The sequence below is a fragment of the Manihot esculenta genome, chromosome 13 (assembly GCF_001659605.2).
Source record: "Manihot esculenta cultivar AM560-2 chromosome 13, M.esculenta_v8, whole genome shotgun sequence".
NCBI classification, from domain to species: Eukaryota; Viridiplantae; Streptophyta; class Magnoliopsida; order Malpighiales; family Euphorbiaceae; genus Manihot; species Manihot esculenta.
Window position 1 is genome coordinate 13145178 of NC_035173.2, and position 72089 is coordinate 13217266.

Genomic DNA, 72089 nt, shown 5'->3' on the forward strand with positions numbered 1-72089 from the left:
AAGTAACTAAAAGCAAAGTAAACTGATAATAAAAGTAAATAGGGGGATTTGAGATTGATTCAAGAGATCTAATACTGGGAGAAATAAAAGAAGCAAATAATAAAAATAAAGGAAAATCAATAATGAGAAAGCTCTAGTTGAAGACTTGGATCCACTTCAGTTGTTGGGCTTGATCATTGAAACTTATGTTCTTTTGATTGATTTAATAGATTAGTTATGGAGATGGAAAACGCTTCTCACCACCATGTCTCTCCTTAATTATACACCAATTAGGAAATGTCCTCTAATTAATTACTAATCAACAAGTTGCCAAGGAACGTCCTTGGGCCTTAGGCATCAAAACAACTGTCAATTGCATTAAGAAATAGAGAGATCTAATCCTAGCTACCCAAACGCATGAGATGTTGCTAGATCATATAATTTCCTTGGTTCTTACACCAAGTGTTCTTATATTTGAACAACCCAAGCAATTATGGACTTAAAACTATTCAAACTAACAATATATTACCTTGCAATCAAGAATCAAGTGGCCACATTGATCAAAATAACAAAGCAATAATGGAATCAAACATGAAATTGCATAAATATTGAATAAACCAAAGACAAACAATGTATGTTCAGATCTCACAATCCATAAAACAACCAAAGTTTCAACCAATCTTCAACTAGAGTAAAAGGTTTCAGCCACTCATGGCTGAAACAAAACAGAAAATTAAAGAAAAGAAGAAGGGATGGTGAAGAACCGAAACTTGGTGGAAAGGAGAGCCTTGCTTGCGCCGAACTTGGAGAAGAGTTGCAGAAGAGATGAGCGGCTGGCCTTACCTTGTCTTTAAATAGGATTTGAGGTACTGACCTAGGTGATGCTTGCTGCCCAAGTTGTTGAGTTGCTGCCCAAGTTACTGCCTATGCTCAACTTGCCGCCCAAGTTGCTTGTGAAGGGAGAGAGGTGCGGCTCTTGGTCAAGAGAGGGAGAGTGAGGTGCCGAATGGTCTTCATGTGCAAAGAGTGTTGCCCTAGGTCTTTCTTGCTGCCCAAGTGCTACCCATGCCGCCCATATCTTGCATTAATGAGGTGGAGCCTCTCTTTTGCAATTTGAATTTTGAATGTGCAAGGCATGAGGTGGCATGTGTGACTTCTTTGACAAGCTGAATTTGAATTCAAAATCTGAATGTGCATCTTGAAGATTTGGCTTCTTGAATAAAGAAAGGATTCTTGAAGATCTTGAATTTCAAACTGCTCTGTTGAATGCACTTTCCTTATTTGCCACTTTCCTTATTTAACACTTTCCTTAATGAGCTGAATCTTGATTTTGAATTTTGGATTCTCTTAAGGATTTGAAATTTGAATTTCAAATTGCTTTCCTTATTTGGCTCCTCTGAAGTTGCACTTGGCATTATTGCTCTCCTTTGCTCCATTTAAGGCAGTTTTAGGGGCATTTTTACCAAATTGTCTCTTTACACCATTTTCTGCATAATAAGATTAAAATCACAAAATTCGGCAGAAAAAGTGTAGATTAACATCAATAATGTCATGATAAATTGGTCTAAAATTGTAATACCTGGCTAGACTCCAGCATCGAAATTCCTACTGTCCGGTGGAATTTCGGGTGTCAGAACCCTCTAGAAGGGTAAAATCATGTTTTTATGAAATGTTTTTCCATGTTTTATGGTTTTATTGGAGAAAGAAAATTAAATTTTGAAAGAAAATATTTTTGGAGGAGAAACCCAGGTTCGGCCGCCGAACCTCATGTTCGGCCGCCGAACTTAGTGGAGTTGCAGAGGCACTTTTGGCTTCCGAAGGTGGTCTGGCCAGCCACCTATAAAAGGCCCCATGTCCGAAAATGGGCGAGTTTTCTCTCTCTATTTTCGGGCAAGGTGAGTCTCCGTCACTCATGTCGATCTTGTGATTTCTCCTCAAATCCTTCAAGTTTTGACAAGTTTTAACTTGGTTTTGAAGATTTTTGAGTTAAAAACAAAGTTTTGGAGCTTGGAGAACCCGGAGCTTGATTTCTCCCTATCTCCGAGTTAGGGATCGCTTCTCCTCTCGATCTTCAAGAGGTAAGCATAGATCCTACCATTCCTTTATGTTTTATGAAAGTTTTGAGGGGTTTTAAGAGGGTTAATGCATGTTTTAGAGTAAATGTAAAATGTTAGGGTTTATGTTAGTTTTATGGGTAATGTATGCTAAATGAGTTGTCATGTTGATGTTTGTTGGGGTTTAGGTTAGTTTTATGCCCCTATATGCTTGAGAATGTGTTTATGCATGTTGTAGAATAACCAAATGCATGTTTGCAAGGTTAGGGAGGCTTAAATGTGCATAAGGGCTGAGTTCTGCCATTTCTAGAAGAACTCAGGTTCGGCAACCGAAGGCACTTTCGGCCGCCGAACCTGCATGTGGAGGCACTTTTGGCCGCCTAAGCTTGCCCCCGAAAGTTTGGACTTTCGGCTCTGGAGGGCAGTTTTGGCCGCCGAAGGTACCGCCAAATATGCATGAGTTTCAGATCTGGAAGGAACCTTCGGCCGCCGAAGGTGCCGCCAAAGGTGCATGGCTTTCGGCTCTGGAGGGACTTTCTACCGCCGAACCTGCCGCCGAAAGTGCCCTATACAACCTTCCTTTGCATGTTTTCTATGAATGTTTTGTGATGTTTTAAGGGGGTTTTTGGGGAGTTGTTTAGAGTTATGTTGATGTATGTTTGGTCCCTCATTTTAGTCCACCTGTGTAGGTTCGGACTCGAGGAACCGAGGACCCCTGCAGTGAGATAGCTGCTTCAGAGTCTGTTCAGAGTCAGCCTGAGGTGAGTAGAACAGAACTACTTTCTATTTTAAAAGTAATTAAAACTCCTAAGCATGTTCATGCATCACGATTGTAACGACCCGGAAATCGGACCGCTACCGGTGCTAGGATCCAGATCGACTTAAGGTCGCCAGGACCCGTAACAAGCCTAACATACGTCCTGTATACCTGTTAAATCCCATACATGATCATACATATACATAAGGCTTTAAACTTTTTCTTTCATTTACCAAGCTTAACCTGTGTATGCACAAAGTCATAAACATAAAACCCCATACTGGAGCCCTCATCAAATGCTCCAATGGGGTAACATATCATACAATAAGCTTGGTTTACATAAAACATCAATAAAACATTTTACAGATCATGTGCAAAAGGGATTAACCAACATATTAGGGTCAAGCACAACTCTAAACCTCAATAAACATCATTACATTACATTACTGTACTATACTTTACATTACATTATTTTCATGTCCACATCTAGCTATTACATAAAACATGACTTCTTTACTCTTGCTGACTTTCTGAACTATCCCGTACCTATAAACCTGGGGGTTAAGGGAATGGGGTGAGCTACTAGAGCCCAGTGAGCAGAATAGTAAAACATTATATTTAAAATTCATGCTTTCATGAAATGCATCACATCACAAACAAATCACCTTAAGGATGAACTTGTCACCAATAGCCCTCTACATATCCAATAGTGCTAGAACGTAGAATGGGTCCTGGTCTTTCTCTTACTTAACATATTATAACATTCCAATGTGCCAGGGACGTAGAATGGGTCTTCCTAGACTTTCTCTTACATAGTGCCAGGGACGTAGAATGGGTCTTCCTGGACTTCCATACCGTGTCATCATCATATCATATCATACCATATGAGGGCTAATGGATCTCTCAATGTTCATCCACATCAACAACATAATATGCAATGCAACATATTCGTGAATTCTAATGCAAACAACCTAATATATCTCATGGCATTCATGATGCGTGAATCATGCTAAAACTTTCATTATTTGCTTTGAAACATAAAGAGTCATTCTACTCACCTCAGGCTAGCTCTAAAAAGACACTGAAGCAGCTAACTCACTGCTGGGGTCCTCGGTTCCTCGGGTCCGAACCTACACAGGTGGACTCAAATGAGGGACCAAACATACATGAACATGACTCTAAACAACTCCCCAAAAACCCCTCTACAATACCTTAAAACAATCATAGAAAACATGCAAAGGAAGGCTGAACAGGGCACTTTCGGCGGCAGGTTTGGCGGCCGAAAGTCCCTCTAGAGCCGAAACTCAGCCACTTTCGGCGGCACCTTCGGCAGTCGAAAGTCTCTTCCAGAGACGAAACTCATGCATGTTCGGCGGCACCTTCGGCAGCTAAAACTCCCCTCCAGAGCCGAAAAGTCCAACTTTCGGGGGCAGGGTTCGGCAGCCAAAGGCTTGTCTCCACAGGCAGGTTCGGCGGCCGAAAGTCCTTCGGCTGTCGAACCTGAGTTCTTCCAAAGTGGTAGAACTCAGCCTCCTCATGCACATTTTGCCTCCCAAACCATTCAAACATGCATTTAGCTATTCTACAACATGCATACTCATGCAACAAGCATATAGAGGTCTCAAACTAACCTAAACCCCAACACAAACACAAAGCATATACATATACAACATACATTATCCATAAACTCAACATTAACCCTAACGAAAATCAACTAACCTAAACATGCATTTCTACCCCATAACCTCTCATAAAACTTGCTCAAAACATGTAATAAGCTAAAGATCTACCCTTACCTCTTGAAGATCGAGAGGGGAGGCGACCTACACTTAGAGAAATGGAGAAAGAGAGCTCCGGAGTCTCCAAACTTCAAATCTTGATCTTAGCTCCAAAAACTTCAAAAACCAAGTTAAAGCTCGTTAAAACTTGAAAGATTTGAGGAAAATCATCAAAACCAACCATGGGAGGGCATGAACTCACCGTTGACCGAAAATAGGGGAGAAAACTCACCCATTTTTGGCCATGGGGCCTTTTATAGGTGGCTGGCCAGACCACCTTCGGAAGCCAAAGGTGACTCCAAAACTCTACCATGTTCGGCGGCCAAACCTGGATTTTCCTCAATGGTCATTTTCATTCAAAACTCAATTTCTTTCTTACTTAAAACTATAAAATACATGAAAATTTTTTATAAAGACATGATTTTACCCTTCTAGAGGTTTCCGTCATCCGAGATTTCACCGGGCGGTAGAAATTCCGATACCGGAGTCTAGCCGGGTATTACAACGATTGCCATGATTATAGGTTGTTGCATTAGAATTCACGAATTTGATGCCTTGCATAAATTGTTGTTGATGTGGATGGATGTTGGATGATCCATTAGCCCTCGATATGACATGATATGATATGATATGAGATGGAAAGATCAGGTGTGGTCTGAACTACGCCCCTGGCACTATGTAAGAGAAAGTCCGAGTGTGGCCTGTACTACGCCCCCAGCATAATTGGATAATGTTATGATATGTATATGTAAGAGAAAGACCAGGTGTGGCCTGCACTACGCCCCTGCCACGATTGGACTATGTAGAGGGTTATTGGTGACATATCCATCCGTGTTGTGGATTGTTTGTGTTGTGATGCATTTCATGATAGCATGTAATTATAAACTGTTTTGTTATTATTCTGCTCACTGGGCTCTAGTAGCTCACCCCTTTCCCTTAACCCCTAGGTTTGCAGGTTCGGGATAGACCAGGAAGTCAGCAAGAGTAAAGGTGTCATGTATGTAATAGTTAGTTGTGGACATGAAAGATAATGTAATGTAAAGTATTGTATAAAAATGTTATGAGGTTTAGTCTTGTGCTTGGCTCTAATGTAATGTTAATCCCTTTGATACATGATTTTCTATTTAATGATTTAATGTTAATGTTGAGAAATGTAAACCAAGCTTGATGTATGTAATGTTGACCCAACTAGAGCATTTGATGAGAGCTCTAGTATGGGGTTTGTATGTTTAACGTTATGGTGCATGCACAGGTCAAGCTTGGTGAATGGAAAGATTAAAATTTTTATGTAAATGTATGATCATGTATGGGATTTATCAGGTATGACAGGTTGTATGTTAGGCTTGCTACGGGTTCCGGCGACCTTAAGTCGATCTGGATCCTAGCGCTGGTAGCGGTCCGATTTCGGGTTGTTACAAAAATATGCTCTATCAGTGGGTGACCGGTCTCCGAAAATGACCGCCGGCACCACAAAATCGGCTAAGAGAAAGAAACCCTCAGTGAGGTAGGTGACCGGTCTCGGAAAATGACCACCGGTACCACAAAACCGGCTGAGAGGAAGAAGCCCTCAGTGAGGCAGGTAATGAATCTCGAAAAATGACCGCCAGCACCACCAAACTGGCTGAGAGGAAGAAGATCAATGCAGAAATAACAAGTAAAGGCCTTGAGCCCCCCTCAAAAGGAAAGCTGAAGCAAGCAAACAGCTGACCTAAAACTTAGCCCACATAAGGCTCAGCGAGTAAGTAAAAACTTGAGCCCGACCTCACACATGAGCTCGCAGCATGGACGGACTCACAGACTAAAAATACGCGAAAATAGACAAAGTATAAAATAGTCGAGCTCACAGCACAGCCGTTCACAGGCTAAAAACACGCGAAAATAGCCTAAATATAAAACAATCGAGCTCACAGTACAAATGGGCTCACAACATATGAAAATAGCTTAAAGATAACCGCGCCCATAAGTTCGAACGATCTCATGAGGCAAATATATGAAAATGAACTAGGCATGACATAATTGATCTCGTGGCCCAGAAGAGATCATAGGAAAATGGCCTAAGTACCCCTGTAGAAACAAAGAAAGGCTTACAGGCCAAGCATAACTAAAGTTTAGATACATAACCAGGTTCACAGCCCGAACATATCCACCAGGTAAATGGCACAAATGATAGCCTAAGTCCATTAATACGGGTTAAGCAAACTAAACAAGTCAACTTACGAGTTGAACATATAGCCCAAAGCACTTTACGCCAAAATAAGCTAAAACGAGCTCGTAGGCCAGAAAAATGAAGATAGCTCAATACATAAGCGCGGTCAAACTAAGTCCCAAATGACTAAACAGCTAGGAAGAGTAGAGAAAGTCATATGTTTAAAAATGTTCTAAGTATACGAGTAGAAGTACACTGAGAAGAGTAAAGAAAGTCATATATTAAAAAATAGTCTAAATATATAAGCAGAAATACACTGAGAAGGAATTTACGAAGCTATTAACATCTACAAGTCATCATACATAGAAGTTCAAGTCAAAAAACAGAAGGGAAAACATAATAAATAGAAACAAAAACAAGTGCACAAAAGAAAATATCTTCATTTATTGATTTGAATGTATTACAGAGACAGTAGGGGAAGGGGAGCCCGAACTAACAAGATCGTTCAGGGGCTTATCTATAGTATCCTCTCCTTGAGGTCCAGTTGGTAGGCGAGGAGCCCTCTTGGGCAGGGGATTGCCGTCCTCTCCATAGCGCACCTCCTCGCCTTCGGAATAGACTTCGGAGGCTCGCAAGACTACTAACAGAGTAGAGGGGGCATCTCTGATTGCCTTCAGGCCTTGATTGTAGCTGGAAGCATGCATGCAGAAGGCCTCCCCATATACTTTCTCCTTCATTTCATCGGAGGCTTTTTATTCTTAAAGATGCGCTTCACAGGCTTGTTGAATCTTGGCCTTTAGCTCAGCAGAATCCTTATACTCCTAGGGATGCTCCTCACAGGCCAGCTAGACCCTGTCTTCAGCAGCCCTGGCATTCCTTAAAAGTGCAGAACATCTCTCCTTCAGAGCTATGACCTCTTAGTAGAGTTGTTGCTATTGGAGATAGGACTCCTCCGCCGCAGAGGACATGCCTTTTAGGTCCTCGATGTATTTATTCAGCTCCTGCTGTAAAGTATCCATGTGGGCCAAGGCCTTGTCACGTTGAGCGCGGGCCTCATCACGTTGCTGGCAGGCCTCTTTTAAGGAAGATAGTTGAGACAAGGCCTCATCCCGTTGAGACTCAGCCAGGGAGACATGCTCGGTAGCCTGAGCCACTTCCTCCCGCATACCTCCCAATTGCTTGGTAAGGTCTTCAATGATCCCTTAGGAAGCGATGAGTTGCCCTCGAGCATCCCCGGTAGCAATAATATTCTCATCCCTCCGCTCCTCGACAATGCGTTGCTCCACCGAGTTCTGAAAGGACCAGTTCCTCACGTCAATCTAGAGGAAGATCCCAAAAGCCTAAAGTAAAACATAGTTAGAGAAAGCAAAATTACTAAAAATAACCTTAAGGAACAGTGACTTACCATAAAGAACATCTCCCTCAGGCTGTCTCCGAGGTCGTCCAGAGAGCGAGTATTAAATGCGGCCTCCTGATTGGTGGAGCGAGCGAGGTGACTAATGAGAGAGAGGAAGCGAGGATCTAAGGCGTCTGAAGTCCCCCTGAACATCCGATTGCAGAGCATTTCATCCACAGAAGCTGGCAAAGACTTTGGAGTCACATCAGTGGTGTTGAGAAGCTCATTGTCAGGAGCCGAGGACAGTTGCTCCACGACTTGTTTCCCTTTGTCTGCAGAGGAAGGGGGAGCATCTTTGAAGGTTTAGTCGAGCATGCCTTCTTAGCAGCTCGACCCTCAGGGGAGACATTAGGAGTCCAGGCCCGCTTGCCAGTAGCCCCACCAATTACAACGGCAACGGCAGCCTGGCGGGATTGGATCTCTAGAGGAGCAACTTCGGTCCCCCCTTTGGAGCCACTCCCAGTGGACTCATTGATAGTGATAGGCTCCCGGGAGGCTGGACTGGAGGCGGGCTTGGGCTTCGAAGCTGCTGGAGACTTGGATGAGGCCGGAGACTTGCCATGAGTGGAGGCTCTGGAGGCCGCAGACTGAGAGCCCTTAGCTACAGGCACCAATGCTCGAGAAGAAGCAAGAGCAGCATTTTGACCTGCTATAATAGGAGCGACCGCATGGAAAACTTTGCGGGTCACATCTGCAACTGACCGACCTGCCTTGAAGGCTTTCAGAGTGGCCTTCATACTCTCCCTGGACATAGTGAAATTCTTGGGTGGCCTGATCTTGTCCATTGGCACAGTGGAGGCTGAAAAGATGAAATCAACACGAGTTAAAGCCAAGAACAAAAAATATATATATAATAATAAAAAAAAGAGAGGGGGGGGGAGAAAAAGAAAGAGATAGGAAAATAATTATAATAATAAAAACCCATGATTGGCCCGAACCAAGCGGAAGAAGGTGGAAAATAGAGTGACAGAAAAGGCAAAACCTTAGCACAAACTAATTGATTCGAAAGAACACATTAAGAGGATGGAATTCAGAAATACATGCAAGGGATCACTCTGAAGTGACGAAAGAACTCGATAAAGAAGGGGGTGAAGGAAAGGTTAACCCGAAGTCGCGTTGCTTGACATAGAAAATCAAGCTGCGATCTTGTTGGGAGTCTATCAAACCCACCGATGGAGGAACAGGGAGGACAATCCTCTCATTACGAAGAGGAGCCCTAATCCTATAAATGGAGGTGTCTAGGTATTCGAAGGAGAAAAAGTTGGAAAGAGTGGAAAGGGTAACTGTGGACCTCAGACTTACAACATTAAGGATTCTAACAGTGGCCATAAAAAGAATGGAGACGTACCTCGGGGGGAAATTTGCAGAGAGGAGGAAAAGCAGATTAAAGGAAGTCGAGTAAGAGGAAGTGTCTGGAATAAAACTGAATACGAATTCTAAATGGGTAAAGGCGGAGAAAAGACGTTTTGATAAGAGTCTCCTTAGGGCCGCGCGATCATAATTGAGATTTCGGGATTTACCCCCTAATTAATGATGAAATAATTAATGAGCAAGTAAAGGGGCACTTGATGACCGCTGGGTCACTGGCACCCAGGTCGCAAGCGAGCCCTTGCAGGAGAGCTAGGCCCAAAGCCTACTAGAGCCCGCCATGCAAGCTGGCCCATTAGCACACAATCCAGTCCGCAGCTAAGTAGGCTAGGATAATCGGGGCCCGGACTCATCAGAGAGGAACCCAGCTCATCTAACTTAATGGGGGAGTAGGGGAGCAGGGGAGCAGGCCCAGTTACGCCACAACCCTACCAGCACGAGCGCTGGAAGGGAATTAAATGGCCGCCTGACGATGGTGGGAAGGCAGGTACGCCCGTATGTACGACTCTGTATAATAGCGACAGGTGGCACTGTAGCATGGTGACGGTTATGCGTCACTAGAAGATAAGAAAAAAAAGAATAAAAAAGGAAGGCGTGAACCATTCAGACTAAGCTTACTCACTTACACCAAAACTCTACCTCTTTCTAGATTTCATATTATCAGTTAGATTTCTTGTGATAATAATTCCTAGAGTAGGAATTTGATAGAATTTTAGGATGGGTATGAGGAAGATTTGGTTGTTAAGTTATTCTCGATGAGGAAATGGAGGAGAGAGACATGGTTAGAACTACTAAAATCCCCCTTGAACCAAAAGTTATAACTACTGAGCTTGCAGATGGAGAGATATGGTTAGTCCACCGCTAATAAATGGCCATTTAAAGTTAAAGACCTTTAAATTAAAATCTTAATATCCCAAATATCCACTTCACAAATAAGGATATGTGTGCCCCCAACAACTGATATATTAACATATCCTGCTAGCTCACAAGAGAAGGACTTCAGGTCAAGCATGGAGAATACTAAAGATACCTTTGAAAGCTATGATTGATTATGTGAGAGAAGCTGAAACCCTCCCCTTTTCCTTCTTATATTATTTTGTTTATTTTATTTACTATATCTAAAATTAAAAAAAAAATCACTAGGTTTTTTAACAGATTCATGAAATGAGATTTTCTAACTTTGAGTATAAATAACTTAAGGGAAAATTACTTTTTAGTCCCTGAGGTTTAACGTAATTAACACTTATGTCCCTCTATTTTGACGACCCAACACTTAAGTTCTTCACTTTCTCTTTCGTCCAAATTCATAGTCCTTCTGTCAAAAATAGCCGTTTGGTCAAGGAGTCAAAGGTAAGAGGTGAAATTTTTTACCAAAAATACCCTTAATGAAATTGTTAAAACCTTTTATGGTGAAATCCCCCTATCCTTCTTCTCTCTTGTACCTTCTCTGTTTCTTTCCTCCGTCCTTCTTATCCCTCATATCTTCTCCATTTCTTTTATTCTCTCTGTGCATCTCTCTTTCTTCTCCTTCCTCTTAATCCTCCCCTCTCTCTTCTTTTCTCTTCATTTCTCCAACTTCCTTTACATACCCCACATTTTCAAGGTTCCTCTCTACCTCAACCTTCAGTGTCAAGAGTTTCTGCTGGAAAGCTTTTACTTTGCAAAAGAGTTTCTATTTTGCGATGGTGAATCATCAACACGTGTATTATTTCGATGCGATGATGAAGAGTCAATATCAGAGATTGTTGTTTGATCATCAGCAACATCAACATCTTCATCATCAAACGATGTCAACTGCTGGAAATGGAATTGGTGGCATGGTTTAGAGTGATTCAGACTCATCCTCCATCATTGATTTGAACCAACGTGAGATCAACCCGCCACGAAGATCTCTTGATTTCGATCTCAATCTACCTCCAAAACCAGAAATCGTCTAATGTTCTTTTAATTTTTGGCAAGAGATGAGCCCATGCCCATTCGTTTTCAATAATTCTTTTTCATTTTCTCTTTGAATTTTTTTTCCTATTTTTCTCAGATAGGAATTAAATTAGGCTAGAAAAAGAAAATCCAAAAAAGCAAGATCTTTTTCATTGTATACGTAGTGGCTGATCTCCTTTTTTGCAATAGAGTCTCACCCTGTTGTTGATAATTAGCTATTATATCAATTTTCTTTCCCGTAAATGTATTTTTAATCAATGGAATGTTCAAACTTTATGCACAAGCTGCAGGATTATCAGTTGAAATTGTGCATTACAATCCAAAAGTTGTTGGAGTTGATGCAAAGAAAGCTTTTTCTTTGGGAAAAGAAATTGAAAAAATAGAGGGAGAGGAAAGATGGAGGGATTTCACGTTGAAAGGGGTTTTAACAATTTAAGGGTATTTTTGGTAAAAAATCTCACTTCTCACCTTTGACTCTTTAACCAAACGGCTATTTTTGATGGAAAGACTATAAATTCGGGCAGAAAAGAAAGTGAAAGACTTAAGTGTTGGGTCATCAAAATAGAGGGACATAAGTGTTAATTACGTTAAATATCAGGGACTAAAAAATAATTTTCCCATAACTTGATATTAAATATTTATTTTTTACTAACTAAGCTTAGTTATTATAGAAAATATAAAATAAAAAAATATATATGAAATTTACTGATATTTTTTTAATTGTAGTTGAAGTAAGAATATTAAATGGATATAAGTGATTATCTTCTTAAATCTCTTACAAAATTTTTTTTCTCTTATAAAGTTTCAATAAAATTTTAAAGAAATTTTTATCAGTTTAAATAGGAATAGTCAGAAAAAGTAATCATTGGGTTTTTGAATCGTTGAGTCTTAAACAAAATGTTGTGTATAAATTTCTGTGATTTGTTTGACATTATGAATATGGAACAAGTTGTTGGCCCATGACAATATTCGATACCTAAAATATTTAATGTGCCATGTCAGCTTGTTAAATATTTTGAGTGTCTCATAAACATGCCATGTCAACTTATTAGAGATTCAAAGTATCATGATGTCAAACAAGCTTTTAAACCCTCTCAATCCAAAAATATTTTTGGGTTTTACATTATTTTTAATTTTTTTTATTTTGCACGATTTAAAAAAAAAAACTCCTAAATAAATGTTCATCTGATCAAACCAAATTTAGACCCATTTTTTATATTATTATTTATGTTAATTTACACATTTCTACCTAATTTTATAATTTTGATCTTATTTTGCAAAAAATGGTATAAAAAGGTAATTTGGTGAAAAAGACCTTAAAACTGCCTAAAAGAGAATAATAAAAGAGAACAAGCCTGATTTGTTCAAATCGGTTTGCTCAAACCAAGTTGAAGCTGAAATGGGAGAAGGATGAGAAAAGCACAGATTTGTTGTTCGATCAGATTGTTTGTCCAAACAAACTGGGCAAATAGACCCCGCAGACAGAAGCAGAGAGGGACACAGCACCCAAGACAAACTGTTTGACCAAGTTGTTTGCCCACACAGACTGGGCAAACAGATCATGTGACAGCAGAACAGTAGAACAGCAGGGAAGCAGGAAACTTGGAATTCAAGCCTTCAAGAAGTCTTTTCCTCCCCAAACATGTGAGGACAACTCAACAAATCTTCAAGACACCTCAGTACTCTATCCCACATATCTAGGAAGGCAAATCTCAATAGGATACAATTGCCTTCCAAGAATTCAAATCCAAATAGGAAAGAGAACTCCATCTCAACAAGAAAACAAATGGCAACCTATTCAGCTATAAAAAGGACAGCAAAACTAGCAAAGGGAAAGCTCTCATCTTCGGAAGATCAACACAGCAGCCGCCCGGCCGGCCCTTTTCCTTCCTCTTTCTTGTTTTCTTTCTTTTATTTTTGTGTTAGTTTCAGCCATAAGTGGCTAAAACCCCTTTTTCTAGTTGAAGATTAGGTAAAACTTCAAATCGACTTATCAAATCGATTATTGACTTATCAAATCGATTAATATTTATCAAATCGATTAATATTTATAACTTTTTTAATATAAAATTTCATTTGATTTCAATAATAATTATAATGAGTTATCCGACACTCGAACTCGTAATTAATCGGATAGTGTATAAATTTTTCTTTTCATTGCATGTGGCTTTTCTATAGCTCACAAGAGAAAAACTTGAGGTCAAAGATGGAGAATAGTCCAGATACTTTTGAAAGCTATGATTGATTATATATTTCTAAGATTAAAAAAATCATTCTTCCATTTTTCATTTATATGATATTTGCATGTAATATATACGTTCTAGAGTTATTTAGCCAATTATAGAAAGTTAATGGTTTATTTAGTCAAAATTTAAAAATGAATTTATTTGAGCTTGATAAAAAATAGAAGAGTAAATATTGAACTTATTTCCATAAAACAAAATAACTAAAGAATAGGTCGAAGAAGGGCAGAGCGGCGGAAGCAACAATAGCACAAAAGCTTTGACTTCTTGTTCTGCGGCCTCCTCCTTTCACTAGAAGCTTTTTACAACACGCAAACAACACAATTATTTAAAAAAGGAAAGAAAAAAATTTCTGTAAAATCAAAGTTTGACCAGTCCATTACTTTCTCCTCTATATTCATTCATCCTCCATGGAGTTGACAAAATCTTTAACCTGCGCCACAGCCCGTAGCCACCGCTGCAACAACCACCAAGAAGAGGTCTCTGATGAACCACCCGTTGTAATAAGGAAAACCAAGTGGAAGACATGGCCGTAAAGAAAGCTGCTGAGGCTGCTATTGAGGCTGTTGGTTTGGGATTTGATTTAGTTGTTGATTTAAGTCTTAAGTATTGCAAGAAGAATTCCTCCCGATTAATCTTGATGGACGATGAAAAAGTCAGGGATCTTGTGATTCCAGGTGGATTTTCTATTCGTAACGTCCCTAAATTCATCAAATGCGATAAAGGCGAGCGCATGAGGTTCAGCTCTGATGTTCTTTCTTTCCAGCAGGTATCTTTTGCTTCTTATCTAATCATGCCCTTGATTAATCAACTGACTCTTTCAAACAATTAGAATCCGAGTACTAAATTCATTACCAGACTAACAACAACAGCACCTTTGAATCGGTAATTCAAATCAAGTTCACGTGCATTTTTGCAAATACTACCCATTTGTTGGACAAGGTGAACCATGGCCATTAGCAGGAATTGAACTTGGTTGTTGAAGAGAGGGGGATGGGGGGTTCCACCCCTGCCATCATGGCAACTTTCTGGTGTTAATTCCCTGTGCATACATCTAAATTGGGTTAGATGGGAATATTTTGAATTCTTATATTGTACTTTTGCAAAAGCATTTTCGTTCTTGTCACTTGATATTGTTTTGCTGCTAACTTTATCTAGATTCTAGATTCAGTGTCGGTGCACATTTACATCATCTCATTGTAACAGACTGATTTGTACAAAGTGTATTCAAGATTTTGAAAGATCAATAATTCACACGAATTTTTTTTCATTAAAAGTGTTCATATATCCAAAAATTAAAAATTTGGCTATATTCAACGGACTATTATTTCTTTACTTTTATTTTGTAACTTCATTCTGTGCTCTCACTCCTTCTTCCTCGACTCTTTGTTGGTTCTAGATGTCAGAGCAGTTTAACCAGGAATTATCTCTTTCTGGAAAAATTCCTTCTGGACATTTCAATGCTGCATTTGAATTTACAGGAGTTTGGCAGATAGATGCTGCCAATACTAAAGCTCTTGCTTTTGATGGTGTTTTTATCACACTTTACAACATTGCGCTAGAAAAGTCCCAGTTAGTTCTGTGTGATCATGTCAAAAAAGCTGTCCCTTCCTCATGGGATCCTGCTGCATTGGCAAGGTAAGGTTCTATGGCTTCTAGCATTATGCATGTGGATATCTTTTTTGTTTTGAAGATATGAGGTCATTTATTTCAAGAGCTAGTTTTCTATGCATAAACTTGCATATTTTTTATTTGATTTTCACATTTTTTTTCCAGGTCAATTGGAGCTTGTTTATATTTTTGTTATTAGCAATCATGTCTCATAGTTTTTTGACCTCACTCATTTAAAATTGTATTGATTATACATTTATGTTATGATATGCCCAAGAGCTTTTACAGTCATTAGTAATTGAAATACAATTAGTCACCAGCTTTCGCCTGACTGCCTAAGGTAGGATGTTCATAAAATGACATCTTACAATAAAATGCAAATCAAAATTTTTGGCCACAGCATTGGAGAAAAGTTTAATAGATTGTGGAACTTTGAGTTTTTGTGTATATTTTGTATAAAAGAATAGTATAAATTTATATACAAGAGTCCTAGCTAAAAAAGAAGCATGTATTCCTAGCTAATTTAATGAAGACACAACATGGTAGCATAACTGACATTTATTTGGGGTAGAGAAGACAGCTTTAGAAAGAATGTTAATTAATATAGGAGTTATTAGGATGCAATGCAGATACAGGGCATAGGGTGGACTAATAGTGTGGACTGACTTGGTAAATAAGTGAGCTGGAGTTATTTAAGATGTAATACGGGGCAACAGTTAGCTTGTTAGGAAGAAGCCATATAAATAACAGTTGAAGCATTTGGAATAGCCAACTAATTTTGAATACTTAGTCTTTAGTTCTACCTATTTCTCTACTACTGTTCCATACCAAATATGTTGGAATTATAAACCCTAAGACATTTAATATTGGATATTATTGAATAATTATCCATTGATGGTGTGAATAGGAACAAATTACAGAATTTATGGTTAATGGTTATTGAGCAGAAATCAGGCTGGGTCTCCATTTAGTTAACAGTAGGAATTATCAAATTTTTGGAACAGTGAATAAATTGTGATGAAAATAAAGTTGATGATAAACTCAGGGCAAATGTATGATTAGTGGCTGAACTGACATCAAGCTTTAAGTTAATGAACTACTTGTAAGATTTACCCATTCCAAAAATAAGTAAAACTAGAATATAGGAAAAAAAAAATTCTACCAGAAATTTTAAAATGTCGTATCATTTTCAGAAAAAGCAACAGGCAACTGACATTCAAGATCCATATTTCAAATTGAAAAATAAAAGGACTGCTGTTGAATATAGGACGGCGTCATTTATTTTTGCTCAGCAATACCTGTGCAGCCACTGCATCTGGTCACATTCAATTAAGCATGGTACGCTTCTTTTACAGCTGAAGATCCATTATTCAAAATTTGGGGAGAGCATTCATTCAACTGGTTCCGAACCAAACTTAAAAAACTAAAAAATTGAATGTTCTAAAATGTAGACTGAATTGAATTGATATTATAAGTTTATCCAAAACTTACCGAACCAGGCCGATAATATCGGTTCGGTTTAATGAGAACCAAAATTCTCAATTCCAAGTTTCCAACCAATCCTAGCAATGAATTCTCAAAACTAACAATATCAATTATACAATTAGGTGAATATTAACATGCATCATAGATTCAGTTAGTATTCTTGAAGGCGCCAGGCAAGGCGCCTCTCTTTGAGGTGCTAGCCTCAGAGAGAAAAGGCACCAGGTGCCAGGCAGGAGAGGTGTTACCTGGAGCCATAAGCTGTATTTTTTTTTTCTTTGTTAAAGAAAAAAAGAGAAAAAAAAATAGTAGTAGAGAAGAAGGAGGAGGAGAAAAACACGAAGAGAAGGTGGAAGAGTGGTGTGAAAGTGGTTTTAATAATATTTAAAAGTCACTTTTTCTTTGAAAGAAGAAAAGTTATGGAAACCTTTTTGACTTTTCTTCATCTTTTTTACTTTTTCCTTGGTGTTAGTAGTATATAATAAATTATCTTGGTATTACTAATATGGAAGTAGAATATTAATATTGTTATTAGTAATATATAATAAATACAGAAAAGTACAAAAAATACTTTGTAGTTTCATCAGTTTTTCACTTCGGGATATTTGGTTTATTTCGAGGTCTGTGATTTAATTTTTTTATCAAAGTAGTACTTTGTAATATGAGTTTCACATTAGTATGGAGTCTAGAAATTATCGCTGTTTGCAAATAGCACGATATGATGAGGTACTATTTGGACACAAAATTGAACTACATACCTGAATTCAATCACAAACCTTGAAATGAAAAATCAATGAAACTACAAGGTACTTTTTGTACTTTTCCCTAATAAATAAATATTTATTTATTTATAGATAATATTATTTCTAGAAAATTAATATTAATTTCTTTAGTTATATATTTATATTTTATTTTTTATTATATATATTTATATTTTTATTCTATATTCTCTATTAGAATTATATTCTATGTTTATATTCTATATTAAATAATATTATTATGTATGATATAGATTATTCTATAATATAATTGATATAATTTATTCAATTTAAAATTTTATATATTATTTTATTATTAGTTAATATTATTATTTAATTAATTATTACTTTTATTACTATTATTTAATTATTGATATATTATTAATAACTATAATAATTATAAGTTTTATATATATTAAGAAATTAATATTAATATTCTATTCTTTATTTAGATTAAAATACATAAACTATAATTGCTGGTACATTGCGCGCGCGCACACAATTGGCCACACACACACACACACATGTATATTCAAAACATATATAACACACACACATGTATATTCAAAACATATATATAAAAAAATTTGGCCTGTACACACACACACACACACACATGTATATTCAAAACATATATATAAAAAGAATTGGCCACACACACACACATGTAAATTGGCCACACACACACATGTATATTCAAAACATATATATAAAAAAAATTGGCCTGTACACACACACACACACGTGTATATTCAAAACATATATATAAAAAAAATTGGCCTGTAAAAAAAATTGGCCTGTCACCTTTTCCAAAATGGCGTTACCTTGCCTCTTGCGTAAGGCGATAGAAGAGTTCGTTGCCTTAGCCTATATAACACTGGACTTAGTCTAAACTTTAAAGCACAAACTATAAATGCCATATACAACACAAACTCAACATATACAATGAGCCTAAATGGCCATTTGCATACAACACATAGTCTGCAGATAATTGAAGACATAGGCCCACAGAATAACAACATTGAACAGAACCACCACACCATTGGTGAATCAAGAGACAACCATATAATCAAGAACCAAGAGGCAGGAATCTGCTATGGCCTATGAATAGCAAATTGAGAGAAAACCAAAGTGAGACCACATTATTTTCCTCTCAGTGATCATCTATTCCCTTCCTTGCTAGAGCTCAAAGAACCAGTGACATCTTTTGGGTTGTTTGAAGAATATGAAAAAATGAAGAAGATTTCAAGAAGGATGAGTGGGAATGGGAAGAAGAGAGGTTAGGCAAATGAGAGACATATCAAGTTACGTATATGGGGCCTATCAAAACTGTTAAGTATCCTACATTGGTGTGTGATGGGGTAATGTGCCCTTATATAGCCTTGGGCACTCCTCTCCCTTAGAGTTAGCTTTTGAGTGTGAGTTACGTCCTATCCATTTTATTAAGATGGTTTCAGAGACTCAGAGCCTCTGGATCTTGCGTTGAGCCTCTCATAAGTATTTCATGCTCTAGATGTTTGGTCCTAGGCGTGAGAGGGATTAAATTCCACATTGGTTTGCAATGGGTAATATGCTCCCTTATATAGCCTTCGACACTCCTTTCCCCTAGAGCTAGCTTTTGGGATTGAGCTAGGCCTGGCTCATTTTATTAAGAAATACAATGTAGTATGGATGTCTTGGTTCAATTTGGTTTTCTTTGGTTTTTTGCTGAAAATAACCATATAGAATAATCAAAATTACTTAAAACCTCAAATTAAATCAATTAGACAGAAATAGTTTGGTTGAGTTTTCCTGTTTAAAGTGAAAATTTCTCAACTTTATGAAGTACTTGTTCTTATTTTAATCATAAAATATGTGAAAGAACCATCTCCTTTTGTCTTTTATGGTGTTTGGGTGAGGGACTACATCTCTTGTGTTTATTGGCGTGTGCATTTTCTAGAACCTATGTTAGTATTATGATCAGTATTACAATAGTGGTGGTTGAATCTCTGGTTTTTTTCGGATGAAGAATATTCTTCAAACTTTATTATAACTATATTTTGCTTTTCACATCCAGTTTTATAGAAAAGTATGGTACTCATGTGGTCGTTGGCATCAAAATTGGGGGGAGGGATATAATATATGCGAAGCAGACGTATACTGGTCAGCAGCATTCATCTCCTCTTGAACCTGTTGATGTACAGAAAAAATTAAAAGAAGTGGCAGACAAGCTGTTCATGGATGGAACTGGACAGAATATCTCAGATTCTGATAAATTTTATGAGAAGGATAAGGTTTGAAGAACAGCCTATTTGTACTTTTATTCTTAAATGTGATAGGTGAAATTCAAGTTGCATTAAGGATTTATATATTTCAGAGAAAATAGCTTGTATGTGGGAAAATTCATTTTATGATAACCTTTTAGGAGAGAATAGCTTACTTCCTATTATTTGTTGACAATACTGAAAATCTTTTTTTTTTTTTTTTTGACATTTGGAGTACATAAGATAATGGTAATATTATTTTAAGTTATAAAGGCCTAAGAATCTGTTTGGTCTGATGAGGGCTTCAGTTTTCTATTTTTATTGAGGAAGGTATTTTCCATATAAATGGCTTTAAACTATTTCACCAATTCTCCTAAACACCTGAAATGCTAGAAAATGCTTTCCAAGAAAATATTTAGCTTGAAACAAATAGAGCCTGAAGGTGATTTGTTATTCTACAATTAATTTGATGTAGTTTGGATGAAATATTATAATGCATGCGAAGATGCTTTCAGCTATCTTAAATTCTGTTTTGCTTGTACTCCAGTTTGTCAAGGATCATGGATTCGCATTCATGGACCAGTTTCCATCCAGTTCTTATTCCCATACTGAGGTAACTTGTTAACCATATGAGGTTTCTACAATTTCTATAAGTGTCATGTGGTTTACATTTTCTATTTGATTGCTTACCTTATGCAGTGGTTAATCTGTAGCTTATCTGGTCTTCTGTGCTCAGCTTGTATTATCAAGTCTAACTTTATATTAAGGAGCTTATGTCTTATGTATATTATGCATCCATTCTGCAGGAAATTAAATTCATACATAGGAGGAAAGGTGGGTCGAATAAAAGCCGGCACCACAGTGAGTGGTGTCAAACTGTTCAATTTGAACCTGATGTAATCTCAATGTCATTCATCCCAATCACTTCTCTGTTGAGTGGAATTAATGGAAGTGGATTTTTGACCCATGCTATCAACCTCTACACACGCTGTAAGTGTGAATTTTTTTTCTATTGGTTCATCCATTGCATTTTATGAAGTCAAAGGATGCTTCTTGATGGTGTATCCGATGAAGTATCTTTTGTTATGGCTGCTAAATGTAATAGACAGTACATTTTTTACTGCATTTTGGAGCTGGTATATGTTTTCCTGCACAGTGCATGGTTAAAGCTGACTGCTAAGGTTTATTCATGTAGTCAAATGAAGTAACAATAAAGAATCAGTTGGCATGTGTCATATGATATTACATCACTGTGTAGGCTGGTAGCTGAGTTGAAAACTTTTTACCTGACTTGCTTGATGATATAATCCTTTCCCCTTAATGGATTTGTTGCCTTGTTCTAGAAGAATAATTTGTTAGAAATGAGCAAGTGAAAGTGGGAGATTAAGATGTCCTCCTTATAAAGAAGCCAAAACATGAATAAAAATGAAATGTAGCACAGTAAAACTCCCTAATCATGCTGACTCTTGATTGAAGCTATCTCTTTTAAATGACCTAGAAGGAGATACCCATAGTGAGTCGAAGGAAAAAGTTTTTATTGCTGTTCCTGCGTATACAACTACAGAACTCTAAAACAACTTGGAATTTTCTGTCAATCAAAGACACAAAGCAGTACAGATATTGCAACATGATTAACTTTTTTGCCTCTTCCTCTTGTGCTCATCAGCCTAAGTGATGTAATGAAGTAGTCAAAGAAAAAGATAACTCAAAATCTCTCAATTTTTCATTCAATTCAATATTCAATTGTGTTTTGAAGCATATTAGGTTACAAGGCTGTATCCCATGGAAATATCATTGGTGTTATATCTGGTCTTAAGAGTAAATCTCACGATCTTTATCTTATCAGCCTTGCACTCGCTATAGCCTACCTGTCCACTATTAATCATTTGACATGTTTGTAAGTGCAGACAAGCCTCCAATTGAAGAATTACATCAGTTTTTGGAATTTCAGCTTCCAAGGCAATGGGCACCAGTGTTTGGTGAGCTTGCCTTGGGCCCAGATAGGAAGCAACATACTGGCCCATCTCTGCAGTTCAGCCTCATGGGTCCTAAACTTTATGTTAATACAACACCGGTAATGCTGTTTTATGGATTTTTCATTTTCTTCTGATATGGGTTTATATTATTAACTTTTACTGGATCCTTGTCTTTTTCTTTATTTTTTTCTTTTTTTTTCCCCTCTAGACAATCCCATTTCCCTCTTATCACCTTGGAAGTAGAATTCACATGACAATTATTAGTCTTCCTTTTGCGAACATGAATAGGTAAAATTCATTTGACTAGAGGAAAGTAATTTAGGTTTAAGTTTAACTGTACCAAAAAAAAACTCAATTCAAAGGATGTGGGTATCTCCTTTAGGTTTAAGCAATTCACTTTCACCTCTTTCAACTCTTAGCCTCAATCAACCACTGACCTGATACCGAATAGCTCTTGGATCTATTCAATTGACCTCCATATACAAAAGTGTACCCATTTTTCTATCAGACATCACCTTACCCAGCTCCTTTTGCACATCCTGATTACTACCTCAACACTTCAAGGCCTTTGGTAAGTGAAGAAATTTCAAAAATCTTCCAGAATGCAAAGAATATGATATATTTGCAGTATCACTTGTGGAGAATACTGCCATTTTCTTGACTAGGTTCAACCACCCTCCTTTCTCTCTCTTATATTTTAATTGTAGTCCCATTGCTGCAAATAACGAATGATTCATGGTAATATTGAAGGAGTCGAAATGTAAACTTTGGAGGCACACCTGAAACTAGAATAAGTACCTTTATTTATTTCTTTCATTGTTGCTTTCCATCCTTCGTTTAAGATTGGAAAGTGAAAGAAATAGTCACTCTAGTTCTATCAGTGCATATTCAAAGCAATAGAACATGAATTTTTGTTTAGGAAAATTAGGAGAAATATAGATAATTAAAAGAACCTTTTGCTTGTGAGAACTGAAAACATTGCACGAAATATGCTAGCTATTACTGAAGGAAAAGAATTTAGGTATGTCAATTTTCTTGGAATAATTTGAGTGTGTTGATGTTCTTGGTTGGAGGAAAAGAATATGGTGACATTAAAAGAGTGAACATGGAGAATAAAGAGGGTAATCTAGTCATTTTAGCCTTTTACTGACGACCCTTTTGACAAAAGGACTGTAATATAGACGGAAGCAAAACTCAAACTAAAGTGTTTGATCCTAAAAATAGAGGGACACATTCATTATTATGCCATACATTAAGGACTAAAAAGTATTTTCTCCATTAATGTAACACTTCAATCAATTGATCAAATTAACTTCTTGGTTGTCTAAGTCCTATTGTCTGTGACTTTTTAGGTTCAATACTAGTTGGCAATGAGGATATCAATCAATTGATATTTATAGGAGGGAAATTTACAATTATTTTCATGAATATTGCCATTATTTACAAATCGGTCCTTTTATTTTTAAAAGCTTAGTAAGATATCCCTTCCTATTGTCTTTGTCAACAAATTCGTTGAAGTCTTAGTAAAAGAAGAGAGAATTTTTGAAATCCTAAATTATGCTTCTTCTTTAGGCTAGAAGTCCCCAACTCTCATCTCCCTTAAGGTAGCACTTCTCCTAATTTTTTCTCACATTTTTTTTGTCAAACTGAGGTAATAGTAGCAATAATTCTATGCCAAAAGCTTTAGCAACGACAAGCTTCGCATGCTCTTGAGATGAAGGATAAATAACTCTCAATCCAATGCCATTCATCCCTACAACAACATGGGCATGCCATAGGAAGCGGTGGTCAAAGACATTGGTAAGGCCGCGATGGTCCTCATAAGTCATGGTTGCGCCTAGTATAGCATGCTGTAACTACCTAATTATTAATGAATGAATTTTCCATTGATTAGAAAAACTATGATCATAATTACTATGCACTAAAATCTCTTCGTTGTTAAGTCCCAATCTAAACTAGGGTCATGATAATTATCAAGTCCCTTTGCTTTGTACCATATACATACTTTTATTCCAATTCTTGTCAGCAAAATTTATAACAAATAAGTAGCATATGATTTCATCCTTGTTTACTCAGGGTAACAAGTGTCATGTTGAATGAATACTTACCTCCATGCATGACTGATTTGCACCCACACACCTAATAACTCATATATTGTATGAGGGTTGTGGAGATATCAAATTTAAGACACCTATGCATATGGGCAATTATGATTTAGACGATATTACATTAACAAAAGCAAACTCTATGTGTGAATCATCTAAGTGTCGCATATTCAAGCTACTTATCTCATAAGCACCCAGTGTATTTGTCTAGATGTCATATGTCTGATGTCCTGAGACTTACCATTCCACAGTCATTAGTATCTCATACTAAACCGTGCAGATAGAAAAGGTGATAGTTTGGCAAGATGAATTACGTCTTGTAATGCATCGTTGCCACTGCTAATGGATTTATGGCATTTTGTGCAGGATAGTTCCGTCATTATATTCTCAACTTTTTGAGAGTAGAACTTCCACCAAATCACTAATTGATCATTTCCTATAATCTAAACCTATTAAATTATTAATAAATATTGTTAAAGCTATTTTATGGGATTATTATTCTCAAAATGATCTAGGACATATACTACTGATAATAAATTTTTATTTTTTTGCTAATTGGGCTTCTTAAATTTTCTTTTGATTTCTAATAATTTCTCTTTTATACATTATAATTTAAATTGAAGGAGTAAAATGATTTCATAGTTGTAGAAAAGGTGGACAAGTTCAATTTAAAATTAATTATTTAAACTTGTATATTTTCAAATGTGATTGAAAATTGTGGATTTAAAACTAAATATAAATTAATCTAATGTTTTCTTATCTCACAATCTAAATTGAGATGAAATTTTTCTATTTTTTCATTTTCATTTTTGTTGTTGCTCTTATTATTTGGATTAAATATAAATATTACCTTTACCTTTTATTATGTTTTGCTTTCTCTCCTTTATTTCATGAAAATTAAAAATTATTTTATTCACATATATAAGTAGATAAAATTAGTGATCTTAACTCTTATACAAATTTTTGATTGATTGATTGATTGAATAAATTAATGTACATTTAGTTTTATTTGGTTTATTCAATCTATCATTTTATTATTTTATCTTGGAAAATAAAACATATCATTTTATTAATGTTTAATTTTTATATCAATTCAATTTTACTGGTTATTTATTTTCTTAATTTTATGCTATTATACCACATAGTGTAGCTATTTGTTTATATTTTGGCTTTTGAATTATGTAAGGATCACATATAATATTTTGAAGTCAGTATTTTTTAAATAATATAATTTATATTATGAAGTTATATAATGAGCAAAACTACAGTTGTGTAATACTTAAATCGATTATAGACATTTTGTTACATTGTTTTGAATGGGGAAAAATACTCTTATTTGATATGTTTGTGTTATTTTTGTTTATTATATATACATGTCTTTCTGGTGTGCACATATTTGAATATTTTTTTCATGTATTATAGTTGTCTCCCTCAAAGAAAAATTTATGGCTCTGCCACTGCTTGTATGGGTTGTCTGTTTCAGGGGAGCTGTACCTTTTTGTGGTATTTTATGGTGATTGCTTATATATTTAGAGTAGAAGAAACTTATTTTGAAACTGGGGAAATGAAGATGGGGTAATTTTATATGCTGTTCTTTAATTTGGAGTTAATGTCAGCCACTTGTGGATCGTGTAAAACTTGAATAACAAAATGAATCAAATAACAGTTTGGCACCCTGAAACCTGTATTTTGGTACTAATGATTTTGAGATTTGGCTATAATTGGTCCAGATCTTAAAGGTTTGTATGTGTAGTCCAAAATGAAAACGCTTGAATATAATTGCAAATTAGTATAAAGGTTTGTTCCTTGCTGATTACCTCACCCCTATTATTATATATTGACCAAATGATGCTTTCCATTTTTCCAAGGGCCTCTGGGTTTTACTCATTTATTTATTTTTGGTAATTGCATAAATTATTTACTCTTACTCTTCTTAAATGACTTTACAGGTTGATGTGGGGATGAAGCCAGTTACTGGCCTTCGACTGTATTTGGAAGGGAAAAAAAGCAACTGCTTAGCCATTCACTTGCAGCATCTTTCCTCGCTTCCTATGACCTTCCAGCTGGAGCATGAACAGACTGGCAACATCTCTGATCCCTCCTCTGAACGCAAGTACTATGAGAAGGTTCAGTGGAAGAGTTTCTCACATATCTGCACAGCCCCTGTTGAGAGTGATGAAGAACTTGCAATTGTGACAGGGGCTCAATTTGAAGTTGGGGATTCTGGCTTAAAAAGAGTTTTGTTTTTGCGGCTGCATTTTTCGAAAGTTATTGGTGCAGCAACTCTAAGAAAGGCCGAGTGGGATGGTTCCCCTGCCATGGTTCAGAAATCTGGCATAATCTCTTCATTTATCAGCACTCATTTTTCAGCTACTCAGAGACCTCTTCCAAAGCAACCTGAGGTTAACATAAACTCAGCTGTCTACCCTGGAGGCCCTCCTGTGGCTGCCCAGGACCCTAAACTGTTGAAGTTTGTCGACACAACGGAGATGACAAGAGGACCCCAAGACTCGCCTGGATACTGGGTTGTGTCTGGTGCAAAGCTTAATGTTGACAAGGGAAAGATCTTTCTCCGAGTTAAATATTCTCTTTTGACTCCAATTTTACCCGACGAAGAAGTGTAGTTGGTGTAAGTAGTTGATCTCAGATAGGAGAAAGAAAGATAAAGAGGAGAAGACTGTGATCGGAGTATTATTAGCGAGTTTTGCAAGCCAAGTTTCTGTTCATTGGGCGGGTTTGAAATTATTCAATGATGTTGTATATAAACCCTTTTCTGGTGTGTAGTGTGTAATTTAAAGCTTAATTCCTTATAACCTTTGTATTATTTCCAAATTTACCATTGAAGGTTTGTTGAAGATGAAGCTGAGATGTATGCATATACATCGTTTGATGTGTGTAATTTCATTGAAGTGTGCTGTGTTGAGTGACTAACCTGTCAAGGCTGCTCTCTTCTTGTAGGAATGGACAGCGTCTGCCTTTTCCATCCAAAATGTTCATCCTCTGCCATTAAATTGGGAAAAGAAGATAAAATTAAGGTGATAATTTTAGACGTGATTTATTAATAGAAGAAAATAAAGGATTTGGGTTTGAATTAGTTGTGTTAAAGTCGAAATCGTGTCAGTTTTTTTAATTAAATGTCAATTTTCATATACTTAGTAGGTTGACTTGCAAATTCAACTTGAATTGTTTATGACATGATAACCTGCTTAATATAGAAAAAATTACTAATTAATTTTTATAATATAAAAAAATTATTAATTAATTTTTTAATTTTAAAAAATTACATTAAAATATACTAATATTTTAAAAAGTTTATTAATTAATTAATTTATTAATTTTTTAATTAAATATTTTATTATTTAATCATTATGATTTTAAAAAATTAATTAATAGATTTTTTAAATTTTTAAAAAATGTCCCAATATTAAAAATATTTTAATAAATTTTTTAAAATTGAGTCAAAATTTTTTGATATCATAAAAATTAATTAGTATTTCTTCCTATACAATTCACTCATACTTGTCTAAACCTTTCCTTACCAATTTTTTAAGCTCGAATTAACACAAGCAAATTGAAATTAATATATTAATAACACAAGTAAATTTTTCGGCTCAAATTAACACAGCTCACACATACTTGTCCAAACATAACCTCACCTGTTTTTTACCAAATATTAGAACTCTAATATTTTTTTTTTTTATTTTTTTTATTTTTTTGCGATTGTCACATTAACTTCAATCAATATTTGTACACCATATTAATTTTTTTAAAGAAAAAACACACAAACATATGTCTATGGATGATAAATTTACATAGAAAACTGATCGATAATAATACTATGAATTAATTAAACCACTTGAGTGGCACCGACGGATGTCTTATGGAGGGTGTCATCAGAGTACAGACCATGTTTGGTGGAGTCATATTTTTCACCATCACCCCATAATGCATAAGCCTCTTCGCCATGCACAGCATCATCTCCGATCAACAGCTGCTCCTCTGACATGCGTAATGGGATAACCAAATTTATCACTACACAAATGATTGAAGTGATAACCAAATTCCAACCAATAATGAATGCACCTCCAACAAGTTGTTTGAGGATTTGAACTCCACCGGATCCACCGTAGACACCGCCTCTAGAATTTGTTACTGGTAAAAAAAGGGAACATAAGGAAGGTTCAGCAAAAAGGCCGGTTAAAACACCGCCTAAAAGGCCGGCAACGGCGTGGGTGTGGAAGACACCTAAGGTGTCATCAATTTTTTGGAGAAGCGTCCATCTTTTGTGTACAATCATCATGGTGAACCATGGAACACTGCCTGATAATATTCCCATCACTATAGCTGCCCATCCTTGCACAAGACCTAAATAATAATTCATTAGTTATTTTTTAAACCAAATAAATATTAGAAATCCTAATTAACTATTAGAAAAGACGTGGTCAAGTGAGGCGTCTTTCCCTTTCCTAATTTATTTCAAAAAAAAAAAAAAAACATTTTTAATAAAGAAAATATAAATTTCATTAACAACACTCAAAGACTCGGTATAATAATAATAAATAAAGAAATAAAGAAAAATACCTGCACCAGGTGTGATACAGACAAGGCCAGTGATCATTCCCTGAACAGCGCCGATCACAGAAGGTTTCTTGAAGAAAATGACATCAAGCCAAGTCCAAACCAAAAGGCTTGTAGCTGCGCAGATGTTAGTATTGAGGACGGCCATTGAAGAGTCAATATTGGCCGAGTATGGATCTCCACCGTTGAATCCTGCCCATCCCATCCACAGTAACCCTGCTCCTGCTAACATCAGCAGTACATTATTTGGTGGAAATCTCTCCCTGTCGTTCGTTGATCTTGGTCCCACCTGCATTTTTATTTTTATTTTTATTTTTTATTCATTAATAATTAATTTCCAAATATTAATTAATTTAATAACTTACTATAACTGCACTCTTGTTTTCCTTTCATTTGCATTTTTCTTATTACCAGTTGCAGCTTCCAGGTGTATCTGTGCTGTAATTAATTAACCAAATTGTTGCCGGTTTCATACCGTAACGGCAATGCAATGTTAATAAAAATATTTAATTATTTTTAATATTAGACTTCTGAATGCGAGTTCTAATAAGAGCTACTTATATTAATAATTAATTCATTCATAATTTATTTTAGTTTGTTTTGTTAAATAGAATATTGCAAAATTATTAATTTTTTTTTATATTTTTAATAATAATAAATATTACCCTACAGCTAGTTTGGCGAGCTTGCGTGAAACCACACTAAAATTATAGAAGTCAAAAGTTATGAATTAGTATAAAAGCTTGGAAGGGATATCAAATTGTCAATAAATAATGATATTTTTTTAAATTAAAAATTAAGGATCGAAAATAGTATTTAAAATTTTTAAATTTATTTAAATATATCTATCGTATGTGAATACAACCATAATTATATGATGAATTTAAAAAAAATATTATTTTAAGCATCAACATGAATTATATAATTACTAATTTAGCTACGTAAACTAAATATAAATTTAATTTTAATTATTTAAATTTTTAGTTAAAATTTAAAAAATTAATCTTATTTATTATATATATATTTTGGTGTCAAAAATATAAATATTATATTTATTATGATATATATAGTATAAAATTTTAGTGAAAAAATTATTTTTTAAAAAATAATTTAATTAAATTAAAATAAATACATTATTTTACTTCGGCTAAAAAAACTCTTAATTTTTTTTAAAAATTTTAAAAAAATATCAATCAGAATAATTCTTATATTTTTCAGAATGTAAATTTTCTAATTGGCCTTTATTTAAATAAAGTACATATTTAATGAAAAATTAAATGAATTTATTTTTAGTTTAATCAGACGTTGACATGTGGCAAAGAAATGAACATACATGTGGTTACTTTAATGCAATCACACCTACCTCATTATTCTTTGACTTTTTCTTTGTAAAAAGTTAAGACATTGAAAATCATCCTAGTACCAAAAACATCAATATAATTTGTTAGATCTCTGTTGTGAGATTGAAATAAAATGTTAGAAATTCCAAATTAATTGGAATTTCCCATTCTCATAATTTTAAATTTATCTAAATTGAGGTTTCATTTGTTTATGAAAATAATTTATATTTAAAAATTTATTTCTCTGAAAAATATTATTTTTAAAAATACCTTATCTTTAATTATTTATTTATAATTAAAAAATAATAAAAGATATTAATTAATGGAGAGTAAAATATTTAATTATACTAAATAGTTTTTGGATCTCTTCAACAAATCTTTCATCCAAAATTTAACAGTAATTAAAAACTATAAATAATTCATTCAATAGAGCAAGAAAATTAAAGAAAAAAAAATAAAGAAATTATAAATTAGAATAATAATTATGATTTAATACTGACCCAAAAAGCAGTAGTGAAGCCAGCAATCCCAGAAGAAAGATGAATGACGTAACCGCCGGAGTAGTCGATGACACCCCAGTGAAACAAGAACCCTCCACCCCACAAGCTAAAAGCTCCCACTGTGTAAGAGAATGTCAGCCACAGCGGCACAAACGCCATCCAAGCCTTTATGTTCATCCTCCCAAGCACCGATCCCCCCAGTAGAATCAGTGTTATCGCTGCAAATACACACTGAAACCATACCATCGACGCCATTGGATAGTAAGGAGTAGCCATGGTCGTTTCCACTTCTCCATTATGGTAATAATGAGTCGTCTCCGGCAGTTCAGCCTGTTTTATTAGAAACTTCTGTCCCAAGGCAGGTCCAGCTTTTCCCCAGAACGGCAACAGTTTGTCTCCGAACGACATCTTATACGCCCAAACAACCCAGCAGATGACCACCGCTGCAAAAGCGTATAAAGCCATGAAAGCAGAATTCACAGCCCATTTCTTCTTCACTATGCTGCCATAAAGAATTACAAGTCCAGGCACGCTTTGGAGACCCACAAGTGTTGCAGAGATCATTTGCCATGCGTTGTCTCCCTTGTTTAACCAGTCGGGAACTGCGGCAGATGTACCGCCTTGGTATGCGATGGGGACGGGGTTTGGGGGAGGAGCTGAAACGGCCATGATGGATGAGCTTTTCTTTTTGTAAAGAAAGAGAAAGCACAAATACAATTTGTATGTGTGAAGAGGTAAAGATATAAATAGAGATTAAAGAGAGACAGGGAGAAAGAGGGGTGTTTGGGTAATAGACAGCTTCACATGAATGAAAAAGGTAAGTGTGAGGGAGATAAGGGAACAGACACAACACAGAAGAGAAGAGAAAGGGTTCTCCTGAATCTTTCCTTTTTTTTTTCTTTTTTTTTTTTTTCAGTTAATTGGAATTGAATATTCTACCCAGGAATCCTCAACCGCTACTAAGCGCGTATTCCTCACTTAGCCTTAACTTATATAACCATTCTCTTTCTCTAATTAATATTTTCATTTTCCTTAATTTTACTTCAGTTGAAGTTTAGATTTAAATTTTATAATTTTTAAAATAATTTCAATATCATATTGATCTACTACTAAAAAAAATATTATATTGATATAAAATCTATTCCATTTTTTCTAAAGTAAAGTGCATTATCAGTAGGGTTAATGTTCAAACTAATAATAATAGCCTTTTATTTCTCAATTTATTAAATTAATATACAATTCATGTTATTGTTAATGTTTGAAAAATTTATTATATAATCTTTGAATATTGTCATTATTAATAAATCAGTCCCTGTATTTTTAGAAATCTATTAAAACGTTCTTATTTTTTCTTTCCGTCAACGAAATAGTCATTCTATTATCTTTCCATTAAAAATAGATGAGAAATGAAATAGAAAACTTTTAAACCCAACTTTTCCCTCAAATAAAACACCTTATTTAATCTCTGGATATTATTATTATCAATAAGTCAGTTCTTATATTTTCAGAAATCTATTAAAACATTCTTATCTTTTTTTCAGATCTATTAAAATGTCCTTAATTTTTCTCAAATCTATTAAAACGTCCTTATCGTTACTTCCCGTCAATGAAATAGTCCATCATCCTCCTTCTCGAAGAAGAAGAAGAAGAATCAGAAGAATCGCCTCCTCCTGTTGTAAAATTAGTTTAGATTTCAAAAAAATTTTATGGTCATTAAAGATTTTATGATCGTTGAAGATTTTATGGTCATTGAAGATTTTATGGTCATTGAAGATTTTATACCGTCAATGAAATAGTTCCTCATCCTCCTTCTCGAAGAAGAAGAATAAGAATAAGAAGAATCGCCTCCTCCTGTTGTAAAATTAGTTTAGATTTCAAAAAAATTTTATGGTCATTAAAGATTTTATGGTCGTTGAAGATTTTATGATCATTGAAAATTTTATAGTTGTTGAAGATTTTATGGTCATTAAATATTTTATTTATGAGATTTAAATATAATATTAAATCTGACCGTTATGATTCTATTATATTATCTCAAGATTTTTATAACCATATATAATGGTCGATTTTTTCACTATAAATAGCCTCCATCTTTATAAAGATATGGACTCCCATTTTTTCTACTTCACTCTTTCTTTCCTCTGTGTTTTTTACTAGGTTATAAATTAGAGATAAATTCTTGTTGTTCTGATCCTAGAAATTAAATTTCAAAAGAACTTGTTTAATCATGAGGGATTACAAAATAAATCCCTAAGGACCGTGTTCAACAAGACTCAGGTTTCATTATTTTACCCTATTTTTTCAGCAATCTTAAGGATTTATCTTTATACAAATGGAACCAAATGTTATCACTGTCTCTGCTTCTGCACTGCCCGCTTCCAATGACATTATCACTGTCTCTGTTTTTGCAAATGAATTTTAAAGGAGATGACAAGAGAGAATTTTTTTCAATACTTGACATGCATGGCGTTGCTTCGACACCCATAGAATCAAGACCTGTACCTGCTATTGATCCAAAGTTGCATGAAATCTGAGCCTATTCTAATAAGGTATGTAGGCATACAATTATCAGTACTCTTTTTAACGATCTCTTTGATAACTACTGTTCCTACAAGGAAGCCAAGAAAATATGGAATTCAATGAAATATGGGATTCAATGAACCTGAAATATACTATTGAGGATGCTGGCTACAATAGCAAATCTTGTACAAGAAAAAGTGCACAAATCAAATAACAGGCACGAAAATAAGAAATCTGATTACAAACCTAAGTTTAATAATCCCACCTTTAAAAAGAAATGACATTGTTTTGTATGTGGTAAGTTGGGTCATCATGCACCTCAGTGCAAGAAAAGAGTAATAAATGACAATCCTCTTAAACCAAAAGTGAATTTAGCTGAAGGAGATGACATTATTCCTGCGGTCATTTCTCAAACTTTTCTTGTAGCTAATGTGCAAGAATGGGTAGTAGATTCTGGTGCTACTAGATATATCTGTATAAACAGAAATGCGTTTACCTTCTACTCTACAGTGGGAGAAGGAGAAGCACATGTGTATTTGGATGATTATAGGACTGCAAGTGTCCTTGGTAAAGGAAAAGTTTTTCTCAAACTCACATCTGGCAAGATCTTGATACTTAATGAGGTACTTCATGTACCTAATATGAGAGCTAATTTAATTTCTGTAACTCTATTGGGAAAGGCTAGGATTAAGGTGTCTTTTGGGTCAGACAAAATCATACTGACAAAAAATAAAATTTTTATTGGAAAATGTTATTGTAATCAGGGACTCTTTGTTCTCAATATTTCTGCAATAACAAATGAAAATGCATATTCTTGTGCTTTCTTGCTTGATTCTTTTGATTTATGGCATGCTAGATTAGGACATGTTAGTGCCTCTTATATTAAAAAAATGCAATATCTTGGTATAATATCTAGTACTGGTAATACATGTTTAAATAAATGTGAGATTTGTGTAGAATCTAAGTCAACCAAAAAATCATGTTCAACTACACATAGAGAATCTGAATTGCTTAGTTTAATACACACAGATTTAGGAGATTTAAAACAAACTATTATTAGAGGTGGTAAAAAATATTATGTAACTTTTATTGATGACTATTATAAATATACTAAAGTATATTTTCTTAGAAATAAAGATGAAGCATTTAATATGTTTCAATTGTATAAAGCTGAAGTAGAAAATCAATTAAATAGGAAAATAAAAAAGATTAGATCAGATAGAGGTGGAGAATATATCTTATTTAATAACTTTTGTGAAAAAGAAGAAATAATTCATGAATTTACTCCACCCTACTCACCTGAATCTAATGGAGTAGCGGAAAGAAAAAATAGAACATTAAAAGAAATATGAATGTTTTATTAATAAGTTCTTCCTCACCTAATAACCTTTGGGGGGAAGCTTTATTATCTGCTTGTCATCTAAAAAATAGAATACCCTATAAGAAAACTGATAAAACACCCTATGAACTTTGGAAAGGTTATACACCTAACTTAAAATATTTAAAAGTGTGAGGGTGTCTTGCTAAAGTAATTCTTCCTGATCCTAAGAAACGAAAAATAGGTTCAAAAACTTCTGATTGCATGTTTATAGGTTATACTGAACATAGTGCTGCATATAGATTTCTTGTTTTGAAAAGTGATGTGCTTGATTGTAATACTATAATTGAGACAAAAAATGCTGAGTTTTTTGAACATATTTTTTCTTTAAAAGTTGAGAAAATTTCTCATGCACCTAATGAAGATATTTATGAAAATCATTTTGAAAATAATAATGAAGATTTAAGAAGAAGTAAAAGACAAAGAAAATAGACTTCTTTTGGAAATGACTTTTACACTTATCTTATTGAAAATGAACCTTTAAGATTTTCCAAAGCTATTAAATCTTCTGAAGCTCCTTTTTGGAAAGAAGTAATTAAAGCTGAAATTGATTCTATTACTCAAAATGGTACTTGGACTTTAGTAGACTTGCCTCCAGGAGCTAAACCTATTGGTTGTAAATGGATTTTCAAAAGAAAATATAACCCAGATGAGTCAATTGAAAAGTATAAAGCAAGGCTAGTAGCAAAAAGTTTTTCTCAAATACAAAATATAGATTATTTTGACACATTTGCTCATGTAGCTAGAATTTCTTCTATTAGAGTATTAATTGCTTTAGTTTCTATACATAAACTTGTTATTCATCAAATATATGTTAAAACAGCCTTTCTAAATGGAGACTTGGAAGAAGAAATTTATATGGTACAACCTGATGGTTGTATTGTTTCTAGTCAATAAAATAAAGTCTGCAAATTTTTTAGATTATTATATGGTTTAAAACAAGCTCTCAAACAGTGGCATGAGAAATTTGATCAAGTTTTGTTGAATGATGGTTTTACCTCTGTTGAAGTTGATAAGTGTGTATATGCAAAACGTATAAATGATGAATCTGTGATTATTTGTTTATATGTGGATGATATGCTTATTTTTAGTACAAGTTACGATATAGTTTGTAAATCAAAACCTTTCCTTGCCTCTAAATTTGATAAGAAAGATATGGGAGAGGCAAACATAATTTTGGGAGTTAGAATCATAAGGAAGAATGATAGTCTAATGCTATTACAAGAGCATTACATTGAGAAGATTCTAAGGAAGTTTGGACATTTCAATGTCAAACCAGTGAGTACCCCTTATGATCCTAACTGTCAATTAAAGAAAAATAGAGGTGACTCTATTGCTCAATCTGAATATATACAGATCATTGGGAGTTTGTTGCATTTAATGAATTTTTCACCAACACCATCTGTATCAATGCGTTGTGATTGCCAAGCGGCAATAGCCATTGCAAAGAATAAAACTTTCAATGGTAAGAATATATATATTTGTATGAGACATAATATTATTAAGTAGCTGCTGAAAGATGGAACTATTTCCATTGATTATGTGAAGTCAGAAGTGAATTTGGCCGATCCTCTAACTAAACCGTTAGGAGAAAACTAATAGATGAAACATCGAGAGGAATGGGACTTGAGCCAATTTGAAATTAACAGTGATGGAAACCCAACCTTTGTGATTACAGATCCCATGAAAAAGGTTCATATGGGTAATAATAAGTCACTTGTTAGTTCTGATAGCACTATTTGTTGTTGTCCCTTCCTATGGTGTGAGAAGTGCTAGATTGCATTAATGAGAGGATGAGATGAAAGCTCTTAATGATATTCATATCCCTTATGGGTGGTGTATAAATTGCAGTATACACTTAATAATATCACCTATATAAGTGTGGAGTGAAGCCACTTCTATGAGATTATGGCATAATCTCTAGAGCACTTATGAACTACCAGGCGCCCACATGGCCTATTAGCGCGAAATAGCATTGACAACAAGATCTATAGAGTGTTATGAGATTGATGAGATATTAGCATATAAAAAAGAGTTTTTGGTTCATAGAAACAAAAGTTTTACCAATCCCTCTATATGTTAAGTCTTATTAATCTAGGTCTGGTTCATAGTCTAAAAGATACCAGATTCGAAATATATACACTAAATTTCTAAATCCAGCAATGAAAAGTCTTTTGAAATCTGTGGGAGATTGTTGTAAAATTAATTTAGATTTCAAAAAGATTTTATGGTCATTAAAGATTTTATGGTCATTAAAGATTTGATGGTCGTTGAAAATTTTATTGTAACGACCCGAAAATCGGACCGCTACCGGCGCTAGGATCCGGGTCGACTTAAGGCCGCCGGGACCCGTAGCAAGCCTGTCATATAACCTGTAAACCTGTATAATCCCATACATGATCAACAACATGCATAAAAATTTAAACTTTTCTTTCATTTCTCGTACACCAACTCAACCTGGACATACATGTACATAGTCATGATCATAATCATGATCCCTCTGTGGGATCTCATCAATGCCCCAACGGCGATACCACATAAGATGAGTTGGTTTAGACATAAACATTATAACATTTCTATAGATCATGAATCAAGGGATTACAATACTCATAGGGTCAAGCACATCTATAACCTCAATATGCCTCATTACATAACATACTGTAATCTCTTACATTACATCATAGTACAATTGTCATGTCCACAATCTAACTATTACATCAGCATACTTCAATAAACTCTGGCTAACCTTCTGATCTACCCTGTACCTGCACATCTGGGGTTAGGGGAGAGGGGTGAGCTACAAAGCCCAGTGAGCAGAATAATATAAAACATTATATTAAAATTTTATGCTTTCAGGGAATGCAACACATCACAACAAATCACATCTCGGATGGTATTGTCACCTATAGTCCTCTACATAGGTCCAACTGTGCCGGGACGTAGAATGGGTCAACCGGTCTTTCCCTTATCATAACATATCATATGGACCAACTGTGCCAGGGACGTAGAATGGGTACAACCTGGACTTTCTCTTACATCGTGCCAGGGACGTAGAATGGGTACAACCTGGACTTCCATACCATAACATGCCATAACATCAATCATATCATAGGAGGACTAAAGGATCATCCAATAACCAATCCACATCAACATTAACATCATAAATGCAATGCAACATATTCGTGAATACTAATGCAAGCAACCTATTATATCTCATGGCATTCATGATGCATGGATCATGCTCAAAATTCATATTTTCATTTATTTAAAACTTAAGGTTTATTCCACTCACCTCTGGCTAGCTCTGACAAACTCTGTAGCAGCTGGCTCACTGCTGGGGTCCTCGGTTCCTCGGGTCCGAACCTACACAGGTGGACTCCAATGAGGGACCAAACATACATAAACATAACTCTAATATATTCCCCAAAAACCCCCTAAAACATCATGAAACAATCACATAACAACATGCAAGAAATGGCTGGACAGGGCACTTTCGGCGGCAGGTTCGGCGGCCGAAAGTCCCTCCAGAGCCGAAAGTCAGGCAGGTTCGGCGGCACCTTCGGCGGCCGAAACTCCCAGACAGAGACGAAACTCATGCATGTTCGGCGGCACCTTCGGCGGCCGAAAGTCCCAGACAGAGACGAAAGTCTCCCTTCGGGGGCAACTTCGGCAGCCGAAAGGCCTGCCTCACCAGCCATGTTCGGCGGCCGAAAGTGCCTTCGGCTGCCGAACCTGGTTTCTGCCGAAGGGCAGAAACTTGGCTCCCAAATGCATTTTCGCCTCCAAACTCACCAATCATGCATATACCTCAGTTAAATCATGCATACAAGTTCCTAGGGGCCTCAAAACATCAAATACCCCAACTACAACACTTCAAACACACAAAAACAACATACATTGTCCAAGACATCAAGATTAACCCATAACTCCACATATAACCTAACATGCATTTCTACTCATCGATCTAGCATAAAACTTATTGAAAACACATAAGGAGCTTAAGATCGGCTCTTACCTCTTGAAGATCGAGAGGGAGACGACCTAAACTTGGAGATCCAAGAAGATGAGCTCCTGAGTTCCCAAAGCTCCAAAACTTGTTTCAAAAGTTCAAAACTTTCAATGCAAGCTTAAAACTCAAGAAAAATGGTGGGGATTTGGAGGAAGAACACTAGGTTTGCAAAGGGAAAGTCGGAAGCTGGCTGTGGCCGAAAATGGGAGAAAGCTCGCCCATTTCGGCTAAGTGCCCCTTATATAGTGGCTGGCCAGGCCACGTTCGGGGGCCGAAAGTGCCTCCGCATCCATGCAAATGTTCGGCGGCCGAACTTGACTTTCGGCGGCCGAACCTGAACTTCCCTAACTCATGCTTTCGGGGGCCTAACGTGCCTCCAAAACGCATGCATGTTCGGCGGCCGAACTTGACTTTCGGCGGCCGAACCTGGGTTTTCCTCCAATGCTATTTTCATGCAAAAACTCATTTAGTTTCATACTTTAAAACATTAAAATACATGAAAACATTTTATAAAACATGCCTCTACCCTTCTAGAGGTCTCCGACATCCGAGATTCCACCGGACGGTAGGAATTCCGATACCGGAGTCTAGCCGGGTATTACATTTATGGTCATTAAATATTTTATTTATGAGATTTAAATATAATATTAAATCTGACGGTTATGATTCTATTATATTATCTCAAGATTTTTATAATCATATATAATGGTCGGTTTTTCTACTATAAATAGCATCCATCTTTACAAAGATATGGACTCCCATTTTTTCTACTTTGTACTTTATTCTTTCTTTCCTCTGTGTTTTCTGCTGGGTTATAAATTAGAGATAAATTCTTGTTGTCCTGATCCTGGAAATTAAATTGCAGAAGAACCTGTTTAATCCTGGAGGATTACAAAATAAATCCTTAAGGATAGTATTCAACACGACTCAAGTTTCATTATTTTACCCTATTTTTCCAACACCTCCTCCTCCTTAAAGAAGAAAAAGAAAAAGAAGAACCGAAGAAGAAGAAGAAGAGAGAATCGAAGAGGGAGATTCGAAGAAGGAGAAGGAGAAGAAGAAGAATCGCCTCCTTCTCTGTCTCCTTAAAGAAGAAAAAGAAAAAGAAGAACCAAAGAAGAAGAAGAAGAAGAAGAAGAGAGAATCGAAGAGGGAGATTCGAAGATGGAGAAGGAGAAGGAGAAGAATCGTCTCCTTCTCCTCCTCCTTAAAGAAGATAAAGAAAAAGAAGAATCGAAGAAGAAGAAGAAGAAGAAGAGAGAATTAAAGAGGGAGATTCGAAGAAGGAGAAGGAGAAGGAGAAGAAGAATAATCGCCTTCTTCTCCTCCTCCTTAAAGAAGAACCAAAAAAGAAGAAGAAGAGAGAGAATTGAAGAGGGAGATTCGAAGGAGGAGAAGGAGAAGAAGAATAATCGCGTTCTTCTCCTCCTCCTTAAAGAAGAAAAAGAAAAAGAAGGACTGAAAAAGAAGAAGAAGAGAGAGAATCGAAGAGGGAGATTCGGAGGAGGAGGAGGAGGAGAAAAGAGAGGGTAATTTGATTTTTTGTTATATTTTTAACTGCAGAAATAGACGATATGATTGTTTCGTTGATAGAGAGAAAAGATAAGGACATTTTAATAGGTTTCTAAAAAAGCAGAAACTGACTTATTAATAATAGTAATAATCGGGGACTAAATTATAAATTTTCCTTAATATTTATATCAAAATAATTTTTAGGTTAAATCTATAGTTTTTTTCTGATTTTTTTAAAAAAATAATTATATATTTTTTATTAATAATTTTTCACACATTTCTATTTTAAATTTTAAATTTTATAAGATATAACTATTAAACTCATTAAATTTTATAAGCAGTAATTATTTATATAAAAATTAAGGCTTTTATATTAAATTTAATTTTTATATGATATTAAAATTCTTTTCGGTTTATATCTAAATCAAATTAATTACATGGCTGAAAAATTTTAAGAATAAATAATTTATTTATTTGAATATTATTTAATATTTAAATACATTGTTTAAATTTGTTTGAAGTTTAAATTTAAATTTTGTTTTCACACTTTTTTTATTTTAAAGGTTTGTCTTTTTATTGACTTGGCTTCTTATTATTTGGACGATGGTTATTAAAATTATGCTGAACCGATTTAGCTAAAAATTATATTATAATTCAGTTTAATTTATATTATTAATCCTTTATTTATTAAAATCGAAGTAATTATTTGATGTTCTAAGATTCATAGAAAATAGGATTTATAATAGTTGACCCCTAACGACCTCTCCGTTACAGTGACACCCATCTCTGCTGGGTAGGTCCGTATGTATAGTAGTGTCAGTCTCCCTACCTATGTCAGGTAGCTATTTAATTTTCCCCAGTGCGCATGCGAATATGGCTATGAAAGGACTGGGCCTGCTTGCTTCTCATAACGTCCCATCACCGGGCTGGCTTCCTTCTAACCGGGCTTGGGCTCACGGGCGATCCGGTCTGCTATGCATCCCGGGACCCAAGACTAAGATGCTGGACAGGCCTGCCTAGGTACGTACCGAGCTTTGGGCCTGATCTACTTTCGCGGGTCCTGCCTCAGCCCAGGTGGGTACAAGGACCAACGATTATCAATTGCCCCTTTACCTCCTCAGTAGTTATTGCATGATTGATGAGGGGGTAAATATTTAGGTTTTCTTAATGACTGCGCAGCTCGAGAACGGTTTCCATCAAAACGTCCCTTCTTTGCTTTTCTGTTTTCAAAATTCAAAAACCCCAAATTTTTGGAGAACTCTCCTTCCCCAGTCGCTCTCTGCACACCTCCTTTCTCCACATTTTTCCTGCGAAACCATCTTCAAGGTACGTACTCTATTCTGCCATGGAAGATCCTAAGCTTCTCGATGTTTTGAACCTAGTGTCTAGTGTCACTCCTTCCTCCCTTGTGTCCCTCTTTTCTCGAGAGTATCTGGATACCCCCTTATTTCGGATTAGGGCTCCTCATCGCACCGATCCTCCTCCCTCCGGTTTCATTGATCCTCAGAGGGATCGTAGTCTAGTCTTCTTCATCAAACAGCGTGAGTTTGGCTTAACCTTTCCTTTTTCTCCGTTCTTTGTCAAGGTCTTTCGGTATTTCGGAATAACTCCCCGCATGCTTGCCCCTAACTCGATTCTATTCATGTGTTCTTTTGAGTTTGTCTGTTTGAGCTGGGGTTTCAGCCCCACAGCTCTTCTGTTTTCTACCTTTTTTTCATTTGGTTCATGCAAGTCAGTGTTTTTATTATTTTGCTCCCCGGGGAGGGCTGTTTATTATAATACCCGGCTAGAGTTCGGCATCGGAATTCTACTTTCCGGTGGAATCCAGGATGTCGGAACCCTCTAGAAGGGTAAGATTTATGTTTTTTTTAAACGTATTGAATGTTTTAAGTGTAAAGGAAATGAGTTTGTGAAAGAAAAGCACCAAGGAAGGAAAGCCAGGTTCGGCCGCCGAAGGTGAAGTTCGGCCGCCGAACATGCATGGCTTTTGGTTTCACGTTAGGCCGCCGAAGATGGTCTGGTCAGCCACCTATAAAAGGCCCTAGGTCGGTGAAATGGATAAGGTTTGTCCATTTTCACAGACCTAGGTGAGACCATGCTCTTCCTTGGGTGATTTTCATGCTTTTTACAACTCTTTCGAGTGTTGATGAGTTTGTATTTTGTTTTGAAGGTTTTGAGCTAAAAACCAAGATTTTGAAGTTTGGAGAGTTTAAGAGTGAGTTTCTCCACATCTCCACGTTAGGATCACATATCCTCTAGATCTTCAAGAGGTAAGTGTAGATCCTTAGCTTCTTTGATGTTTTATAAAGGTTTTATGGGTAGAGATGCATGAGTAGGGTAAGTTGAGTTTTTGGTTGATTTGTGGTCAAAGCATGCTTATGTGGTTAGTTGTGATGTTTGTTGGGGTTTTAAGGTAGTTTTGGACCCCTTTGTGCATATGTTTGAGTATATGTGTGTTGTAGCATTGAGGTTTGCATGTTTGAGAAGTTTGGAGGCAGATTTCATGCAGTTGTGCAGGGTTCTGCCTTACTGGGGAACCCAGTTTCGGCCTTACTGGGGAACCCAGTTTCGGCCGCCGAAAGAGGGTTCGGCCGCCGAACGTGCTAAGGAGGTGGTTTCGGCTGCCTAAGCTTGCCCCCGAAAGTTTGGACTTTCGGCTCTGGAGGGGGGTTTCGACCGCTGAAGGTGCCGCCGAAGGTTAGGGACTTTCGTCTCTGGAGAGGACTTTCGACAGCCGAAGTGCCGCCGAAAGTGCTTGAGTTTCGACTCTGGAAGGGACTTTCGGCCGCCGAACCTGTCACCGAAAGTGCCCTGTCCAGCCTTCTTTGCATGTTTTTCTTGATTCTTTTAGGATGTTTTAAGGGGGGTTTTAGGGAGTTTTCTAGAGTTGTTCTTGAGCTAGTTTGGTCCCTCATTTGAGTCCACCTGTGTAGGAATGGACCAGAGGAACCAAAGAGATCAGCAGTGAGCACTGCTTCAGAGTTTTCAGAGTCAGTTCAGAGTCAGCCAGAGGTGAGTGGAACTAAACTAAACTAAATCTTTTAATATGAGAACTTAAATGCTTTTAGCATATTTCATGCATCATGATTATGCAATAGGTTGATTGCATTAGACATCACGAATATGTTGCATTGCACTCTATATTGTTGTTGAGGTGGGTGATAGTGGATGATCCATTAATCCCTGAGAAAGACCAGGTGCCCATTCTACGCCCTGGCACTGTATATGGTAAGTTATGTTATGATGTGATATAACAGGAAGACCAGGTGCCCATTCTATGCCCTGGCAAGAGTTTAGGATGTCGGGACTATTGGTGACCTGTTCACCCGAGATGATGTGAATTGTCTGTGATGTGATGCATTTCATGAGAGCATGTTTAATAACATGTTTTATTATTCTACTCACTGGGCTATAGTAGCTCACCCCACTCCCTTAACCCTAGTCTTGCAGGTTCCGAGTTTAGGGGGAGTTCAGCAGAGTACAGAAAGAGTAAAGAGTTTTGTAATAGCATAGTGTGGACATGTAATATGTGTAAAGAGATGTAATGGTATTGTATAGAGTTTAGTATTGTGCTTGACCTAGATGTGTTGTAAATCCTTTTGGTATACATGATTTGTTTATTGTATGTACATGTTTTTATGAGGCTGGAAACCAGGCTTACCATAGTATGAGTTTAACCCGTCTAGAGCAAGCTCTAGTAAGGGGTTCTGGAAGGACAGAGATAGTGTATGCACAGGTTGAGCCGTGGTTCTGAGCAGAGTTTTTATGCTTTTACAGAAAATATATGATCATGTATGGGAGTTTACAGGTACACAGACAGTATAGCAGGCTTGCTATGGGTCCCGGCGACCTTAAGTCGACCTGGATCCTAGCGCCGGTAGCGGTCCGGATTCCGGGTCATTACAGATTGGTATCAGAGCCCTAGGTTCATATGGTTGGACCTAGATAGAGTGTCGGGCTCATAGATGTAATACCCGACTAGACTCCGGAATCGGAATTCCTACCGTCCGGTGGAATCTCGGATGTCGGAAACCTCTAGAAGGGTAAAAGCATGTTTTATGAAATGTTTTCATGTGTTTTTAATGTTTTTAAGTATGAAATTAAATGAGTTTTTGCATAAAAAGTCTTTGGAGGAAAACCCAGGTTCGGCCGCCGAAAGTCAAGTTCGGCCGCCGAACATGCATGCGTTTTGGAGGCACGTTAGGCCCCCGAAAGCATGAGCGAGGGAAGTCCAGGTTCGGCCGCCGAACATGGCATGCATGCGGAGGCACATTCGGCCCCCGAACGTGGTCTGGCCAGCCACTATAAAAGGGGCACTTAGCCGAAATGGGCGAGCTTTCTCCCATTTTCGGCCACAGCTAGCTTCCGACCTCCCTCTCCCCAAATCTTGTGTTCTTTCTTCAAATCTCCTCCATTTTTCTTGAGTTTTAACCTCACATTGCAAGTTTTGAGCTTTTTAAACAAGTTTTGGAGCTTTGGGAACTCAGGAGCTCATTTGCTTGGATCTCCGAGTTTAGGTCGTCTCTCTCTCGATCTTCAAGAGGTAAGAGCCGATCTTAAGCTCATAGTATGTTTTAAATAAGTTTTATGAAGTTTTATGGGGTAGAAATGCATGTTTAAGTTAGTTGAGCTATGTTAGGTTTTATGTGATTTGTGAACAATGTGGCATGTTTGAGTATGTTTGAAGTGTTGTAGTTGGGGTATATGTTTGTTTGAGGCCCCTAGGAGCTTGTATGCATGTTTTGGTTGAGTGGTATGCATGATTTGAGCTTGGGAGGCGAAATGTGCATAGGAGAGCTGAGTTTCTGCCATTCGGGAGAAGCTCAGGTTCGGCTGCCGAAGGGACTTTCGGCCGCCGAACCCTCTTGTGGAGGCAGCTTTCGGCTGCCGAAGCTTGCCCCCAAAAGAGGACTTTCGGATCTGTCTGGGACTTTCGGCCGCCGAAGGTGCCGCCGAAAGTGCCTGACTTTCGACTCTGGAGGGACTTTCGGCCGCCGAACCTGCCGCCGAAAGTGCCCTGTTCAGCCATTTCATGCATGTATTTCTATGATTATTTCATGATGTTTTAGGGGGTTTTTGGGGAGTATATTAGAGTTATGTTTATGTATGTTTGGTCCCTCATTGGAGTCCACCTGTGTAGGTTCGGACCCGAGGAACCGAGGACCCCCGCAGTGAGCCAGCTGCTATAGAGTTTGTCAGAGCTAGCCAGAGGTGAGTGGAATAAACCTTAAGTTTAAATTAATGAAATATGAATTTTGAGCATGACCATGCATCATGAATGCCATGTGATATTTTAGGTTGTTTGCATTAGATTCCACGAATATGTTGCATTGCATACTTGATGATGTTGTGGATGGGCATTGAATGATCCTTTAGTCCTTGATATGTTATGATGAGGCATGTTATGGTATGGTTGCCGGTTGTACCCATTCTACGTCCCGGCCAGAGTAAGAGAAAGACCAGGTTGTACCCATTCTACGTCCCTGGCATCTTGGAACGTTATGTTATGTTATAGTAAGAGGAAGTCCGGTTGTACCCATTCTACGTCCCGGCATTTTGGAATGTAGAGGACTAGAGGTGACAATACCATCCTTATGTGATATGATTGTGATGTGTTGCATTTCATGTAAGCATGAAATTTTAATATATGTTTTCTCTATTCTGCTCACTGGGCTTTGTAGCTCACCCCTCTCCCCTAACCCCAGATGTGCAGGTACAGGGTAGACCAGGAGGTTAGCCAGAGTTTTGAAGGATGTTTATGTAATAGTTAGGTTGTGGACATGACAATTGTACTATGATGTAATGTAAAAGATTATAGCACGTTATGTAATGAGATATATTGAGGTTATAGTTGTGCTTGACCCTATGGGTATTGTTGTCCCTTTTGATACATGATCTATAGATATGTTTATGATGTTCATGACGGTCCAAGCTCAATGTATGATGAGATACCCCATTGGAGCATTTGATGAGGGCTCCAGTGGTGGTTTATGTTTACGATTATGTAATGTACAGGTCGAGCTTGGCTGATATATGAGAATGTTTACAGATTCTTTTGAGTTTGTTTGATCATGTATGGGATTTTCAGGTTTACAGGTTATATGTCAGGCTTGCTACGGGTCCCGGCGGCCTTACGCCGATTTGGATCCTAGCACCGGTAGCGGTCCGGATTTCCGGGCTGTTACAGAGTGGTATCAGAGCAGCCTAGGTTCTTATGGTCGGACCTAGAGTGTTGGGCTCATAGAGGTTATAGGAGGTCAAGCACAATAGGAAGGATCATGTCCACTAGGATAGGATGTAGAGTCCTGTCTTGTATGATGACGTGAAATGCCATGATTATATACATGTGCATTGATGCTATGATATGTATGCTATGTTTATGATGCAGGTTCATGTGTTTTCACATGAACCATACGATGCTAATGTTTGTGCCATGTGTGCTGTCTTTCAGAAAATAGGATGAGAGGAACTCGTCGATCCGCAAGATTGACTGGAGTGCCACTTCAGGACGAGGGCACTGATGCCCGTCCTCCAGCATTGCCTAGGGCAATGTCTAGTAGGTCTAGCAGAGAAAGAGCAGTGAAAGACCCTAGAAGGTCTTTGGATCTGGGTAGAAGCAGATCAGTAAGAGGAACAGTACAGGGCGGTATGTCAGAGGAGTTGGGGGATCAGATGGATGTGGATCAGAGGAGGGACAGCAGTCTTGGAGTGAGTATGTCGGAAGAGGGAGTGGGAGAGTCCCAAGGAGGCACTCAGGCCTCGGGATTTGTTCAGCCACCTTACTACCCACCCTTTTCTCATAGCCCCGGGTATTCGATGGGAGGTACATCGGATTACCCCAGTTTTAACCCTTATCACTCTCAGATGCCATACCCACCATACTACCCATCATACTCACAGTACCCTATGTACCCACCTCCACCATATTACCCAGGTACAGCACACCCTACCCCGGGGGATGCTGCACCTTCTCCACCACCAGCAGCACCTACTGTCCCAGAAACCCAAATACCTCAACCTAGCTCATCTGGAGGGGGCAAGGTTAAGATGACCGACTACATGAAGTTGGGTGCCCCGCAGTTTGCAACTGGTGATGACCCGTTTGTTTATCTTGAGAGAGTCAAGGTGATAACAGATGAGATAGGGGCGGATGACAGTAGAGCCATTCAGATGGCTGGGTTCACATTAAAATGTAAGAAGGCCCGTGAATGGTTTAAGAACTATGTGAACCCTAAGGTGGACGAGTTTGCGGGATGGGCTTTCCCTGAAAGCTCCAGAGAGCTGAAGATGATTGAGTTCGAGCAGTTGAGACAAACTGATGATATGAGTGTAGATGAATATACTGACAGGTTTATGGAGTTGCTACCATTTGCTGGGCAGAGCTTGGACACAGACCAGAAGAAGTCAAGGAGGTATATCCTGAAGCTCCATTCCAGGTATTCCTCCTTGATACAGTCAGCAGATAGAGAGAGTTTCCACGCCATAGTGGATATGGCCAGGAGGATGGAGGCTATTGTTATCATCGAGGGAAAAGTCAAGCAGTCAGTGGCACAGCCTTCTGGGTTCAAGACCCCAAGTGGGGGAAAGATAGACCCCTCTTCTCTGAGTTCAAGCAGTAAGAAGTGGAGTAATACCACCAGGAAATCAAAGAAGAATAAGTTTTGGAGCAAGATTAAATCAGGTCTGGGATTAGGAAGTGGTTCGAGCTCTGGTGCAGATAACGTTGTTTGTACAAAGTGTGGTAGGCAACACTGGGGGGTGTGCCGGTTTGGGACAACAGCCTGCTACAGATGTGGGCAAGAGGGACATATGTCACGGGAGTGTCCTAAGACAGTTCATACGGCACAGCCTCAGCAGACAGCATCAGGTAGTGTGGCGCAGCCAGTAGCTCCAGCCGCTACACAGGCCAGTGGCAGAGGCAGAGGGAGAGGATCAGCCTCTTCTTCAGCAGGGTTCAGAGGTGAGGGTCCGTCAGCTCCAGCAAGGATCTTCACCATGACACAGCAGGAGGCTAACACATCCAACACCGTGGTGTCAGGTAATCTCGTCATTGGGTGTTCTGATGTGTATGCATTAATGGACCCGGGTGCATCTCATTCTTTTATTGCTCCGAGAGCCGTTCAGAGGTTAGGGTTGATGGTCTCTGAGTTAGAGTGTCCCCTATGGGTCAGTGGACCCAAGTGTGACCCGTCAATTGCAGAGTCAGTCTGCCAGTGTAGTCCAGTTTTCGTAGAGGGAAGATGCTTGTCCGCCGACCTTGTGGTTCTAGATTTGACAGACTTTGACGTCATTCTAGGGATGGATTGGCTATCTACCCATGGTGCTACCTTGGACTGCAGGGACAAGGTAGTTAAGTTCAGATGTCAGGATGGGTCAGAGGTTGTCTTCAGAGGAGACAAAAGGGGCACACCTAGAAGTCTGATATCAGCTCTTCAGGCTCATAGGTTGCTTAGGAGGGGATGTCAGGGTTTTCTAGCTCATGTCAGAGAGCTAGACAGTCAGGTTAGAGAGCCCACCTCAGTGCCAGTGGTCAGAGAATTCTTAGATGTTTTCCCAAACGAACTGCCAGGTTTACCACCTGCCAGGGAGATAGAGTTCGAGATTGAATTGATGCCTGGAACTAGACCGATCTCTATCCCTCCCTACAGGATGGCCCCAGCTGAGTTGAAAGAGTTGAAAGAACAATTGCAAGAGCTGGTAGACAAGGGCTTCATCCGACCGAGTACCTCACCTTGGGGTGCTCCAGTGCTATTTGTGAAAAAGAAGGATGGGTCCCTTAGGCTTTGTATTGACTACAGGCAGTTGAACAAAGTCACTACCAAGAATAAGTACCCATTGCCAAGGATCGACGATCTATTCGACCAGCTAGCAGGAGCGGGTTGTTTCTCCAAAATAGATCTGAGATCAGGGTACCATCAGCTGAGGATCAGAGAAGAGGATGTACCAAAGACAGCTTTCAGGACCAGATATGGGCACTATGAGTTCCTTGTGATGCCGTTCGGGTTAACCAACGCCCCTGCAGCATTCATGGACCTCATGAACAGAGTGTTTAGACAATACCTGGATCACTTTGTTATTGTCTTCATAGATGATATCTTAGTGTATTCCAGGAATGCAGAGGAGCATGCCCATCATCTGAGGATAGTTCTACAGACCTTGAGGGAACATGGCTTGTATGCCAAGTTCTCCAAGTGTGAGTTCTGGTTGAGGAGCATCTCGTTCTTGGGGCATGTAGTGTCAGAGAATGGAATTGAAGTAGACCCCAAGAAGATAGAGGCTGTGACTAACTGGCCTAGACCCACCTCAGTGACAGAGATCAGAAGTTTCTTGGATTTGGCTGGTTATTACAGGAGGTTCGTTCAGGGCTTCTCCAAAATTGCAGCTCCTCTGACCAGATTGACCAGGAAGAATCAGAGGTTCGTATGGACCGACCAATGTGAGGAAAGCTTTGAGGAGCTCAAGAAGAGGTTGACTTCAGCACCAGTGTTAGCTCTGCCAACCAGCAATGAGGACTTCACAGTGTTCTGTGATGCATCCAGAGTGGGCTTGGGTTGTGTGTTGATGCAAAATGGTAGGGTGATCGCTTATGCTTCTAGACAGCTAAAGAGGCATGAGTTGAATTACCCCACACACGATCTTGAGATGGCAGCGGTTATCTTTGCACTCAAGATGTGGAGGCACTACCTCTATGGGGTAAAATGTGAGATCTTTACAGATCATAAAAGCCTGCAGCACATTTTGAGTCAGAGAGAGCTGAATTTGAGACAGAGGAGATGGGTAGAGCTGCTGAGTGACTATGATTGCAAGATTCAGTATCATCCGGGTAAGGCGAATGTTGTGGCAGACGCCCTAAGCCGGAAGTCACTAGGCAGTCTATCCCACATCACGGCAGAGAGGAGACCAGTGGTGAAGGAGTTTTACAAACTCATTGATGAAGGTCTACAGTTGGAGTTGTCTGGTACAGGTGCTTTGATTGCACAGATGAGAGTGGCACCCGTGTTTCTGGAGCAGGTGGCTCAGAAACAACATGAGGACCCAGAGTTAGTGAAGATTGTCAGGACTGTTCAGTCAGGCAAAGATAGTGAGTTCAGATTCGACAGTAAGGGGATCCTCCGCTATGGGAGCAGACTATGTGTACCAGATGACATAGGGCTAAAGGGAGACATTATGAGGGAGGCTCATAATGCAAGATACAGCATTCACCCCGGAGCCACCAAGATGTATCAAGATATGAAGAAAGTGTATTGGTGGCCAGCCATGAAGAAAGAGGTGGCACAGTTCGTGTCGGCCTGCGAAGTGTGTCAGAGGGTGAAGCTGGAACATCAGAAGCCGGCTGGAATGCTTAACCCGCTACCTATTCCAGAGTGGAAATGGGAGAATATAGCTATGGACTTCGTAGTGGGGTTACCGGCGACGTCCAACAGATTGGACTCCATATGGGTGATTGTGGACATACTCACCAAATCCGCTCACTTCATCCCTGTCAGGAGTGGCTATTCTGTGGACAAGTTGGCGCAGGTGTATGTAGATGAGATTGTCAGGCTGCATGGGGTTCCTGTTTCAATAGTGTCAGATAGAGGGCCCCAGTTCACCTCCAGGTTTTGGCGGAGTCTGCAGGATGCCATGGGTACCAGGTTGGATTTCAGTACTGCCTTCCATCCACAGACGGACGGACAGTCGGAGAGGACCATCCAGACTATCGAGGATATGCTTAGAATGTGTGTGCTGGACTTTGGCGGTTCTTGGAGGCAGCATTTACATTTGGTGGAGTTTGCCTACAATAATAGCCATCATGCTAGCATCGGGATGGCTCCATATGAAGCTTTGTATGGAAGGAAGTGCAGGTCACCTGTTTGCTGGGAGGAAGTTGGAGAGAAGGCCTTGGCAGGGCCTGAGTTAGTAGAGATCACCAGCAGGGTGGTGCCCATCATCAGAGAAAGGATCAAGACTGCTACAAGCAGACAGAAGAGTTATGCAGACATCCGCAGAAGACAGGTAGAGTTTCAGGAGGGGGATCTGGTATTGCTTAAGGTGTCTCCGATGAAAGGAGTGGTTCGGTTCAGGAAGAAAGGTAAGCTGGCTCCACGGTACATCGGACCCTTTGAAGTCCTGCAAAGGATTGGGAATGTATCGTACAAGCTGGATTTACCTGCTTCAATTGCAAGAATCCATCCGGTTTTCCATGTTTCTATGTTGAGGAAATTTGTGTCAGATCCGGGCAAGGTTCTTAGTGAGCCTGATGTAGAGATCCAAGAGGATCTCACCTATGTAGAGCAGCCAGTGCGGATTCTTGACACTCAGATCAGAAAGTTGAGGAACAAGGAAATCCCGATGGTGAAAGTCCTGTGGAACCATCACAATATAGAAGAATGCACCTGGGAGACACGGGAGTCCATGCTCCAGCAGTACCCTCATCTCTTTTAAGGTTAGATCTCTATGTGTTTATATGTTATGTTTTATGTTATGCATGTCCTAGTTGAGGAACATTCGGGGACGAATGTTCTTAAGGGGGGGAGAATGTAATACCCGACTAGACTCCGGTATCGGAATTCCTACCGTCCGGTGGAATCTCGGATGTCGAAAACCTCTAGAAGGGTAAAAGCATGTTTTATGAAATGTTTTCATGTGTTTTTAATGTTTTTAAGTATGAAATTAAATGAGTTTTTGCATAAAAAGTCTTTGGAGGAAAACCCAGGTTCGGCCGCCGAAAGTCAAGTTCGGCCGCCGAACATGCATGCGTTTTGGAGGCACGTTAGGCCCCCGAAAGCATGAGCGAGGGAAGTCCAGGTTCGGCCGCCGAACCTCATGTTCGGCCGCCGAACATGGCATGCATGCGGAGGCACATTCGGCCCCCGAACGTGGTCTGGCCAGCCACTATAAAAGGGGCACTTAGCCGAAATGGGCGAGCTTTCTCCCATTTTCGGCCACAGCTAGCTTCCGACCTCCCTCTCCCCAAATCTTGTGTTCTTTCTTCAAATCTCCTCCATTTTTCTTGAGTTTTAACCTCACATTGCAAGTTTTGAGCTTTTTAAACAAGTTTTGGAGTTTTGGGAACTCAGGAGCTCATTTGCTTGGATCTCCGAGTTTAGGTCGTCTCTCTCTCGATCTTCAAGAGGTAAGAGCCGATCTTAAGCTCATAGTATGTTTTAAATAAGTTTTATGAAGTTTTATGGGGTAGAAATGCATGTTTAAGTTAGTTGAGCTATGTTAGGTTTTATGTGATTTGTGAACAATGTGGCATGTTTGAGTATGTTTGAAGTGTTGTAGTTGGGGTATATGTTTGTTTGAGGCCCCTAGGAGCTTGTATGCATGTTTTGGTTGAGTGGTATGCATGATTTGAGCTTGGGAGGCGAAATGTGCATAGGAGAGCTGAGTTTCTGCCATTCGGGAGAAGCTCAGGTTCGGCTGCCGAAGGGACTTTCGGCCGCCGAACCCTCTTGTGGAGGCAGCTTTCGGCTGCCGAAGCTTGCCCCCGAAAGAGGACTTTCGGATCTGTCTGGGACTTTCGGCCGCCGAAAGTGCCGCCGAAAGTGCCTGACTTTCGACTCTGGAGGGACTTTCGGCCGCCGAACCTGCCGCCGAAAGTGCCCTGTTCAGTCATTTCATGCATGTATTTCTATGATTATTTCATGATGTTTTAGGGGGTTTTTGGGGAGTATATTAGAGTTATGTTTATGTATGTTTGGTCCCTCATTGGAGTCCACCTGTGTAGGTTCGGACCCGAGGAACCGAGGACCCCCGCAGTGAGCCAGCTGCTATAGAGTTTGTCAGAGCTAGCCAGAGGTGAGTGGAATAAACCTTAAGTTTAAATTAATGAAATATGAATTTTGAGCATGACCATGCATCATGAATGTCATGTGATATTTTAGGTTGTTTGCATTAGATTCCACGAATATTTTGCATTGCATACTTGATGATGTTGTGGATGGGCATTGAATGATCCTTTAGTCCTTGATATGTTATGATGAGGCATGTTATGGTATGGTTGCCGGTTGTACCCATTCTACGTCCCGGCCAGAGTAAGAGAAAGACCAGGTTGTACCCATTCTACGTCCCTGGCATCTTGGAACGTTATGTTATGTTATAGTAAGAGGAAGTCCGGTTGTACCCATTCTACGTCCCGGCATTTTGGAATGTAGAGGACTAGAGGTGACAATACCATCCTTATGTGATATGATTGTGATGTGTTGCATTTCATGTAAGCATGAAATTTTAATATATGTTTTCTCTATTCTGCTCACTGGGCTTTGTAGCTCACCCCTCTCCCCTAACCCCAGATGTGCAGGTACAGGGTAGACCAGGAGGTTAGCCAGAGTTTTGAAGGATGTTTATGTAATAGTTAGGTTGTGGACATGACAATTGTACTATGATGTAATGTAAAAGATTATAGCACGTTATGTAATGAGATATATTGAGGTTATAGTTGTGCTTGACCCTATGGGTATTGTTGTCCCTTTTGATACATGATCTATAGATATGTTTATGATGTTCATGACGGTCCAAGCTCAATGTATGATGAGATACCCCATTGGAGCATTTGATGAGGGCTCCAGTGGTGGTTTATGTTTACGATTATGTAATGTACAGGTCGAGCTTGGCTGATATATGAGAATGTTTACAGATTCTTTTGAGTTTGTTTGATCATGTATGGGATTTTCAGGTTTACAGGTTATATGTCAGGCTTGCTACGGGTCCCGGCGGCCTTACGCCGATCTGGATCCTAGCGCCGGTAGCGGTCCGGATTTCCTGGCTGTTACAATAGAGGTATAGGTAGTCAAGCACAATAGGAAATCATGTCCACTAGGATAGGATGTTGCATCCTGTCTATATGCTGATGTGAAATGCCATGATTTATGCATGGGCATTGTTGTTATGTGATGTTTATATGCTGATATGTACTGTTATGTGTTGTTATGTTGTTTTCCAGTAAGCTAAGATGAGAGGAACTCGTCGATCTTGCACGATTGACTGGAGTCCCACCAAAAAGTGAGGGTGCAGCTGCTCGTCCTCCTGCATTGCCAAGGGCGAGATCTCAGAGATCAAGCAGGGAGGGTACGTCAAGGGACCCTAGAAGGTCTTTTGACGAGAGCAGAAGAGGAACAGATAGAGGAGGAAGGTCAGAGGAAGTGAGGAAGGCCATGGATGTGGATCAGCCAAGAGAGGAAAGCATGGGTATGGACAGGTCGGAAGAGGGTATGGGAGACTCTCAGGGAGGCACTCAGGCCTCGGGGTTTGGTTATCCACCCCATTATCCACCCTTTTCACAGGGCCCGGGGTATCCGATGGGGGGTACGTCGGATTACTCTGGTTTTACCCCATATCCTATCTACATGCCTTACATGCCTTATCCTCCTTTTTACCCACCATATCCCATGTATCCAGCCACACCTTTCCATCCCAGTTCAGCATACCCAGAGCCAAGTTCAGCACCTCCTCCACCACCAGAACCAGAACCAGTAGCCCCTGTTATCCAAGTACCTCAACCTAGCTCAGCTGAGGGAAGTAAAGTGAAAATGACAGAGTATTTGATGTTGGATGCTCCCAAATTCAATACGGGAGATGATCCATTTGAGTAGCTCAGAACGGTTAAGATGATAACTGATGAGTTAGGAGCTGATGATAGCAGAGCCATTGAGATGGCAGGGTTCGCACTCAAATGTAAGAAAGCTTTAGAGTGGTTCAAGAATTATGTGGACCCCAGGTTGGACAGCATGTCATGGGGAGAGTTCGCCAATGAGTTTGCAGGGTGGGCTTTTCCTGACAGTTCCAGGGAGCTGAAAGTGATAGAATTTGAGCAGTTGAGGCAGACTGAGGAGATGAGTGTAGATGAATACACAGACAAGTTCCTGGATCTGCTTCAGTATGTGGGTCAGGCTTATGACACTGATCAGAAGAAGGCAAGGCGATATACCATGAGACTTCATCCCAGGTATTCCTCCTTGATTCTTCCAGCAGAGAAGGAGAGTTTCCACTCTATAGTGGATGCAGCCAGAAAAATGGAGGCGAGTGCCATAATTCAGGGAACAGTAAAACAGCAAGTGGCACAGCCTTCGGGTTCTAAGACCCCCAGTGCAGCAGCTTCAGGCAGCAAGAAATGGGGAAAGGCAAAAGGTACAAAGAACAAGTTCTAGAGCAAGATCAAGTCTGGTCTGGGAATGGATAGTGGCTCAAGCTCTGGCACAGATAGTCCAGTATGTGGGAGATGTGGGAGACCGCACAAAGGAGTTTGTCGGTTGGGATCTACAGCCTGTTATAAATGTGGGCAGGAGGGACATTTTTCACGGGAATGTCCTCAGGCGACCTTTATGGCATCATCCCAGTAGATGAGCTCAGGCAGTGTAGCACAGCCAGCAGCTCCAGCCATACCTCAGAGTAGTGGCAGAGGTAGAGGGAGAGGGTCAGCCTCTTCTTCAGCAGCAGGTTCCCGAGGTGGAGGTCCTGTAGCCCCAGCACGGATCTTCACTGTGACTCAGAAGGAGGCAAACACGTTGAATACAGTGGTGTCAGGTAATCTCATCATTGGGTGTTCTGATGTGTATGCTTTGATGGACCCCGGTGCTTCTCACTCTTTTATTGCTTCTGGAGCCGTGGAGAGATTGGGTCTGATGATCTCTGAGTTAGAGTGTCCTCTCTGGGTCAGTGGATCCAAATGTGACCCTTCAGTGGCAGTATCAGTCTGTCGCTTCAGTCCAGTGTTCATAGAGGGTAGATGCCTTCCAGCTGACCTTGTGGTTCTAGATTTGACGGATTTTGATGTCATTCTAGGGATGGATTGGCTATCTACATATGGAGCTACCTTGGACTGTAGAGACAAGGTAGTTAGCCTCAGAGACCAGGAGGGGTCAGAGTGTGTCTTCAGAGGAGACAGGAGGGGGACACCTAGAGGTTTGATCTCAGCCCTTCAGGCTCGTCGGTTGCTTAGAAGGGGTTGTCAGGGGTTTCTAGCTCATGTGAGAGAGCTAGATAGTCAGGTTAGGGAACCAGCCTTGGTACCAGTAGTCCAAGAATTTCCAGATGTCTTCCCAGACGAGCTTTCAGGACTACCACCTGATAGGGAGATGGAGTTTGAAATAGACTTGCTGCCTGGTACCAGACCTATCTCTATTCCTCCCTACAGGATGGCGCCAGCAGAGTTAAAAGAGCTGAAAGAGCAGTTGCAAGACTTGGTAGATAAGGGTTTCATCCGCCCTAGTACCTCACCTTGGGGTGCTCCAGTGTTATTTATCAGAAAGAAGGATGGATCCCTCAGACTTTGTATCGACTTCAGGCAGTTGAACAAGGTCACTACCAAGAATAAGTATCCCTTGCCTAGGATCGACGATCTATTTGACCAGCTAGCTGGAGCAGGTTGTTTCTCTAAAATAGATCTAAGGTCCGGGTATCATCAGTTGAGAGTCAGAGATATTTGACCAGCTAGCTGAAAAAGTTCCAAGCAGAGCACTGTAGCAGATTCTACAACAGAAGCTGAGCATATTGCAGCATCAGATACAGTTAAGGAGGCAGTCTGGTTGAAGAAATTCATCTCAGAGTTGGGAGTGGTTCCCAGCATTGCAAATCCTATGGACCTTTATTGTGATAACAACGGTGCCATAGCACAGGCAAAGGAGCCCAGATCTCATCAGAGATCTAAATACATACTCAGACGATATCACCTTATTTGAGAGATCATTGATAGGAGATATCAAAATATGCAAAGTAGACACAAATGACAACATTGCAGATCCACTGACCAAGCCTCTTTCACAGTTCAAGCATGATCAGCACACTAGGTCTATGGGTATTAGATACTTGTATGATTAGGCCTAGTGCAAGCGGGAGATTGTTAGTGTATATGTCCTAGGCCATTATCTTGGACCTTTTTGTATGTCGTTTTGGTTATTAATAAAAGAGATTTTTATCATTATTATTTATTTGCATGTTACATAATAATGATTATCATCCCTGGTTACTTATTATTATGTTGATAATAATAAAATATAACTAGTATGATTATTGATTGATAATCATGAGATGATTATGTATATGTTGATATAATTCAATAATCATAGATACTTGTTAGAGAACAAAGTATTGGATGGACCCGCATTGAGATCACTACATGGGTCATTGTCATAAGTGAATCTCAAAGTAGTTATGTCTTAATCTTTTGACTTGAGATTGTCATAGTTTCCAACATAAGGACTGTTATGTTTTGACATAACCAAACATTGTCTTTAATCGGACAATCATAAAGGTTATGATTGAGCATAATAGAAATTATGTAGAGGATAATGAACAATCAAGATAGGATTTGTCCCTCTCTCCGAGAAAGATATCTTCTGGGCCTCTCGATAAGTGAGACTGAGAAATGCATGGCCATGCTCAAATGAATTGATAGTGTGATCAATATCATTTGATTTTTATCAGTCTACTTAGAGATCGAGAAATCATAAGTTTGAACATTATAAGTTTGACATTGTCCATGACTTATGTTCAAACTAGATATCGTGTGACAAAGGGATTAATTTATGTTCTATTTATTAGGGTTTATCGGACTATTGATCCTCATATTAGTTGGGTAGTTATAATGTCTTGCTAGAGACCACTTATGACTTATGGGCCTTGTGGGACTGGGCCTATTGCCAATTAATGTGAGCCTATTGGGTTACACACAAAAGAACGTTGTTAATGTGCCATGTCATATTAATGGGCTAAAAGCTCAAAGCCCATTAATATAATTAATAATAATAAAGTGTTATTATTATTAATATTAATCATTAAAATAATTAATAATAATAAAGTGTTATTATTATTAATTGTAATTATTAATATAATTAATAATAATAAAGTGTTATTATTATTAATTATTTATTATTATAAGATAATAATATTTAAAAGATCTGCAGTCTATCTGTAACTGTTACGGATAAAGGACTCTATCACATAAGATATTTGAGTATCTATGAGATTGTGATAGTGGGCTATGAACACAACTCCTTTTAGAAAAAGGAGTTGTGGGAAAAACAAAAGACTGAAACATATAAATACTCATTCTACGAATTGTAGAAGGTACGTTTTTTAGAAAGATTCAGTCTAATAATTGCAGATTGTGGAGCACATAATCTATCCATCTTTAAGAGAGCTAGCACTCTAGAAGGATAGAAGACGTTCGTGTGGATACCATAGAGGGTGTTCGTTTGGAAAAGCAGCACCATTAGTCCGCCATTGTATCTTCTCGACGAGATTAACAGGTTAGTCTCACATCCTTCTTATGAAATAAACGAAGCACTCGGATTCTGGAAAAAGAAAATTCGAGATTTTTATTTTTCTGCTGCGCAATTTGCTGTTTAGACCCTTCTCTAGGCTAGGCTAGCTGGTTTAGTGCCAGCGGTCAATTCTCAAGGTCGGTGCCTCGTATGATTGCCCCTTGTCCTTTGTTTGGTTCTCTATCTCGTATGCATTTTGCTTAGGATTCGCTTCGTCTTAATTTGGTCTGCCTATTGGCTTTACCAGTCTCGAGCTCATTTTCTTGAGATCGGCATGGCGCTTTGGCGTTTTGGCTCCGTGAACCTTGCATTGGTCTTTAGTAGGCCGCATTGCTACATGATACGGGCGTTGGGGTGCCTCAGTTTAATTTCTTTATAGGTTGGCTATTTTGCGAGATCGAGGTCTTATTAGCCTGTAATCCGAGCTCTTTTGAGAGGTTGGATTCAGATTTTTTTGTTCCAGCACCCTCTTGAGGTCAGCACGGCGCTTTGGTGCTTTTGGCTGTTGTGTGAGATCAAAGTCTCTTTACCTTATGATCCAAGCTCCTTTGGGAGGTTGGATTTTAACTTTTCATTTGTGGTCCAGTGCCCCTATCTTTTATGTGAGGTTGGAACTGCGTTCTTATGTGTTGTTTTTGTGCGTTGTTATCATATGCCACTGTTTGCTGTGAGCATACGATATTTTTTAATAGAAGGCGAAAGAATAGTTCCCTCCGTCCTCTCAGCTCAGTTTTATGGTGCGGGCGGTCTTTTTCCGAGGCCAGTCACCTACCTCACTGAGGGCTTGCTCAAGATTCAGGTTCTTTAGCCTTACTGTCGCTATATCATCTCAGCCAGTTTTGTGGTGCCGGGGGTCATTTTCCGAGGCCGATCACCTACCTCACTGAGGTCTTGCGTAAGATTCAGGCTCTTTGGCCTTATTGTCGCTTCATCATCTCAGCCGATTTTGTGGTACCGGGGGTCATTTTCCGAGGCCGGTCACCTACCTCACTGAGGTCTTGCGCAAGATTCAGACTCTTTGGTCTTACTATCGCTTCTAGGCTCTCTAGCCTTGCACAAGATTCAGGCTCTTTGGCCTTACTGTCGCTTCATCATCTCAGCCGGTTTTGTGGTGCCGGGGGTCATTTTCTGAGGCCGGTCACCTACCTCATTGAGGTCTAGCACAAGATTCAGGCTCTTTAGCCTTACTGTCGCTTCATTATTTCAGCCGGTTTTATGGTGCTGGGGGTCATTTTTCGAGTCCGGTCACCTACCTCACTGAGGGCTTCCTCCTCTCTTTCTAATATTTTTCTGCAAAGTAAAAGCTTGTATAGAGTATATTACAAGTGAATATAATATTAATTTTGACCAACCCTATCTTTTTATGTGATTTAAAGGATTCATTAAATAATAATTCTCATGGTTTACTCATTTTACAGTTTTTTCTCAATAACAAATCTTTAAGCTACTTCAGCACACTACTAGGTTCAGTCTCATACACATAGGGCCTTCGCTTACAATCTCAATTTTATAACCAATCACGATAATGAAAATAATTTGGGTTAAAGAAGTGACCGTGCAACTTAGTTATGACGCCTTTCTTCCACGATTTGTGAATCACCCCGGCGTTGCCCTTCTTTTTCATATCGACATATTCCTCTGTCCAAATTTCGCCGTGTGGCTTTTGATGTTCATGGTGATTCTCGGGTCTTTTCTTGTCTCATGACACCACGGAGTTAGAGAATAAGAACTGCAGTCTTTCCCGAACAGAGCTCAGATCGTTTGGAATGGCTCCGGTGTAATTTTCGCCGTGATTGGCCATGTGAATCTCAGTGGGTGTTATGAAAATGGAAACTCCAGTGACGGAAAGAGCTCCTTCGTTTCCCACAGACGGCTCCAATTGATGTTCTGAGATCCAGAGAAATAGGGTTTATAATAGTTGTGTAAGCTTGGTCCATGAGGAGGATCTCTTTCTCCTTTTATTCCTTTCTTCTTGCTTGCTAGTGATGCCTAACAGCCTCTCTGCTACAGTGATACCCATCTCTGTCGGGCAGGTCCGTATGTACAGTAGTGTCAGTCTCCCTACCTATGTCAGGCGGCCATTTAATTTTCCCCAGTGCGCCTGCGAATAGGGCTGCGAAAGGACTGGACCTGCTTGCTTCTCATCACATCCCATCACCGGGCTGGCTTCCTTCTAACCGGACTTGGGATCACAGGCGACCCGGCCTGCTATGCTTCCCGGGACCCAAGCCTAAGATGTTGGACAGGCTTGTCTAGGTACGTACCGAACTCTAGGCCTGATCTAATTTCGCGAGTCCTGACTCAGCCCAGGTGGGTACGAGAACCAACGATTATCATTATTAATCCTTTATTTATTAAAATCGAAGTAAATTAATGCGAAATGGCTAAATTTTAATTAAATCAAAAAATTATATAATTTAAATTTAATTTTTTAAATTAAACTATTTTCCTTTAATTGGAAAAAAGAAATTATAATCGATCCCATGACTACAAACCAGATAAATTTCCTTAACAATTGAACTAATTCATTTTAGTATTATTTCTTTTCAGTTAAAATATATATAATTTTGTATTAGTCGAGAGTCAAGACTATATCAAGAAGGAGTGGTGAAGTGGTTTTCTTATGAGAACTTTGCTTAGATAGATGACGATGATATCGACCAAGTCTCTACAGAAAATGTAATAGAGGTAGGAAATATTGATATAATAGAGACTCGGGAATACGAACCTGAAATCATTCCTCCTCCTATGTTATCTTCTAAGATTTTAATGAAAAATATACTTTCATATCTTGTTATTATTTTTATTAAGTGCTTGTATGATTGGTACTCGTCCGTAACCCTCTTCCATTTATTACCAAATAAGACTTTGAATAATTTCTAAAAAATTGCTAAGGGATCAACACCTGACTCTAACACCTGGTCACTGGTCTAGCTAATGATCATAAAATAAATAACTTGAAAAATTTACAAAATGGGACCAACACCTAGACATGTGGCCTGACAGATACCCGCCTTGCGGTCTGGGCATGGAATGGCTTAGAGAAATGAGACTAACATCGGTCTTATGGCATGTGAATACCCACCTTGTAACCTGGACATATAATGCCTAGGAGACCTAACACCTAGTCATGCGTCCTAACTGATACCTACTTCGTGGCCTGGGCATGTAATGGCTTAGAAACTTTTTGCAAAATGGGACTAGCACCCCTTCGCGTGGTCTGGCTAACACTCGCCTTATGGTCTGGCATACAATGCCTTAAGAGATCTTTGCAAAACGGGACTAAAACTTAGTCGTATGGCCTAGCTAACATCGTCTTATGGCCTAAGCATACAATGCCTTGGAAAATTTTTGCGAAGTGGGACTTATACTTAGAAATGTAGCCTGGCTAACACTTGCCTCATGGCCTAACTTAAGGTGTTAGGAAACTCAGAGATTACTGCAACCCAAACACGCATCGAAAAAATTAAAAATCTCTGATTTCCTTCACGGGATCCGAGTGCTTCGTTTATTTCGAAAGGAATGATAAGAGACTAACCTGTTAGACTCGACGAGAAAATTATATAGAACATCAACAACGTTCTTTTGTGTGTGACCCAATAGGCTCATATTAATTAGCAATAGGCCCAGTCCCACAAGACGCGTAAATCATAAGCGGCCTCTAGCAAGACATTATGACTACCCAACTAATATGAGGATCGATAATCCGATAAAGGCTAATAAATACAACATGTATTAATCCCTTTGTCGCACGATATCTAGTTTGAACATAAGTTATGATCAATGTCAAATTTATAATGTTCAAACTTGTGATTTCTTGATCTCTAAGTAGATTGATAAAATCAAATGATATTGATCACACTATCAATTCATTTGAGCACGGCCATGCATTTCTCAGTCTCACTTATCGAGGGGCCCATAAGATATCTCTCTCAAAAAGATGGACAAATTCTATCTTGATTGTTCAATATCCTCTACATAATTTCTATCATGCTCGATCATAATTTTTATGATTGTCCGATTAAAGACAATGTTTAGTTATGTGAAAACATAATAGTCCTTATGTTGGAAATTATGACAATCTCAAGTCAAAGGATTAAGACATAACTATTTTAAGATTCACTTATGACAATAACCCATGTAGTGATCTCAATGCAGGTCCATCCAATACTTTATTCTCTAACAAGTATTTATGATTATTGAATTATATCAACATATACATAAGCATCTCATGATTATCAATCAATAATCATACTAGTTATATCTTATTATTATCAACATAATAATAAGTAACCAAGGATGTTAATCATTATTATGTAACATGCAAATAGATAATAATGATAATAAAACCTCTTTTAATTAATAACCAAAATGACATATAAAAATATCCAAGATAATAGTCTAGGGCAAATACACTAACATAAGGTGTCTTATTTAGCGGGACTAATACCCAAATTATGGCCTGACTAACACTCGCCTTATAGCCTGACATAGAATGCCTAGGAACTTTTTGCAAAATGGGACTAACATCCAGTCGTGTGGCTTGGCTAACACTCGTCTTATGGCCTGGGCATACAATGCCTTGGAAACTTTTTGCGAAGTGGGACTAACACCAGATCATGTGGCCTGGCTAACACTTGCCTTATAGCCTGGGCATAAAATGCCTTAGTTAATTTTTATAAATATGGGACTAACACTCGGACATGGGTCTGACATATACCCGCCTTGTGGTCGTAGTATAAAGTGCCTTAGCTACTTTTTGTAAACTGAGTCTAATACCCAGTCATGTACCTGGCGGATTCCCGTCTGGTGGCTCGCCTAGCATATACCCTCATTATGCCTTTTTTAGCAAGACTAACACCCAGATTATGGCCTAATGGATTCCTATCTTGTGGCCTTAGCATAAGATGACTTGTTTAGTGGGACTAACACTCAGATTATGGTTTGATGGATTCCCACCTTGTGGCCTTGGCATAAAATACCTTGTTTAGTGGGACTAATATCCAGATTATAGCTGATGGATTCCCACCTTGTGACTTGGTATAAGATGCCTTTTATAGTAGGACTAATACCTAAATTATGGCCAGATGGATTCCCATCTTGTGGCCTTGGCATAAGATGCCTTATTTAGTGGACCTAATACCCAGATTGTGGTCTGGCAGGTACACGCCTTGTGGCTTTTAATGAATGCTCTTTAATCTTTTTGGAGAAGGCAATTCAACATTCCTTGTTACTAAAGAACACAATACATGAAAAAATACCTCATTAACTATTATTGATAAAATTTTCTCAGATTACCAATATTTCTGGAGTGGAGAATGACTCGGCCATCTAACTTGGCCAGTTTATAAGATCTTGGATTAATAACCTTTGAGATCCTAGATGGTCATTTTCAATTTTCGCTCAACTTACTAGACCTGGTATTACTGAATGTCACGTCCGTTCTTTTAAGGACTGTCTCCTACATTAAACACACATGACCTAACTCTTCTGTTGAATATTCAGGACATCTTCTATGATTTATTTATTTTTCCTTTCCATCATTGGGTTCTTCTGCAATTATATGAATAACCCCTACAAGTTCAGAGTCTAGGGTAGTTTTAGGAGTTGTTACCTTGAGTTTGGGCCTTCTCTCTTCTCTATTCTTTCTGGCAAACTTTTTTGAAGTGTGTTGTCCCTTATTAACCTCTCGATCTCGTCTTTTAACAGTCGGCATTCCTCCATTGTATGTTCGTGATCTTCTTGAAAATGGCAGTACTTAGTCCTATCTCATTTTTCGGCTCTCTCAGGGTTGAGCTTAGGAGGCCATCTAACCTCCTTGTCATTTTTCTTTATCCACATCACAATACATGTTCATGAGTCATTCAATAGAGTATAATTCTTATACTTACTTTGGTTATCCCTTCTTCGGGATAGTGGGTAACTTCTTTGGTCTCCTTCGTATCCTCACATCTCCAGCTTTTGATTTTGCTTTTGACTCGTCCTTTTATCCTCTCTCAACACTTGGACTTCATTATCCAGCCTGATATACTTCTGGGCTTTATCCATTAGCTATTAGTATGTAGTGGCTAGATTCTTGACTAGGGAATCCATGAACCTGACATCGCATGTTCCTTTCTTCAATGCTTCACATGCTATCTCATGATTTAATTCCTCCATTTGTATTTCTTTTGCATTAAACTGTGAGATAAAGTTCCTTAATGACTCGCCTCTCCCTAGCGGATCTTCCACAAGTTAGAGGAGAGTTTTTTAGGAAGTATACAAGTAATAAACTTGGACTTAAATAAGATAGCGAATTGCGTAAAGCTTTGAATTATACCTGAGCTCAGATGTTGGTACCATTTCTGAGCTAAACCTGTGAGTGTTGACAGAAACACTCGGCACAATACGAAGTTGTTGACATCTTGAAGCTGCATGGTTGTTCTAAGATCTAGGTGACTCCTGGGATTTGTTGTCCCGTCATACTTGTCCAGACTTTGGAGTTTGAACTTATCGGGGAATGTCTCTGCCAATATCTCTTTTGAAAGAGGCGAGGCATCATCCAGGCCAAAGTCCTCTTCTTGCTCGTTCTGGTACCTTTGAACAGCCCATACCAGCTTCCAGCTGACATCTTTCAGAGCATCGTCTGATGACTCCTCTTTCTTGAAATCGGCCTTCCCTTTGGATCGCGTTTGGACCGCCTATGTCCGAGTCCTTGAGGTATTAATGGATGCTTTCTGCCTTCCCTTGAGAGCCATGAAAGACGCCTCCCCCCGAGCTTTGTATTGCTCGAGAGTAACCTATAACGTTTTTATGTATTGGAGCATTTGCTCATTGCTCAGATTGTTGAGTCTATTTATAGAGGGTGCGTTTTGTCCACTGCCAGGAGTGGAAGAAATGATAATGCCCTCATTGGTAGCAACAATCTTAGCAGCGGTTCGTGAATTGCTGGCCATTTCGAGAGAGAAAAAAAAAAAGAGATTTCTTTTTAAGAGAAATGAGATAAGAGACGAATTTTAATCCAAATGAACAGAGAGAATTCAATGGACTCCCAGCAGTGAAACCAAATGATGTTGCTAAAACAAAGCTAATGATGTGGTTGAAACAAAACTATGCCGCGATTGGTCAATCTACAAGAAAGAGAATGTGAGGTGGTTAGCATCTACGACAGTCACTCTGACTCTCAAGTTAGTAAACTGAAGAATAGGGTGAGTCTAAGAAATTGCTTAGAAGTCAAGAGTAGTTATGTAAAAATTACGTACCTTGTTCTCTGCGATCATTAGCTTTTATATTATAAGGAGATTGAGTTAATTATTGCATTTTCTGAAAATCCAGTGGGATCACCGGCTAATTGATAGGAGATCTCATCGACTAATTGATCGAAAATTCGATGATTACAAGCGTAATAGGGATATACTAGATCATACTTACTAACGGTAATATTATATGAAGACTCAACTTCTGCAAGAGAGAGCGAGCATTGATGAAAGAACTGGATGTTAGGGCGTCTGAGTCTTCCTTTCTACAGAACTGCGTATCAGCTTATCAGACTTTTACCATATACCCCTATCTTATGATAACAGCTCCTAACCTGATTTGATTATATCAACTATATTTATCAGAAATGTATTTAAAATAAAATTATAATAAGTCAAAATATTACCAACGAATAAAATGTCTGTTGACGTATTTAATAAAATTATCTAATTTTAATATTAAATTTACTGACAAACCTCTGTCAGTAAATTTATAAATTATTCTTAACGATAAGCATTTAAAAGTTACTGATGTAATGTTTTATCGGTGTATTTTATAATTATACTTTTAGTTATTTATTTAGTTTACCGATAATGTGCAGTTGTAAATTGACGACTAAAATGCTACAAGTGCATTTTAATAAAATTATTTAATTAAATTTATTGACAAACCTCTTTTGTCGGTAAATCTATAAACCATTTTTTAAAATTTAATTGTGATAATCATTAAAAGTATCAACAAAACAGTTCGTTGTTTTTTTTTTTTAAAAGTAAAACCTATTAGTTTTATTAATAAAATTCTATCAAACAAAAAGAGATATCATTCCAAACAGACAAACAGTCATGTCTAATAGATTCTCTAACCAAAGTATGAGCTATTAGAGTTGCATGACGACGAACCCATCTAATAGAATTATCAGTTCTAGAGTCTAATAAAGATTTACAATAATTCAAAACCAAATCAAGTTTAGAAAAGTCTAAATATAGAGACTGAAAAATTTGAACCACTTGCATCCATAAAAATACAGCCATTAAAAGGCAAAAATTTCGTAGTAAAGAGCAAAGAGTGATGAAGAGCTAAAACTTCAACAATTACTGGCATACTATTACCTTCCGAGAAACCAGAAACACCACGTTGAAATATACCCTCAGAGTTTTCTACAATAAAACCATAGCCAATAAAAGTTTGAGCTTGAAACAAATCCCCATAACCTGACAAAGCCAACTGAAATTGTCTAAACTTGAAGATGACACACGAATTTGGAGAGGAATGACTTTAGGATCACGAGCAGGGTTGGAAGAATAAAACAAGTTCCTGCCTTGATATAAAGTAGCAGTTGTATTTCCATGCAAAGCACCAGCACGTTGAGCAGCTTCCCAATTCAAGATATGATGCATGACATCTTCCACAAGGTGAGCTGCTGAATTTTGCACCTGGTTCCATAATAATGAGTTCCTTGCTAACTATAATCTCCATGCACAGATCATTACAAAAGTTTTTTAAACCTTGTCTTGAGACTTCAAAATTTGCAGTAAAAAATTAAAAAAATTATCATTAGGCTACAAATCTCCCACTACCCCTAACCTCCAAACTTCCTTGGACATAGGACAATGCAACAAAATATGATTGACACTTTCATCTTCATGGCACCAAGGACATCTAGCATCCACATCCACACCCTTTTGCCTTAAGTTATCCTTTGTAGGCAATATATTTCTACAAGCTCTCCAACAGAAATCCTTCACTTTTGGAGGGACCGAAACATTCCACAAACTAGTCCACAACTCACCCCCCACATTAAAAGATGATCTCCCTAGCAAGTCCATACACATAAAGTATGCAGATTTCACTGTATACACACCCCTTTTATCAAAGTGCCACAAGAAGGAATCTTCCTTATTAGTAATACTAATAGGCATAATAATAATAGCCCTGATATCTCTTGAAGAAAAAAGCTCCATTAAAAGCGCAATGTTCCAAACCCTCCCATTACCTTCGAAAAGATCATAAACGTGCAAATGTGGTTCAATAAAATCGGGGCCATCATCCGCAAAAAGGTATCCTCCTTAGGAATCCAAGGAGCTGAAACCACTAAAATCTTCTCTCCATTACCCACCGTCCACCTTGTACCCCTCCGAATCAACTCCCTTGATACCATCACAGTTTTCCAAACAAAGCTAGCACCATTACTTACATTGGCAGAAAATAAATCACCATTTGGGAAGTACTTTGCTTTAAACACACTATAACAAAGAGTATTAGGATTTATTAAGAACCTCCACAGTTGCTTGCCAAGTAAAGACAAATTAAAACTCCTAAAGTCCTGAAACCCCATACCCCCCTCCTTCTTCCTACTACACATCCTCTCCCATGCTAGCCAATTAATACCCCTCCGCCCTTCTCTTTTACCCTCCCACCAAAAGCCATTGACCATTCTATACAATTCATTCAAAATAGTAATAGGAATTTAAAAAATATTTATGCAATATGCAGGTATAGCTTGCAACACATATTTTATGAGAACCTCCCTGCCTGCTCTAGATAGGAATCTGCTGCTCCATGAATTGATCCTCTTCCACATTCTTTCTTTCAGAAAACCAAAAATTGCTTTTTTGTTCCTCCCAATAAGAGAAGATAACCCCAGGTAGGCACTATGACTCATTGGTGAATGAACATCCAGGATATTACTAATATTAGACCTTACAGAGGAGACCACATTGGGACTGAAGAAAATGCTAGATTTGTTAAAGTTCACCACTTGCCCAAAAGCAGCCGCATAGATATTGAGAATAGATTTAATATTATCTGCTTCCTCTAGTCTAGCATTAAAAAATAACAGAGAATCATCTGTAAAAAATAAATGTGAGATCTTTGGGCATCTAACACCTGCCCTACAGCCCTGCAACCAGCCCCTAGATTCAGCATCTTTAAGTAGTAATGATAAGCCTTCCGCACACACCAAATAGAGATACGGAGAAATAGGATCCCCATGCCGAAGACCTCTACGAGGCACAATAGGACCAATCCAATCACCATTAAAATTGATATTGTAAGAAACTTTCGAAAAGCACATAGTCAACCACCTACTCCATTGTGTAAAAAAATCAAATTGTTCCAACATGCCTTTTAGAAACTCCTACTGTACCATATCATAAGCCTTAGAAATATCAATTTTAAGTGCACAATTACCATCATTTCTACTCTTATTAATTTTCATATTGTGAATCATTTCAAACGCAACCATAAGATTATCGGTAATCAATCGATGAGAGATAAAAGCAGACTGATTCTCAGAGATAATCATAGGAAGGACCTTTTTAAATCTGTTCGCCAAAGCTTTAGCCGCATTCTTATATAACACATTACACAACATAATTGGACGAAAGTCTTTAACAATTTCAGGGCTATCCACTTTAGGTATCAAAACAATCAATGTTTCAGTAAGAGAAGGAGGAAAAATACCTTGTTGAAGCCATATGTGACAACCATCGGAAACATCATTGCCAATCAACTGCCAAAATCTCTGGTAAAATGCAGGATTTAACCCATCCGGCCCAGGTGCCTTGTCTAGATGCATCTGAAAAAGAGCAGCTCTAAATTCCTCATTCGAAAAGGGAGCACAAAGATCAGTAACTACATCACTAATCAAGGGCGGTACCAACTCAAAAACCCGTTCACAATCCACAAAACTACCATAAAAAATAGACTGGAAATAATGCAGAACATGATTTTTAATTTCCTGCTCATCCCCAATCCAGGTAGCCGACGACTCCTTTAATTTAGTAATACGGTTCATTCTTCGTCTACCATTAATTTGTGCATGAAAAAATTTTGTATTTTGGTCCCTATTTTTAAGCCAAAAGCACTTTGCCTGCTGTTTAAGTCTAGCTTCTTCCTGCTCAAGGAGATGATTCCAGTCTTCCTTTAAAGAGGCGTGAGAAATATTACTAGGCCCGTTATCCAATAATCTCTGTATAGTCTTCTTCTTTTGCCAAAACTCCCTATTTTTGCTCCTACCCCACAACGAAAGAGCAGAAACTAAATCATCACATTTCATCAAAAGGTTGCGTGGTATAGAATTAACCCAAGCTCCTTTAACAACCTCAGCCAGACCCTCATCACATAACCATGCATTATCAAATCGAAATCTCCTTCTATTGTAACGACCCGGAAATCGGACCGCTACCGGCGCTAGGATCCAGATCGACTTAAGGTCGCCGGGACCCGTAGCAAGCCTAACATACATCCTGTACAGCTGGTATAATCCCATACATGATCAAACATATCCATAAAACATTTAAAACTTTACCTTTAACCAGTATGACCTGTGTATGCACTATGACTGAACTCATAGAACCCCTAGGGTCAGCATACTCTACGTCAAACTCGGTTCATCACATGTAACAACATAAAATAAAACTCATGTACAAAGGGATTAACCAACTCGGGCCAAGCACAATACTATAACTCTGAACATATAACATAATATCATTACCTTACATTACATCATGTCCACTACTATTCTATTACATAAACATGACCATGGACGTAACCTGCTGATCTCCTGACTATCTCTGACCCTGCAAACCTGGGGTTAGGGGAGAGGGGTGAGCTAAAAAGCCCAGTGAGCAGAAACCATAAAAGAAAACAGTTCATTTTAACATATGCTATCATGGAATACGTCACATCACAAATATATCACCTCAAGGATGGATCTGTCACCAATAGCCCTCTACATATCAATCTCGTACCATAACAAGTCAACAATACTCTATGCCAGGGGCGATACGGCCACGCCTGGACTTCACATACTCTATGCCAGGGGCGATACGGCCACACCTGGACTTCTCATCTCATATCATATCATACATGCCATATCATATCAATTCATATCATGTCATAACATACTGAGGGCTAGAGGATCATCCAGTATCCATCCACATCATTATCATCGTATTATGCAATGCATCATATTCGTGAATTCTAATGCAAACAACCTATTGCATAACATGGTATTCATGATGCATGAACATGCTTGAACATGCTGAAAACATTTGATTTAAAAACATAAGGGTTAGTTCCACTCACCTCTGGCTAGCTCTGGACTAACTCTGAAGCAGCTAACACTGCTAAACACCTCGGTTCCTCGGGTCCGATCCTACACAGGTGGACTCCAGTGAGGTGCCAAACATACTCTAAACAACTCATAAACAACTCCCCAAAAACCCCCTAAAGCATCACTTAAACATGCATAGAAAACACCCATGAAAGGGCTAGACAGGGCACTTTCGGCGGCACCTTCGGCGGCCGAAAGTCCCAGACAGAGACGAAAGTCAGGCAGGTTCGGCGGCACCTTCGGCGGCCGAACTCTCTCTCCAGAGACGAAAGTCAGGCACTTTCGGCGGCCGAACATTACCTTCGGCGGCCGAAAGTCTGCTTTCAAGCCAAAACTCAACTTTCGGGGGCAAGGTTAGGCGGCCAATCCCTGCATCCTCAGGCAGGTTCGGCGGCCGAAACCACCTTCGGTGGCCGAACCTGAGTTCATCCAGAACTCAGCCTTTGTGCATTTCAAGCCTCCCAAACCTTCCAAACACCCCAAACAAGCATCCAACTCCTCAAACACATGCATACATCTTTAACCATGCACAAAGGAGCTCAAACAAGCTTAAACTCCCAAAAACAACATCAAGAAACATACATAGATAGCTTATGACCCACATAGGCCAAAACCACCAAAACAAACCAAACCTCACATACTCTCTCCCAATCATGCATACTCTCTCCCATATGCTCAAGGGGCTTGAAAACTAACTTAAGCCCCAACACAAACATCACATGAACATACATTATCATACATTGGGCATAAAACCCACATAAACCCTAACATGTATTTCTACCCATGCTCAACCATCAAAACCTCTTAAAACTCACTTAAAACTTCATGAAACGTAAAAGAAAAACATAGATCCACACTTACCTCTTGAAGATTGAGGGTTGGTGCGACCCAAAGCTTGAGATGTGGAGAACCCAAACTCTTAAAGTCTCCAAGCTCTCCAAACCTTGATCCAAGCTTTAAAACTCTTCAAAACAACCATATAGCTTATAAAACGTGAAGGATTTGAAGAAAAAGCAAGAAAACGACTAGAGGAGGACATGAACACACCTGAGCTCGAGAATGGGGAGAAATCTCGCCCATTTTCGGTCTGAGGGGCTTTTATAGGTGGCCCGCCGAACCTCAAGTTCGGCCGCCGAAATGGCACAATTGGTACTCACTCTCACCAGACTATTCCCTTAAAGTGGGAGGTCAAGGGTTCGAGCAGTGGGGGAGGCGACCTAATTTCCAAAGGGAAATTTGGGCCAAATCCACTTGGGAAGAACGGGTTCAAGTCCCGCGAACCAAGGGGACAAATCCTGCCCGGAACCCGTGAGGGTGAAGGGATGTTAAGAGCTGCTCACAGTGGCTGGGCCCAGAGGAAGGTCACGGGCTGTGAGCGGTAACAGGGCCGGTCGTACGGGGCCGGGCTGCCCAGCCACTGTGAGCGGTAACAGGGCCGGTCGTACGGGGCCGGGCTGTTACATCTATCTCCCCTATTATCCTTAGGAGCTGTATTAATCACCAATGGTTTGTGATTCGATCTAAGAACATGAACAACCGAGCAGACAACATTAGTGAATTTACGAGTCCAGTCCTCAGTAGCAAGGGCTCTATCAAGCTTCTCTCTCACCAGATTATTCGACTCTCTGCCCTTCTCCCATGTGAAGAAAGAGCCAACAGTGGGTATTTGAACAAGATTACTATCCTCAAGTGCCTGTCTAAACCCCTGTATAAGATAATTTGACAAAGTTGCTCCTTCTTCCTTCTTATCTCTCGAGCATAAATCATTAAAGTCTCCCGAACGAAACCATAGAAGAGAGCTTCTACGAGATAAAGCTCGAA

General features: G+C 38.7%; 2 protein-coding genes across 2 annotated transcripts; one reads left to right on the plus strand and one right to left on the minus strand.

Moving 5' to 3' along the window:
• The first annotated feature begins 13893 nt into the window (after positions 1–13893).
• LOC110629770 (MACPF domain-containing protein At4g24290) lies at positions 13894–26733 on the plus strand. The gene is made up of 7 exons (XM_021776877.2): positions 13894–14428; positions 15059–15297; positions 19567–19783; positions 20301–20366; positions 20560–20743; positions 21661–21827; positions 25784–26733. The coding sequence occupies exons 1-7, from the start codon at positions 14186–14188 to the stop codon at positions 26456–26458; spliced, it is 1791 nt and encodes a 596-aa protein (XP_021632569.1). The 5' UTR covers positions 13894–14185; the 3' UTR covers positions 26459–26733.
• An 803-nt stretch (positions 26734–27536) lies between these two features.
• LOC110629771 (ammonium transporter 3 member 1) lies at positions 27537–31113 on the minus strand. Its single transcript, XM_021776878.2, has 3 exons — positions 30253–31113; positions 28416–28701; positions 27537–28199 (listed from the first exon to the last, which is right to left on the minus strand). The coding sequence occupies exons 1-3, from the start codon at positions 30919–30921 to the stop codon at positions 27682–27684; spliced, it is 1473 nt and encodes a 490-aa protein (XP_021632570.1). The 5' UTR covers positions 30922–31113; the 3' UTR covers positions 27537–27681.
• Between the last annotated feature and the right edge of the window lie 40976 nt (positions 31114–72089).

Bases quoted from the DNA above. Each gene is read 5' to 3' on its own strand.
- LOC110629770 (XM_021776877.2), top strand. From the start codon at position 14,186: ATGGCCGTAAAGAAAGCTGCTGAGGCTGCTATTGAGGCTGTTGGTTTG. The intron at 20,367-20,559 runs GTAACTTGTTAA...TCCATTCTGCAG, and splicing joins GTTCTTATTCCCATACTGAG to GAAATTAAATTCATACATAG. The intron at 21,828-25,783 runs GTAATGCTGTTT...ATGACTTTACAG, and splicing joins TTTATGTTAATACAACACCG to GTTGATGTGGGGATGAAGCC.
- LOC110629771 (XM_021776878.2), bottom strand. From the start codon at position 30,921: ATGGCCGTTTCAGCTCCTCCCCCAAACCCCGTCCCCATCGCATACCAA. The intron at 28,702-30,252 runs GTCAGTATTAAA...ATAAAAATGCAG, and splicing joins GCTTCACTACTGCTTTTTGG to GTGGGACCAAGATCAACGAA. The intron at 28,200-28,415 runs GTATTTTTCTTT...ATTATTATTTAG, and splicing joins CTGTATCACACCTGGTGCAG to GTCTTGTGCAAGGATGGGCA.